Genomic DNA, 64601 nt, shown 5'->3' on the forward strand with positions numbered 1-64601 from the left:
AAGAAAAAATACAAGAATTTGAGAGAGAGAACATAGTAGATTGACTGCAATAATTGATTGTTTGATTTTCAATTTTCTAGACAATGGCTTATATACGATGAAATTTACTAATTGTTACAACTAAATAACTAACAACTAGTAGTTCTAAGTTCTAACCAATTAAAACTTCCATCGCGTGCCCTTTTCTTCCTCAAGTTATGACAGTTATAAACTGTTACTGCTATTGAACTGTTTCGGCCCATATTTATCACGTGTTGCTTCTGAACTTTTTCCTTACCAGGTCTTGGTGTAGTGATCCAACTGTTTTTCTGTGTTTTTAAATATTTTGATATATTAATATTAAAAATATTGTTTTTTAAATAATATTATTTTAATATATGCTATTGAAAACAAATTTTAAAGGGTGTTTATTTACGTGGTTACTTCTATTTTTAAAGCAAATCACATAAAATAAGTATTTGATTAATAAGAAAATATTAGGTTTCACACTGCTTCTTTCTACCTCCATATAGTCTATTGTTTACTTTTGTAAAAGTAAGCAGTGAAGAGTGAATTAATTCACTCTACACTATTTATTTTTACAAAAATAATAGTGGAGTGGAGAGTGAGTCTTTACTCTCTATTATGTGGACACAGTGAAGAATGTTTTTATTATTTTGATGGGACGGGATCTAATAAAAAAAAATTATTTTTTTTAGTTGTGTTTTATTTAAAAAGCTAGTGTTTAATATTATTCAATAATATTATAAAAATTAAAAAAAATCACATAATAACGTAATATTTATATAATTACATCGGCAATTCAATTCTTATGCAGTCTTGTGGGTTGTTCTTCTTTCTACGCTATGATTACATTTATTTTTTTCCCTTGCCTTCAGATGCAGTACAGGCTGTGGATTTCAATGGAGTCAGCTTCATGTGAATCGCCTTACTTCTCTCTGTGTTTTGGTTCATAGCAGGGTCTAGAAGAGTAGCCTGAGCTTTTGGTTTCGTTTCCAGCAGTTTCCATGTGAATCGCCTTACAATTCTTGCTGTGGATTTCAATGGAGTCAGCTTCTCTCTGTGTTTTGGTTCATAGCAGGGTCTAGAAGAGTAGCCTGAGCTTTTGGTTTCGTTTCCAGCAGTTTCCATGTGAATCGCCTTACAATTCTTGCTGTGGATTTCAATGGAGTCAGCTTCTCTCTGTGTTTTGGTTCATAGCAGGGTCTAGAAGAGTAGCCTGAGCTTTTGGTTTCGTTTCCAGCAGTTTCCATGTGAATCGCCTTACAATTCTTGCTGTGGAACTCCAGCTTCGAATAGATTGCTCTTCGCCTTCTGCTTTTACAGCTCCGCTGCCTCTCAATTTCACGTTCAAAAAGCCTACCATACATGTATGTATGACCTCTTTTTGACAACCTTGCTCGTTTCTCTTAGCAGAGTCTTCTGTGTGCTTTGTCATCATTCTTCTATTCTAAATAATATCAAGCATGCATTATCTCTCTCTCTCTCTCTTTAATATTGTTTGATTTTTTTATATTGTTTTTAGTTTCTTGATATTTCAAAGAGATTAGTTTAATTTGTCTTGAATTGATCTCCTCTTGTATTTTACACGAATTAGTTGTATTTGCATAAAGATTTTATACAAATAAAATTATTTGTTATTAGCGATAACAATTAACCGGTAATATAAAATGAATAAAAACATTAAAAATAAAAAGAATAGTAGGTGTAAAAAACTTACATGTGCATCTATCTTTTATTTTTAATATAAAGATTAATTTTCAAATTTAATATTTAATTAGTATTAACAACTCTTTTTTATTTATTAGTTTATATATTTCTGAATTTATTTTATAAAACATAAATATTATCTTTTTGTTTCTCAATTTAAAAAAGCATGTAAAGAATTGAGTTTCATCATTTATTTCGGTTTCTTTTTAGTAAGGTTACTGTAATTTCAAACAAATGCTCTAGCATTGGGTTAATGCTTGATTTTTTAAGTGTTTATTTTTTTATCATATAATTAAATAAAAAATGGTTTCACAAAAAAAACAAAGTTATTAAACTCATTAGAGTCTATGATTCAGGTTGCGGGTTTAATAGGTTAATTAACTCAGATTAATCTAATATGTTATTGTTTCAATGTTTTAAAAAAACCAATATCATCTTGATTATTTTTTTTTTAAGTCAAACCATAATTTTATTAATTATCTGAATTGTCTTTAAACCCGCCAAGTCGATTGAACTACTTTAGGGCACCTCCTAGACAATTTGATTGGAAGCCTAAGTCAAGTTAAGATGTTTCAAGATTGACCTGTTGAATTGGGTTTAATGACATTATCAAAGAGTTTCTCATGGTTTGGACATTTGTTTTTACATTTAAATTTTTTTTCATCCAATTCATAATATAGCGTGTGATAGTTATTATAACAAAAACTAAAAGATTTGAGGAGAAGGAACAAAAATCCACAATTTTTTTTTCTCAATTTTCTCTTCCAATTGCAATTTCTTCTATTATCAAATTAGTAACTAATTTCTTATGATTTGTTTTAGAAAAAAATAATTAAAAAATATAGGACCAGAATGTAAAACGTGGCAAATTGACGTGAAAAATCTAAAACTAGCATGATAAAGTTCCTTTTGCCCCCCTATTTTTACTTTTCTTCTATTACAGTCCCCTTTGGTTTTTAGAGTCTCATTTCGGTCCAAAACTTTTTTTCTCTCAATTTTTAGTTCTTGGTTTGAGAGAGAAAAGAGAAAATCACTAGATTTCTATTGACGAGAGAAAATCATCAGTTTGCACCGATTTCATCAATTTGCACTGATTTCATCCTTAAAAACATCGATGTTAGTGTCAACTAGTTCCATTCGATGAGAGGAGCTCCGCTCGGGTTTTGTTTTCCTTTTATCTTGCCTAAGTAAATAGATTTGAGTTGATGTTTGATTTTTTGAATCTGGATTGATGTTTGATTTTTTATTATTATTATTGATTTGAGCCCATAAATATATTTGTTTAGGTCTTCAGAGCATAAAAAATAGTTGAAAATAGATTTTAGAATAAAAATATCGCTTTCCTCGATTTCCTAGCCACCCTTGTGGCGTCTTGGTTTTCCATCGAGCTTGTCTTGTCTAAATCTAATAGCTTCGGATGTAATATTTGGTATTGTGATAATAGTTGTTTTTCAAAATATTTTTCGCTTAAAAATATATTAAAATAATATTTTTTATTTTTTAAAATTTATTTTTAATATTAGTACATCAAAACGATCAAAAAAATATACTTGAAAAAAAATATATCATTTTTTTTTATTTTTGAAAAAGTGTGGTGTGCCGACCAATGGGATCTAAGTCATTGTGGTGTTTAATGACTGCTATTAGATATGTAAATTGTTGGTTTTTGTGCGGAGATGCATGGAAGAGGGGATATTGGTAGAATTGCTGTGAGCTGATGAGCAACTTGGTAAGGTGGCAGACCGGAAAAAATTGAACCACAAATGACTTCCACCATGAACAAATACGGGCATACACATATATAGAAGATGATCATTGTGAATTGTGATATTGTTTCAGAGTTTACAATTACACTGAATAATTTGTAGTATTTCTGAAATTAATTAGAGGAGGGAGTTTGTGAGGATTAGTGTGAGATGTTTCAGTGGAGATCGAATATCATCATTATTAATTATTCAATCATTCGGCTTAGCTTTCGCTGATCACGGTAAGTGATGGTTGCCATGCAGCAGAATTTCGAGGTCGCCTCTTTCGTCCATGAGATTGAGAAACATTGCTCGAGCTCTTTAAGGAACTGTCCTCCACCTTAATACCTTTCTTCTCTGAATTTGTGCAATAATCTGCTGCCTTGTGCTTGACATCAAAGCATGTGAATGCTTTTTAAAACCGGTTTCCTTCCTTAAAGCACTTCTGCAGGATCTTTTCGTGCCCCTTGAAACACTAATATCACTCTGTGAGAAGAATGAACTGCTTGGAACATCGATATTTTGACGTGAGACCATGTCAACTGAGGTATCATTTGAAGCTCGTGAAGCAGAAGAAACTGATGATAATTCTTTTCTTGATTGTCTGATCTTTCGTCGCAGCTTCTTCACGGTATGACAAGGAACAAGTAAAAACTTCCGTCCTGGAATCAGGATTTTCTCTCGCCGGACCACTGAATCCCATGGCCTCCTGAAAACCTCTGGTTTAGCTAAATAATGAGAAGGATATTTCTCCAAGATCCTGGCAGCAGGTGTTGCCATGTAATAGCATTCTATTCTCCCACCAGCATGGATAATCTTCATGGCAGAGGAAGCAATCTCCGGCTGTCGGGCTGCTGCAGGATTTGCTGGCTTAGCGTGGTCACCGCGTGCGAAAGGTGAGAGTTTATGGACTTGGCATAACCTGCCAAGCATGTTGGCAAAGCTTCAGCTGGGAATAAGAAGTTGAGTAACAATGAAACTGCACTCTCCTTTTATGGTATAATTGCCTTGGAACATCCGATGGGCTCAAGAGGCAAAGGATAAGAAATTCGAGTGGATAACACCAATGCAAGGATACAAAGGTGAGTCCGAGGGAGGCCATGTTATTTGTACTCTTAGCTTTTGTTGACCTGTCTCTTATCCGGCAGTCACCGATCGCTCTGAAAACCATCACCGAGTGCTTCACTTGGACCAGAGAAACACCAAGACCAAAAACATCAGGATCGTTGTTGATCAAGATGATGATATTTAACTCATCCACGCATGGTTCAATAGCTAAATTCTGAATTCCCCAGAGGCCAGCATCCTTACCACAAGCACATGGTTGCCTGACCAAGTCTAAACTGGGCTCTACGTTAGACATTTCATACCAAACAGATCTGTTGATTTCCAAGTCATTATTCAATCAAATGGCAAACGCATATTGGAAGAGCCTGGTGGTTATTATAGCTCAGGTGGTAAGAACTGAAGTTCGAGTCTTTCCATGAACCAGAAAAGGAAGAAAATAATGGCCGGGAAACTCAGCCACTTTCGTCGACTGACCGTGGCAACTTTTTTCTGGTTGAGCACAGTTCAGCAAAAGATGGACGCACCACCTTTCGACCAAGCATAAAAAGATCTTGTACAAACCCCCACTCTACTAGATACGAGCGATGGTGCTGCTTTAACATTGAAAACAGTTTCTCCAGGTCAAGTATAATATTCTTGCCATGGAACTTCCTCATGAAAATGGCAGTTCAAGATGCATGGGATCAATTGAAACAATAGAATGTTGTTATTTTTTTTCTTATACGAATTACAACAGTTCAATACATCCTTCTTCTTGTTATCAAAAATCACTTTACATATAAGACAGCGGACGGTCGACGAGGAAAAAAAAAAGGGACTTGGAACGATTCTCCACCAGCCTGTCTTACCTTTCCAGAGCTCTAAAATAACCTCGACATAAGAAAGAATTGAAAAGGATTCTCACCACTCAACAGTAAAACCCTAAAAAAAAGTTCAACGACTTCAAAATAAAACGGGGAGAGAAAAAGACTTGAAACTATGACAAGTAAAAATGGTAAAACCACATGGCTGCAACAAGAAAAGTACAGACCTGCACATGCCTACCTCCACTAACTTAAAATGGTCAATATCAGTTACATGCGAACTGCACCTTTTATGCTCTCAATCTAAGCAATTAGATGATACTATTGGCAGATTTCCAGTCCCCTTTTTTTTAAGATTTACACTCTCAAATCCAGCCAACGTTGTATCATCTTGCTGCTGACCTCCATCCAAACTTGTTGGAGTTCCCAAAAAATATCCCAAGATTGGACTTGATTCCCTCGTATACAAAAAGAATTGTTTTATCCATGTTTCAGTAGTTGCTAGGCCAGTTGATCTGTTGATGCTGGGGCTGCTGGTAAACATTGGCTGCAGGTCCTACCATATCAACAGCTCCACCCATGGCCTGAGACTGTTGCAGGAGTGGGTGAACAGCTGCTGCGGTCACTGGTTGCCCAGGGTGATAGATATTGGTATAGGTGCCATGGGCAGCCTGAGTTGGTGCAGAAGTCACATGCTGACCTTGAGGAAGGTTGTAGAAGGAACTTGCTGGCAAGCCAGATATGTCTCGGCCAGGAGCAGCAATCCACACAGCCGAACCCTCACTACTCTGCAGAAGCAAATACATCAGTCTTGAGAACAAAATATCATTTTATTGCAAAAACAATCAAACAAAAGACTTTATGCTATAAAGGTTAGGGAATACAGGTTTGGAAACCCTGAACACACATTCTAGGACCTACAAGTATTCACAAGACCAACATTACCCATATGCCCTCACAAGCATCTTCAAAAGGTACTCTGGTAAGAACAAGAAGCATCAACATCTTTCAAGATAGCGAGAAGCAAGATTGATCTAAACAAAGCACCTAAACTTCTATATGCTGAGCCAAAAGAATCAAAGCAACCAATCTGGCCAGATAAGAGTGCATTGGCAGAATTTGTCATTCTGCAGAGGGCTTTTCTGAATCCAAGATGCTCTGCATTCACCAGAATTTGTCATTCTGCTTAGTTTATTCAGCTGTTAATCTTAAGTTCACTGATTTTCTTTGCCAAGTTGCTTTATATAGTGGGGTTTGGTACATTAATATCAATGAAATATCATCATTTGTTTATAAAAAATAAAGAACAAAAGAAAAAGAAAAGGTCATACTCAGCATTTCACTGATCCCATGCAGTCCAAATCATTATGCTGTGCATTATTATGGCCTCAAACTACTGCATTCGAATTGAAACGAAGACACCAAAAACAAAAGAAGAAAAAATATGGAGAGAATGGCAGTAGCATGTGCAGATTCAAGCAAACCAGCTAAAGGACAAATGTACAGACATATACAAGATTAAAATGCAAGCATCATGTTGATTAATCACCACATTCACCCACTCCTACAACCAAAAACAAACACTCATTCAGAAGAAACAGCTTCCACAATCACTATCACCACCACCATCTCTGTTTCTCATAAACACCAACAGTCCTAGCAGGAGGATGAAAGAATCCTAATCCATATTGTAATTGCACAACTAGTCTGCTCAATAATTCAATAATACTATTGATTCAAGAATGAGACTACTGATTATCAAAATTAACAATAAAATTGACACCACAGCCCTCGGTGCTGCCACCATGTTTGCATGAACACCACAAATTCTACAGTCGAGAGGTTAAGAATATAGAACATTAAGAATTAATCATAGTAGACTATAGACATGGCAATTATTAACCTACCTGCTGCCCGGTAATGTAGACATTATTTTCCTTGAACTGAGATGCACCAAGATCCTCATTTGTGGTTGTGTTTCCCCCCGTCACCGCAGAATTGGGATTATAACCTGTAGGAGAGGAGCCATATGGTCCATAACCACTTGGCATTCCAATGTGATTTGCATTTACTGTGTTAGTTCCAGGTTTGTATTGTGGCAGTGAATATTTGACCCCTGTGGCTGCTGCAGATGCTGGTGCAGGATACACACTGCCAGCTTGAGGTTGCTGTGGGAATGCACCATTGCTTAAGAATTGGTGGATGCTTGGAGGAGGGACATAATAAGGGGAGAAGTAGGGGGCATATGGGATGTAGTTCGGGGGGAAATGGGATATGTGCAACCCAGTCGGTGGACGGAAGACAGGGACAGGTTGCTGAGTTTGCAAGAGCCCAGGTGCTTGGGTCACCAGAGGAGTAGGACCAGCAGTGGAAAGAACTAAAGAATTCCCACCCTGCAAATAGAGATGTGCATCATTAGAATTCAGAAACGTATGAAAATATCTACAAGCACGCTTGTGTTCTCATCAAACAGACAGAATCAGGCACTCCATATAAATAGATCCACAGCACTAGAAGCTCATAAAATCACCTTACACTTGTTGCAAAATGTCTTATCCGTGAATGAATGTAATCACTCATAAAGAACCAGCCTTACTTGTAGATGTACAAAAGATGATTCAACAAACTGCTAGCTAACATTAGGAAACACAGTGCACAATTACTACATATCACAACCAGTGGCTAGGTGTGGTGCCTTCAACAGAAATGACCTGCAATTGCTATCATTGTTTTGGTCATGCTATGTCATTCCACTTCTCATAAAGATCAGTTCTAGAAATGCATGGGTGTCAAAGTACCTAGAAATTCTTCCCCGTCATCACTCTACTAACTATTAGTGCCGCCATAATTGTCATCACTCTACTAACTATTGGTGCCGCCATAATTTTCAATAATGCACCGAGGTGGATTATGTAGGAGCCAGTGAAAGCATCATTCAGAATGAAATAGTACATCACACAGTGATTGCCCTGGGCAGCCAGAATGGCCATCCTTATACAATATTGCCCCTTGAAATCCCTGACTCTTCCCCAAATCTCAAGATCAATAATACAGGGCAGCAGCTCGCTAAGACAATAACTTGACTTTAGATGTGGTACCAGGCCACAAGGTCATTAATAAAGATCATCCAAATGGGATGTATTACCTGATTTGACCACCCAAAACAGACAGCATGTTGACGTGATTAAAAAAAATAATAGATATCTGATGTCAAAGACCAGCACACTATAAATTGGCAATAACAGAATTTTACTGAGCCAAAAACATGCCCTATACAAAAGCTTAGAATAACTTATGACAGTTTCTGTAACATGTAAGAGGAGTCCTACTAAATAAGATTAACAGATCCTTGCCACTTACTTCAAAATACTAAGCAAAAGGGTAAAGAAAAAGCAAGTTGACCTTTAGCTTGAGGACTACAAAATAAACACAGCCCGAATGAAGTTAACATGACCCGACAACAAAATAACTACACCATATTTGTGCAATTTGGGGGCAAACTGTGCGGTGAAACAGTAACAGGCTATTGCATTGTACACGGTAATAACTGGTAGCAGATAACACGGGATATGTTTAGGGTATACCCAAACCATGCCCCAGAAAATTTTAAAGCATTTAACCAGCGAAGAGGAAAATTAAAACAAAAAAGGTTCTATTTCTCAGAGAAGAACACAATCAACAAAAACTCAAAAGGTTTTGCTTAGAAGCATAATTAAAGAGAGGATTTTATCTATTGAAACCTCCTGGGGAGACTGAGAAGTATGAGGAGGCAATACTGCAACATTTCCATTGTACTTGGATGCAACTCCAGGTGCAGGAAAGGGAGAAACGTGACCATCACTATCAGCACTTGAACGATAAAATTGGGCGTAATAACTTGTAGGGTCAAATGGTTGCTGGACCTAGACAATCAAATAACCACCAGCATGTTAAAGCCAAAATAATTATCCAGACAATATCTCAAAAACTAATTCAGAAACTTGTACATGGAATCACCATCATCTTAACATAACCTCCAAGTTTGGAATAACCAGAAATACTTAATTACAACTATATGAGTGAAGCAAAATGTTCATCTAATCATTACCAGACATCAACACTTGCACCCATGAAGTAAGCAAAATATTCACAATTCAGTGTACATATCATAATGAACAAAGTTTTGGAGGCTTACCACAAAGCTGGGAAGGCGAGAAACATCACGTGCTTGAGATTCTGAGTTCTCAAATGGTGCAATCTGACTACCTAACATTGGAGGAACAAATCCAAAACTGTAGCTTGGAGAAGTATGAACCACCGAGTATTGATGGCCTCCAGACAACAATGCAGCCTCCTGTTTGGACTCATAATCAGGCACTGCATTGGATGAAACATCACCCTCAGCTGATAATTTTCCAGGGACATGTGAAGGCGACTGTGGATGATCAGGATAATTTCCCTCCTCAGCAGTCAACAGTGTATTTTGTTTGCTGGATCCAAGAATATAATAAGATGAGGGAGGGAGGGAGGGAGGGAGGGAGAGAAGGAACTACTATGAAAGTAACAGCTGAATTTGCATGCAGCATACTCAATAAACCATAGAAAAAATACAAACAAGTGAAAAATCAAACTTGTGTTCTTTGTAAAAAAAAAACTCCCTAAATACAGGGGAAGAACCTTTTCTTTAAAAGCACAGGAACTCATAAGACTGGCTACCAAAAAATATTAGGTGGTAAATTGGATGGCTACATATCAATTTAATAACTAAATACAGTAAATAAATATTTTGATACAAAGCACCACTTAATATACATTAATCTGTTTATCATTGATGTTATTATTATAATCACTTTAAAGGTAACAAACTCACTCTAGCTGAACGAGTCAAGGATATACTTCTTTCCTAGAATGATTTGTCAACTGTTCAGTCAATTACTTCATTGAAAAGCTAAAAATAGATTTCCTGGTTTTATTTCATCATATATGCCTACACTATTTGCCCACCTTTCTTCTCAAATATATATATATATATATATATATATATAAAGCAAGAAAATGGAGGAGAACGGACCTCAACAGCCAAAATAACATTCCAGTTTATAATCTACCTCTTAGACATGACAGAAACAAAAAGGAAAGGCGCAAAGAAAATCCATAACCTAGGGGACCAGGATATACTCATGATGACATTCAAACTAAACCAAAAACACTATTTGGCACAAACCTTTGAGCTTGTTCCTCCACAGATTCTTCAATAACCTGAGAAGTTTCAGACACAGGTGTGGAACTCTTATCACTCTCGGGGGGGCTAGCATGGCATGATGGCACCCCAAAACTAGCATCAAAACTTCCAAAACTCAATTTTGTTCTCTCAGATTCAGGAACATGGATATGGTGAGGAATGATAACATTTTGACGCTGGGGAATATGCAACTCCTCCAGCTTCTTCTGCAGTTTAGCAGTTGCTTCTTCTGAATCAAAGACACCTGATGAGGGCTGTGAATGGCCACTGGCTTCAAGTGGAATATTAGAGATGGCAGATAAACCCACTGTTCCAGACTCCTGTGCTACATTAGGGTTTGTGGACTTTGGTTTCCACTCTTTATTAGAGCCAACTGTTGAAGACAGAGGGACCATTAATTATTAAGTACCCAAGTAAGTCAGTAGGCTATTACCAATAAATGTGTAAAAAATAAACAGAAGAGTGGATGCATGGAAAATCTCGTGTGTCCCTCTCTGTTTCTGAAGTTCAGCTGCCTCACGTTATGGTATCCAACAGCATGTTCTCACCAAGTCAAAGAAGGCTCCTATTTTTTATAGAAAGTAACCACAAAAAGAACACTATGCAGAACTGTTTGGCAATGCTACATGCCAAACTAAAAAGACATGACCTTGAATGCTGACATTATTGATTTTGATTTTCAGTTGAGAATTCAGATTGAAAGAAAAGGGCATGTGCCTGATCTAGCAATCAATCAAGTAAAAGGAAATAAACCAGGAAGGAGCGGTAGAATAACAAAATATGGGGAAGCCTATTTGTGAAGTATATTTGACAGGATTGCAGTAGTATCCCTTACACAGTTCACCTTAAAATCAACAAACTTGTACTAGAAAAAAATATTCTCAACATTATGCCTTCAAAAAAGCTCAAACGAAGCACATGTAAGCAGGTCCAGAACAAACCTGATGCTTCAACCTTAACATCGACAGAAGATTTAATGTCACACTAGTACAAAACTTAACAATGTCAGAACAGGAATGTAACAAAAGTTATTGCAAAACCCAGTACAAATGTGTACCTTTTTGTGGGCCAATTTGTTGTGACCTGCTACTGTAGTTAGAGGAAGGCCGGCTGCCAGAAGAGCCACCCTGGATTGATGCAGATGAAGGCTGGGAAGACTCGCTGAGCTGGTTCTTCCCAACTCCTTGGTTTTTGCTTGGCAGCTTCCCTTGCATAAATGGAAGGCCAATCTCGGAAGCTGTCATCAGTTAATTTACAAACCATCACAACAAAGCTAAAAGTGCACAAAATATAATCAAATTATCACAAGTCCTGACCTGATTTCTCTGAAGGAATAACTGCATTTGATTCACCTGCAGTTCGATGAATCCCCACTTCACGTTTAATTGCACCCACAGTACCAGGAGGATGCAATTCATTAGAAGGTATCAGTACAGGATCTGACAATGATAAGCAGACTGCTGATGAGGATGCCGGAGTCACAGACATGGAGGAGTTACTAGAGCTTGGCACGGACTCCTTGCATGTGTCCCCAGTTCCAAATGCAATAGTTGGGGTATTATCAACATCAATGCAGGGCACTTCCTTTCCCACATTATTAACACCAATAGGTGACGAAGCCACTTCATGTTGATCGCTTCCTGTAGGTAAATTTGAGGCATGGGTTGCACTAGAGTTTCCAGAAACTACACCAGTTGGACCATTGGCCACAACTGCAGACAAGCTGCAATTGATAATTAATGTAATTACTGCTCATACAATAACCTCTGTTAAACCATATCTTGAAAAAGTGAGATTTAAAAATCAAAGTCACCTTGCTGATGCAGTAGTTTCTTTGCTTTTCTCTTCTGAGGCTGACAAAGAAGAGCCAGTGCCCTTCTCTGCAGCATGGCTGATTCCATTGTCCCTTCCAGCAGCAGAGTTCCTTCCACCACCAGTATCTAACCAAGGATCGCAGCCAACAATCAGCTTTGCAGGTATAATACACTTTACTCGTAAAACAAACTATCTGTCATAACTATAGCAAGTATCTAATCCAGTATTACAAATCATGCATCCAAAATAGTGAAGGGAAAAGGGATTCGAGACTATCAATGAAATGGTATCCGTAAAACTCTTAGTATAAAGTTATTTATATGGATATACTGTTTGCATGCCTATGCAGTATTTATAAAGATGACAGCCAACAAAATAAGACATGAAAATACAGAAGCATAACCACATATTTTAAAAAGAAGGGAGCAATCCAGCAACTTTAATCTTCAATAAGCTGTGTTTAAAAACAGTTGTTTACCATGTGCTGTGCGACGAGGTGAGAAGATCGTGCGACTGCCTCTACTCACCCGCCCCTGTGAACCAGACCTCCATCGAGAATCTCCAGACTCTCTGTAGTGCGCATTCTGCTTTAAAGAAGTAGAATGCTATTAGAGCTCAGAATTTGTATATGAAACACAAAAACATGATTACATCTTTCCTAAATGCGCTTTCATGTAACCACGTGATGAAAAGGCCAACATAATCAAACAAAAATAAGTGACTTCTTTTCCGCCACATTTGTCTAAGCCCAAAACCCCTGCCACTTGAGTCTTTAATGCCTCGATATCATCTGTTCATCATTAACCTGTAGCACCTTCATCAATCCCCTTTCCCTTGTCAATTAGTTCTCAGAAACCCCTGCTATTATCCTACGGAAATTGTATAGCATTGTCCCGCCTTCAAAGTTTTTCTTAAAATTGCACAGCTTTCTCATATCCAATTGCACCAGCAAAGAATATGTTTATAGATGTTCAAATACAGAAACCAAGTTACATAGAGGCACCAAAAAATTATGAACTCTTAATGTCCCTGAAGCAGACAGGCATTATCTCAATTCAGTAATTGGATAAAACTCCATTAAAAAATATGTCATGTTAAGCAATATTGCATCCCGAACAACATTATCATACCAGTCTTATAAAAGTGAAAATAATTGCAACAGATTTGCTTGCAATCATTTAGCAGGAAAGGAAGCCAGTGACAGGTAAGAGTTTGGAGAAACAAATGAAGTTACCTCTTTTTTCCTGTCACGCTTCCTTTTGACTTCGTGAAATGGATCTGCAAAACGATAGACATGCTTGTAGTCTCAGTTGTAAAGGGAATAAAAAATTACAGAGAGACAATTTCAGTGTCACGATTCATCCTCAGCTTCTTGAACAATAAGAAATAGAGTTAGTGAGCAATTGAAAACAACTTGCAAGATGTAAAAATCACAGTATGGTAGGAGCCAAAACCCCATTCATAGGACCCCAATTATCGACTTCAAAACTCACTAAAAAAGGTGCATCTAATTCTTTTCGTTAACACTTTGAAAATATAAGCAATGATTTCATTTCCACAAATTCAAACATGAAAGCCAAGGACAAAGCTTTCCTTCCAGGAACAAAAAGAAGTCGCCAAAAAAAAACTATAGCAAAATCTAACTTATTAGCCCCACAAGTTCACGAAAAGTTGAAAACAAAATACAGTAAAAACACCCCACAAAAGAAAATTAAGAAAACCCCCTATTTCTCACAGACCGAATTCAAAACCTAAAAAAAAAAATCAAGTCTTTAACGACGGATCACATCAAAACCAGAAGAATCCACACGGTCTAAGGCAATGAGCTTGAGAACAAGAAACCCCACAAGGCAAAATGAAAAGGACGAGGAGCAGAGACCTTGAGAGAGAAGTTTTTGAGCGGTTTCATTGGGATCCATAGAGCACTCCTTGAGCATTGCATAAATCTCCTCGTCACTGTGATTGCCTGCGATCTCCTTGATGTTCTGGATCGTCTTCCTCGCGTTGCTCGGGATTGAAACCCTAACCCCACCACCGCTCATCTTCACTCTCACCAACACCAACTCCCTCTCCTTCTTATAAATATAAATATATATGTCAAAAAAACAATCAAGTATGGGCTATTTTTATTAAAATAATAGATATTGAGTGTATTTAGTTTTTATATGAGTAAATGGGAGGAAGCTACGAGAGCTTGTTAGGGTTTATATGATTGAGAGGTGGGGTTGGTTGGACTGTGATTTTGGGTTTTGATCAGGAATTTTTTTTTTTTTTTTAATTGATCGAAAGAGGTGAAAGGGAGAGGAAGGAGGAGAAGAAAGGAGGGAGGAGAAGAAAGGGAGGGAGCAAAATGTATGTTGTAGTGTGGCTTGGAGTTGTAGGGCTTAATGGTTTCTACCTTTTATTACAATTTTCTTAGAAGAAACATCAATCTAGTCCCTAAAATGTGATCAAATTATCATCAAGGACTGAATCTTTTTTATTTTGTCAATTCTGCTCCAAACACATGGATATTAGGCAATCTCGTCCCTCGATCCCTGCATTGTTCATGCTCGCTAATCGCTTCCAAATTAAAGGGGAATTCACAATGATATGACACTAAAGCTGTGGGTGGAAACCCTAAACGAATATATACAAATTGAACAAAATATTTAGCCATCACTACTAGCATTGGATTGGATAGAAGATTGTAGAGCCTTTTTAGTAGCCCAATGACACTTCATTTTTTCTGATTTTCCATAAAAAAACAAAATGTACATGTAGGTTTTATTGATGCCTTTCACAGTCAGCAGCCCATTGCATCTGGATCAAAGTGCCAGGGTATGATACTTAACTGGGAAGTAAACATCGGCCTCCGGTGCCTATATTAAAATGATATTTTTTAAAAAAATTTATTTTTAATATTAATATTTTTATATTAAAATAATATTAATTTAAAATAAAAAATTTTTGAAAACTGCAATTAAAACACTGTGATAAATAACTTTTTGTTGGTTCGGTATATCTTTTTTCTTGGTTTCTGCAATGCTAGCTCCTTAGTAACAAAATATATAATATATACTGTTAGCACCAGTGTTTGTAGCCCAGCGGCAGTGGCAAGGTTTCCTTGTCTTTGTCACCTGGGTTCGAGCCCTAGCGTGCACGCTTGTCACCCCCGTGGTGTCTTGCATACCTACTGGGCTTGCAGGGTGTTCAGTGGGTCCAGGTATTAGTTGTGGTGCGCGTAAGCTGGCCCGGACACCCCGGGTTACAAAAAAAATATATATATATATATACTGTTATGATTTACAACATTTGTTATTTTTTGCAATTCTTATCATTGAAAATCAACATTAGTCGAAAGAGATGTTGATTTTGTTTAAGTGGTTAGGAAGGTTGACTTTCTGTCTCTGTTTTTTTTTTTAACTTTGAACTTTTTGAACTTTGAGAGTTTATCCATTTCACTCCCTAAGAAATATTCTACGAGAGACAATGACAAGGATCACATCATTTATCTAGGAATATCAATAATAAAAATAAAAATGCTCCTTGTAGAAAAACATAATGATACACAAACAAATCTTTATTACAAAATCTTCACCCAAAATCGCATGATTTTATTTTTGTTTTTGTAATGAAATACCAACCATTTAAATCCTTGTGACCCATGCTTTTTATTATTATTATTATTATTATTAATATAGGTGTCCGAACCAGTTTACATATACCTTAACTAATCTCACGGGTTCTAAAGTTAACGACCATATAAACCTCCAATAGCTCTAAGGTTTGTGAGACTTGAACTAATAATCTTTAGAAAACAAATCTAGAGTTTGACTAGGTTGCACGGGCAGGGTGAATTTCAAGTTAATTTTTTTTCCGGATTACTCAACTTTTTTTTTTTTTATCCTTCCAAATGTAGTTTTTTTTTTAGAAATTGATGTAATCGTTTATTTTGATTGTCTAGATATAGAGATCTCGCAATATTGATGAAAAGTTTCAGTGCTCGGTTGATGCTTGATGTGTCAAAATAAAACTAAATTTTGTTGATTTAGAGTAATTAGGGCTTGAGAAACCAAATTTTTGTTAGTTTAATATATCATGTAGTCAAGTGGTTGGTTAGACATGACATTATTATATTAATGTAAATACATATTTATTATTAATAAAGACTTAATTTATCTTTAATATTCATATAATTTTAGATTAATAAATTTAGAGGAAAGATTAAGTCCATGGAAAAAATATTTTGCAAATAAAATTATAAAGTTGTTATAATTATAAGATTTTTATTGCATCAAAACATTATTTCTAAAGTGTTCATGGTCAATGCTCTCTTAAATACTGGACATTCAGTAGAGCCGTAAAGACCGGTGCAAATTATGTTATTTCATTTAAAAAGAAAATAGTTATTCTTATAAGCTGAGGTATAAGGGATACCTAGAACTATTATGTAGGTGCTTGTCACAGGACATGCATACTGAACTGAACCGCATGAGAATTCTATATGTAGAGATCATCTACGTCTATGAAAAGGTTGACATGACGATTGTGTATGTGATCCTTAGACTTAAGATCACTAAGTCATCTTATATAGAGAATGTTATGCTTTGATCATGTCACAAGTTATCTTAATCGAGGTAACAAAATGACAGACAATAGGTATATCATAAACTATATGATGGTACTTGAATAATCAAGAGAAGATACATCACCCTAGGTGAATTATAAAAAATATTATATTTGTTCTCAAATAGCATTGATTGAGAAATCCTTAGCCACTGTGGAATGATATTTGAAAAGAGTTTCAGATCTTATTCAAACGATCAATGACTATTATGTAGAGAACAAACATAATTTAACATGGCAGACATACTTCATGCTTTAATGTTAAATCAGAACATTATTGATGAAAAGGATATTAATTACACTGAGAAAACGGTCACTTAAAGGTTAAGTCAAATCACTAAATATTTTTTTAATATTTTGGGGATCATGACACGCTACTAGATGATGTACTTGATCTTTAAATATAAATTAATCAATTGTTTAATTAATAATAAATTAAATTATTTAATTCTATTTAATTATAATTATAATTTATATCTGGGTCAACATATTAGGAACCTAATAGGTCACACGTATTAAGAATCATTAGTCAGAAATTAAACTGAGATGATTTAATTAAGTATGATTTGATTAAAATATATTTTAGAAATTAAAGACTAAAGTATAATTAATATAGAGATTATATTTCTAGACCTAGAAAAATCAAGTAAGGACTTGATTGAGTTAATTTCTAAAATTATCCTGAATTAATTTATGGATATTATTAAGTGGAAAATTGATATTTCATTTGTTCTCTAATAGTATTGATTGAGAAATCCTTAGACAATGTGGAATGAGATTTTAAAAGAGTTTCAGATCTTATTCAAACGATCAATGACTATTATGTAGAGAACAAACATAATTTAACATGGTAGATATATTTCATGCTTTATTGTTAAATTGAAACATTATTGATAAAGAGATATTAATTGCACTGAGAAACTGATCACTAAAAGGTTAAGTCAAATCACTAATAACTTTTCTAATATTTAAGGGATCATGACACGTTGCTAGACGATGCAACTGAACTTCAAATATAAATTTATCAATTGTTTAATTGATAACAAATTAAATTATTTAACTTATTTAATTCTATTTAATTTTAATTATAATTTATATTTGGGCCAATATATTAGGAACCTAATGCATCACACGCATTAAAAACCATTAGTTAGAAATTAAACTGTGATGATTTAATGAAGTATGACTTGATTCAAATATATTTTAGAAATTAAGACTGTAATATAATTAATACATAGATTATATTTCTAGACCTAGAAAAAACACGAAGAACTTGATCAAGTTAATTTCTCCTGATTAATATATGGATATTATTCAGGGAGCATATTGATATTTTGCCAATTTGTAAGGTTTTTCATATTTCTCTATAAATAGTAAATTATATCTCTTATTTTATATAGTTGTGGTTGTCTATTAGACAAAAAAATTATACAAACATAAAATTAGAGTTAACATAAAATTAGAGTTAACACTCTAGTCATAGCAATCCTTCTTTCCTAAATAAGGATTTGAGAGATTTCTCACGAGTGGTTCGTGTGGATTACTGTTGGAGATCAAACAATTGGATGACTTATGATTTGCGACAACTCAGTCTTTAAAAAATTATTTAAAGCAAAAAAAGATTAGGTCTTCAGGTAACAAATCCCTAAACAACTCTCGATCTGTCTAATGGGATCCTAAGGACTCTCAAATAATTTTATTTCATAGTTTTCACTGCGTGTATGATATTTGGGAAACCCAATAATTTTATACTAAAACAAATACAGGAGACTAAAATTAACAAGCATGTGAAGATCGGTTGAGGTGTGCAATACATGCATCAGCGAGTAAATGAAGTCACAACACTTTAGTGGCACATGCGGCTTCCTTTAGTGGCTAAACATCGCCTTTTGTGGCTGTGTTAGTATCACGACATTTTCTTTCATCTAGGGCGACGCATGTCATTTGAAGATCGACAACATGTCGCATATGACACTTTCTTTCTTATTTCTCTCCTTTCTCTATCTTCTTATTGGAATTTAAGTTGATCTATTCACAATTCAAAGTTGTCCTCTAATGTTATTGTCATTTCAAATTTGGTCTTCACTCTTCTTCTTTTTTTTTCTTTTTTTTTTGCAATCATTTTGTAATTTTTTTTAATTTCACTCTTTAATCCAAAATTTTAAATTGTCCTTTTTTTTTCAAATTTGATCATCATTTTTTATCACTATTTTTTGTTTTGAGTCTTTTTGTAAAATTGATTTTTTTTTTGCAATTTCATCCATCGAACCAAGATTATAAATTGTCCTCTCAATTTTTTTTTCAAATTTGATCCCCGTTCTTTTGATTGTTATTTTTTGTTTAGGGTCCTTTTATAAAATTGATTTTTTTTAATTTCACCCTTCAATATCGGGTTGTCGGGAATTAAGCTTTGTTGTTTTTCCATGTAGAGTGATCCCAATTTAAAAATTATCCTGGGTCACAAGTTTAAAAAGTTAACCCGAGTTGACATTAGTGTTTTTTAGGGATATTTTTCTCATTGATTTTCTATTTCATTTTTATCTTTCAACATTTGATTTTTTTAGAAATTGGACTTCGTGATTTTCTTCGGTTTTCTTTTTATAGGGTTATTCTAATTTCATGACTGGGCCCAAATTTAACATGTTAGCCCGGATTGACTCGGGTCTTTCATAGGGCTATTTTTTTAATTTAATACTTTTTTAATTTTATGCTTTAATGTTTGATTGATTTTAGAATTGAACTTTATAATTTTTTTACCATTTTGTCTTTTACTAGGTTATCTCATTCACATAATCCAGGTAGCAGGGTTTGGTGGCCTTACCCAGGTTTGTAGGTGTTTTTTTTATCCTTTTTTATTGATTTTTTTTTATTTCACCCTTCTACATTGGTTTTTTTTTCTTTGGAATTGGGCTTTGTATTTTTTTTTCTTTCTATTTGGTTTGCAGCCTCATAACCCGATTTGCATGTTTGGCATTCTAACTCAGGTTATTTTTTTTGCTGTTTTTTTCAATTTCATCATTTCGCGTTGGGTTGGTTAGGAATTAAGCTCCATCACGTTTTTTACTTTTAGCAAATGCTCTTTTTATGCAGGATATTATGATCACTTTTAAAAAAAAAAAAATTGGTCAATTTAGTATCGTTGCCCTTTTTTTATCATCTAAATAAATAATACTAGCTTATTTGATCTAGTTGGTTTTATGATTCTAGTAATAGATTTTTTTTACTTCTTTAAAACATACCTGCAGGGCATGGACATTCTTTTTTTTTTTATGTTAAAAATATTTTTTGACCTAACTCACAACATAACACGGACCATTAATCTAGTACATGTCTAAGTAGATTAGTTTTGGGCACATTCAATTCAATTTAAAATAGAGATAAAAACCCACATTTTTTTATTTTTCATTGAAAATTATTAACGAGAGAAAAAACCTTACTTCTCCCTAAACCAAAAATAAAACTTTTCCCTATAGTCATTGAGGGATACCACCAGCCTATTTCTTGCTGACGACCAACCCCTATATCTTCCTTACTTCCTCTTATTCTTTTTTAGATCTTTTTTGTTTTTTTATATTATTCTCTTTTATGTATTCCTTTTCCATGTCTTAGATCTAGATCTCTAATTGCATATCTTTTTTATTTGTCTATTTTGAATAAATAGGATCTAAATCTCTATGGATCTAACTTTATGGTTTCATTTGATCTTAGTTTTAGATTTGGTTTTATCTATATATGTGTTATTATTTCAAGTCCTTATTTATCAAGATTTTGAATCTCTTTAATAAACATTCAAAGAGTATTTTTATTTGTTTGGAGGGGTGTGGTATTGGTTAAAGAAGGTGTATTTTTCATCAATAAAACTTGGTAGCATGGTTCGTTCTCTATCGATAAAAGATGACTAAACTCATTTTATTTCTTTGTGATGTTTCATGTCTCAATATGGTTATCCTAAAGTATGACATTTCATAGAGTTTCATTCAAAGCTCAAATCATTATAAAAACAAATAACATGTTGATGGACTAATCCATAAAACATTGTTGTGAGCTTCACAGGAAACCCACCTGCAAAAGGTTAAGTTTATAATACATTTCATGTTTGTATTTTATGATTCCAAGGTTATGCAATCCACAAACTATAGATGTTTCATGGCTTAGATGAAAGCTATTAGGTGTCATCTTGAATGATTTTTGTCAAACACATTTAAAGGTTGGACAAGAAAAGGATGAATGGGTAAATATAGGATAATTATAAATTCATTTTTCATACATGTCTGAATAAGTTTGTTTTAGGCATATTTAATCCGATTTAAAACAAAGATAAACTCATCGTACCAAGTATTTTTACAAATTTTTGTGTATAAATATCATAAAGACTTGGGGGCTACTAATAAACCTAAATTTAGGGGTCTAAAAACCCCCTATAAAACTCAACCTCCATTGAGCTCAGCTAAAAGAGTGACCAATCTTCTTTGGGCACAAATACATTTTGGATCATACTCTCTTCACGCCTATTAAGAGCATAAAAGTCCTCTAATGACTCATCATATTTTCTATCGATATTAATGTTATGTAAGAGATAGTGTGTAAAGTCCTTTAAGAGCTCACTATATTTACATCCCAATTAATACATATGTTAGAGATATTTTTCCTCATTAATAAATATCACAAATATTCCCATCTTTAATACTATTAGGGCAATATCATACTTTAGTCACTCCTCTCCATAAAAAGACTTATGGACTATAACTAGACCATGAATCATTTAAACAAAAAGTTTAAAATCTTCATTCTCCACAAGATATTTATTTTTAGAATATATCTATGTATTATTATTGTATTTTCTCTCGAAAAATTACTTAATCATCAGAGAGTCTCTAAATTCATCAAAGAGGATCTTTTGCAAGTATCAGGCACCTGCTTCCAACCACTTTGGTTAGAGAGAATGAATCAGATTGCCAGAATCAAGAGATTAACAAATTATCCAAGACATATGCTTTGTCTCCATGCTACTTGGATTTTTTAGGATAACAATAGTTTCTATTGTAACTTTTGTTGTTACCTAATTTTTGACCCATCTTTTTGATAAAAATTTTTGAAAAATCTAAAAAAATAGTGAAAAACAACAAAAATCCAAAAAATATATTTTTAATATATTTGCATCGTTTTTAGCATTTTCAACATCGTCTAAAAAAGAATTTAAATTTTCAAAGGTTTTTGGAACGCGTTCGACTTTTCACGCGTCATTTTTAAAATCATTGATTTTCCTCATTGAGTCGACGTTGATATTGCTCGTTTTCAAAAAATATAAAAAAAACAAGAAAAATCAAAATTTACAAAGAAAGAAAGTTGAGGGATCAATTTTGAGGGTCGAACAACATTTTACCTATAAATATAGGTCCAAAACTCAAAAAAGGGGGGGGGCAATTTTGCAATTAGAGGGGAGGCAACACAAAAAAAAGAAAACCCTAAAAAAGAAAAAACCCTAACTCTTTCTGCTCCCTCACTCGAAGTAGCCACCACCGCCCCCCTCCCCTTTTTTATTTTTATTTTTTCTTGCTTGGCCACTCCCCCCGGTCATCTTCATCAACCAGGGAACCCATCCCTTTTTCCAGCCGGACTCTCATCCCTGCTCACCAGCCAAACCAACCAAACAAGCCACCTTTTCCCCGGCCCCTACAGAACAGCAGCCGGACCCTTCCCTGTGAAAACCAAGTTGCCGCCCAAAGTTTTCCCTTTCTCTTGGCCAAAGCAGCTGCTACACCAACACCCACTGGTTCACAGCCCCCTTCCTCACTAGACCTTCCCTCTCTCGGCTGCACACAACCCAGCCTCTCCCTCTCACAGGCGCCGACCCATTCGGCCTCCACAAAAGACAGCCCCCCTCATCTCCATCCCAGATGTTCTCCTCCAGCTCCAGACCTTCCCTCTCTGGCAACACAGACAGAGACAGGCTTCTGCACCTCCCCAACTGCTGGCCACAACAGATCTCCAACCAACCGACCAGCAGCAGCGTCTCCTCATCCCATCAGCGTAGTCCACTCCATCAGCCACAGTAGTGTCGTCATCAACTGGCCACAGATTCAACGTCGCCCTCTGCACATCACATATCTGCGTCTCCAGCTCCTCCCCACGCACAGCTGCACCCGCAGCTTTGGCCTCTAGCCTCTAACGCTCCTTCCTTAACCGCTAGGTCTGCCATCTGAAGAAGGACATAACAGAAAACTAAGGGGAAGAAAGAAGACCTGGAGCAGATCTGAGAAGGAGAAAATGAAATAAAAACCATTGCTTTTTACGTTTTTTGTTGTTTTGCATGTCATGGTTGTCACTGCCGGCGAGGAAAAGAAGAAGGGAAGAAGTTGATCCAGACACCCCCTGTTGCTGGGTTTTTCTCGTGGCGGCGGGTGAACCCACGCTCCGCCAGTGGTGGTGGCGAGTGAAGGGGACGCGCCGCCACTATTCTAGCACTGTTCAGGCAGTTCCAGAAGTGTTCCTCTGCAATTCCTGGAGATTTAGGGTCTAATTTGTAAATTTTAAATTGTTAATGTAATTTTTGTTTAGTTGTTTTGAATTTATATTTTATATTGTGGATGTAAAAAAAAAAAGGAAGAAAAGAAAAGAAAAGAAAGAGAAAATAATAATAGAAAAAGAGATGTGCGTGTGTTTGTGTATTTTTTTTATTTATGTTATTGAATCAAAAGAAAAAAAATGAATTTAATATTTTAATTTATATGCACAAATATCTAAAGGACAGATAAAATCATGTTGTATTTCCATGAAAACGTAGAACATGTATCTACATATATTTTGGGAACTAATAACTGATTTATCAAAGCCTTAGAATTGGGCTAAAATTTTATTTTTAAAATCACATCAAGTCCACGAAGCTTGAAAGTGAATGTGTGGTTTGTATTTTGTTTATGAAAGTTTTTTTTTATGATAACATTACAAGAATAAAGAATAATTTAATATTTTGTTTTGTTCACGGATAAAGAAGTATATGAACTTACACGTAAGTCGTATTTCTAAAATTCGATGAATGAACAGAATTTTTAAAACTTTTTTAACACATTAAGTTCATGAAGCAGCTTACCTCAGGTAGGATGTGTTAGGGGTGCTAATACATTCCCTAACCACAACCAGTTCCTTACCCGTGAATCTCTGACAAGACCAGCACTCGGGTTTCCTAGTAGCCTTCAATTAAATACTAGGTGATGACTCCAACGAACCAATCAAAGCAAATGAGAAAGAAATGAAAAATCGCCAAGCACGATGTCGCGCGGATTTTCTAACATGCGACAACTTTATAAAGTTTCAACTTTACCCCTTACTACTAAATAAGTAACGAAAAGCTCTCTTTCTTTGTAATTTTATTAACACTTCGTGTTGATATTTTCCTATTAAACTCTCATGTATGTTATCATATTTCATAAAAAAAAACACTTAAAAACCCAAAAGAACTCAATTGAAAAGGCAAACTATTTAATGATAACTATAGAGAGTTGTTAAATTCTGACTTCTCACTCTATTTCATAATGAATTGTTGAATATATACAGCATCTATATATCTATATTAGGACAACTATTAACTACACATAAATAGGTATTATTGCTAGGTTCTGATTTATAGGAAAGGATATCTGACTTTTTGTTTTTACTCCCAACAAATCAGCTTCAAATCTGCCTTAATTACTTTAGAATCTTCAACACTCCCCCTCAAGCTGGATGGAAGAGATCTTTCATTCCCAGCTTGTCCAAGGTGTTTTTGAACACAGGATTCTGAACACCTTTAGTAAGTATATCAGCAAGTTGTTCCCCGGTAGGCACATAAGGAGTGCATATCAATCCACTCTCTAACTTTTCTTTGATGAAATGTTTGTCTACCTCCACATGTTTAGTTCTATCATGTTGTACTGGATTGTGTGATATTGCAATGGCAGACTTATTATCACAGTACAACTTCATTGGTTCATCCCACTTGATTCTTAAATCTTCTAGGATAATCTTCATCCATAGCAACTCACAAATTCCAAGGGCCATTGATCTGGATTCTACTTCTGCACTTGATCTTGACACAACACTTTGTTTTTTGCTTCTCCATGTCACAAGATTTCCTCCCAGTAGAGTACAATATCCTGATGTTGATCTTCTATCTGTTAATGCACCAGCATAGTCTGCATTTGTATAGCATTCAAGGTTCAAATTCCCATGATTTCTATACAAAATTCCTTTTCCAGGAGTAGACTTTAAGTATCTGAGAAGTCTATACACTGCTTGGAGATGTGAATCTTTCGGGTTGTGCATAAATTGACTCACTACACTCACGACATAAGCAATGTCTGGACGAGTGTGAGCTAAGTAGATCAACTTACCAACTAACCTTTGGTATTGACCCTTGTCAGTTGTAGCTCCTTCCTCATCATTCTCAAGTCTGTGCTTTAGATCAATAGGTGTTTCACATGGTCTGCAGTCAACCATTCCTGTTTCCTTTAGAAGGTCAAGAATATACTTCTGTTGAGAGATAAAAATCCCATTTTCTAAATGTGCCACTTCTATGCCAAGAAAGTATTTCAACTTCCCCAATTCTTTAATTTCAAATTCTGCTGAAAGTCTCTTTCTCAACTTATCTCTTTCCACAAAGTCATCACCTGTTATTATAATGTCATCAACATAAACAACCAGAATAGTAACTCCCCCTGAAATGGAGTGTTTGATGAACAAAGTATGATCTCCTTGGCTTTGTCGATATCCCATAAAAACCATGGCTTTGGTGAACCTTTCAAACCAGGCTCTAGGAGACTGTTTTAAGCCATAGAGTGCCTTCTTTAGTTTGCAGACTTGGTTGGGAAGAAGGGAGTGACTGAATCCTGGTGGTGGATCCATATAAACTTCTTCTTCCAACTCTCCATGTAAGAAGGCATTCTTAACATCATATTGTTGCATACACCATCCAAGATTAGCAGATAAAGAAAACAGAATTCGAATGGTGTTCATCTTAGCAACTGGAGCAAATGTCTCTTGATAGTCTATCCCAAATGTTTGTGTAAATCCTTTTGCAACTAGCCTGGCTTTATGCCTTTCTAGGCTGCCATCAGCTTTATATTTCAGGGCATAAACCCAATTACACCCTACTGTTTTCTTCTCTTTTGGTAACTCAACTATTTCCCATGTTTGATTCCTCTCTAGTGCATTCATCTTTTCTCTCAGGGCAGTTTTCCAATTCTCATTTCCTAGAGCCTCATATAAGTTTTTTGGGATAGGTATGGTGTTTATTTTTGAGAGAAAGGCTTTGTGTGATAGTGAGAACTTTTGAAATGACATAAAATTAGCTATAGGATATAAGGGATTCTTAGTGCATTCTCTTCTTCCTTTTCTAATAGCAATTGGCTGATCAAGGTCAGGAATAGGTAGAGATGAATGAGAAAGTTCATTACCTTGCTCTGGTTCGGATTCTTGGGCTTGCAAGAGAGTCAAATCAGGTTGTATCCTTCTTCTATATACCTGAAGAGGTATGTCAGCAATAGTTTCTCCCTGCAGAGTAATATTTGGAGACTCACAGGATGGTGAAATGGGAGATGATTGCTGCCTAGATGGGATTTGGAATGAAAAAATGTCAAAGTCATTGTTAGTCTTATCTTCTGTGTTATTTTCCTCCCCCTGAAGAGAAGATTTGTTGAAGAAAGACTGATTTTCATTAAAACTTACATCCTTTGACACAAGAAATCTCTTTGAAGATGGATGATAACATTTGTAACCTTTTTGTGTGATAGAATATCCTATGAAAACACACTTAAGAGCTCTAGAATCAAGTTTGTCTCGTTGATGTTTATGAATATGAACATAGGTGACACACCGAAAGATCCTTGGGGGAATTTTAGAATAAAAATTATTCTTTGGAAAGAATTCTGACAAATAGTTTAAAGGACTTTTGAAACCAATAACTCTTGAAGGTATTCGATTTATCAAATACGTAGAGGTTAAAACTACTTCTCCCCAATAATTTTTTGGAACTTGATGCTGGAAAAGTAGAGCTCGAGTAGTCTCAAGGAGATGTCTATTTTTTCTTTCGGCCAACCCATTTTGTTGGGGAGTATTAACACAAGATGATTGATGAATAATCTCTTCTTTTTCAAAGTATGATGATAAAATCTGATTAAAGTAGTCCCTAGTATTATCAGTTCTAAAACCCTTAATGCTAACCCCAAATTGATTCCTTATCATATTTGTAAAGTTTGGAAGGATATGACTCACATCAGATTTTCTTTTAAGAAGGTAAACCCAAGTCATTCGGGTGCAATCATCAATAAATGTTACAAAACCTTTTGCTCCTGAAATATTAGGAATGTTATATGGACCCCATATATCCGAGTGAATTATAGTAAATGGAGACACAGATCTTGAATCACTTATAGGAAAAGGCAATCTATGGTGCTTTGCAAATTCACAGATTTCACAATGAAATTGTTCAACATCAAGATTTTTAAATAAAGATGGAAACATGTTCCTAAGAGTCTTAAATGATAGATGTCCTAAACGACGATGATGATTCCAAACATCAGTTTTATTAGAATTAACTGAAATGAATGATAGAGAAGGGGAGTTACTACTGCTGCCTTGCACTCCAAGCATGTACAACCCATCCTTGACTCTAGCTTGCCCAATCATCCTCCCCGTAGCTTGGTCCTGCAATATGCAGTGATCAAAGAAGAAAGTTACACTACAATTTATGTCTTTAATTAGTTTTCGGATAGACAACAGATTTGCAGTAAGATTAGGAACATGTAATACTCTTTTAAGAGTAAATTCAGGATTTAGAGGGATTGTTCCCTGCCTGCAACTGTGGTTAGAGATCCATGAGCCACTGTGATTTACTTACTACTAGGACATGGTTGATATGATGTGAAGGCACCTGCAGAATAAGTCATATGGTCTGTTGCACCTGAGTCAATGACCCAGATGCTGGAATGGTTCTTGTTTGAGGCATTAAAGACATGAGAAATTGAAATTTTACCATTTTGAGCAAGAAAGCATGATCCAGATGGTTTCTCCATTGTGTTGAGTAAGGTTCTTAGGCGTTCAATCTCCTCTTTGTTGAATTCTTTCACCTCTAAGGTGCTGGACTCATGTGCTGCCTCTTCTGAATTTGTTAAGTGTGCATGTTCTCTTGAATGGTTCTATTTTTGTCCTCCATTACGCCCTATCCTTGGTGGTTTTCCATGGAGTTTCCAGCAGGTCTCCTTTGTATGACCTGTTTTCTTACAATAGTTACAAAACTGATCATCCTTAAAGAATTTTCTCCCTTCAGTCTTCACCACTTCTGCACCATTCATGGCATCACTTAGGTTTCTGCTATTAGTTATCATCATAGCAGAACCTTCAGTATTTGAAACCTCAAGCATCACAGTTCTCCTTCCTTCTTTAACCCTTATTATTGAAAATACCTCATTGAGTGAGGGCAGGGATTCCTTTCCAAGTATTTGGACTTGCATTTGATCAAATTCTATGTTGAGTCCTGCAAGAAATTCAAAGATCCTTTCTCTTTCTACATAATTCTTTAAAATCACAGCATCCTCACTACATTGCATCTTAAAATCCTGATAATAGTCCAATTCCAACCAGAAACTTTTCATAGTATTGTAATATTCAATAACCATCATATTACCTTGTTTGGTCATTGAAAGCTTCATCTTAATCTCATAGATTAATGCAGCATCCTTCACTTTAGAGTAGGTCTGTCTCAGTGCATCCCATATGTCTTTTGCTGTAACCAGAAACATATAAGGCCCACAAACTTTTGGCATAATAGAGTTCCACAGCCATGACATAATCATGGAGTCTTCTTCATCCCAAAGTGTAAACTTTGGGTCTTCTGGACTAGGAGGATTGTCCATCAAATGATTAATCTTTCCCTTTCCTTTGAGAAAGGTTTTTACTATCTGTGACCACTTTAGATAGTTTCTTCCATTCAGTCTATAGGATGACTGTAAACTCTGGAATTCCCCTGATTTTTGGGTTTCTTTTGTAGTGGTTTCAGACATGTTTTTTCAGATCTGGACGGGTCTGCTAGAGCAAGTGATTAGAATTGTCAAGACAGATGGGAATGGGAGAGGAGGAATCCCAGATTTAGACTCTGATGTAGAGAGAGATAGGCTAAAAAAAAGATAGGCTCGGTTTAGGCTCTGATACCATATGGAAAGTTGTTAAATTCTGACTTCTCACTCTATTTCATAATGAATTGTTGAATATATACAGCATCTACATATCTATATTAGGACAACTATTAACTACACATAAATAGGTATTATTGCTAGGTTCTGATTTATAGGAAAGGATATCTGACTTTCTGTTTTTACTCCCAACAAATCAGCTTCAAATCTGCCTTAATTGCTTCAGAACCTTCAACAATAACAATTAACATTTAAACATTTTAACAACTAGAAGAGTGATATTTAGATATTTGAAACTATAAAAGGTAGAATTGGAACATCGATGATTTCATAGGGGTAAGAAATAAATAAAAAAGTTTACTTGAACCCAAATTATATATAGAGACTAGTCCATTGACCCGTGTTCCATCGCGGGCTAGATTAAATTTTTTTAAATGTAAAAACAAATTTTAAAACCGTGGGGGATTCTTTGACAATGTCATTAAACTTGGGAAACAAGTAAATCTTAAAACCTCTCGACGTGACTTTTTATATAGCGTAAGTTTTCAATTAAACCGGATTAAAGTTGACCCAATGTGAATTGGTTTATGTCATGGATTCAAAGGCAATCTAGATAACTGATAAAAACATGACTTAACTTATAAAACAACACCAAGATAAAATTTTTTTTTATTAAGTATTGAGACGATGACATATTGGATGACTTTGATCACCCCACAACTTGATTCATGGAGTCAACTGGGTTTAGTAACTTTTTTTTAAACAATGTTTACTTAATTATATGATAAAAAATTGATGCTCGCAATTTCAAGCACCAACACTAAAATAAATGTTTGTTTGATACCATGATAACCATATAAAAAACAAGAAAAAAAATCACTTATGAAGTCTATTTCCCAACAAATCCAATATCAAAGAATGAAACTAAAAAAATAGTTTTTTAACGATTATTATCGATATTATTAAAAGACCAAATTGCTCATAAGATCATGATTAATCCACAATAATTGAAGGAGGGCAAATGCAGAAGTTTTTGTGGGATAAAATGATAAATTTACTATTTTAATCAACAATAATTAATTTTGGCAAATCTTCTAGACATGAATTAATGTTTCAGATTTACAACTTATGAAATTGCAGACTCAAGTTTAATTAAAAACCAATTTAATGTTAAATAATAAAATTTTAAAAAATTCTCAAATTAAAAAACTTACAAGAACAAAAAAAGAAGATATATATAATACATTTATTTTTTATTTTTCTTTCAAATTTTTTTTTATCATTAGAACATTAAAACAATTAAAAAATATAAAAAAATATTAATTTTAAACAAATTTATTTTTTAGAATTTTGTTAAATAGCATTTGGGCTTCGTGCTACCTTTTTTTAGCACAATTAGCTTAGACATTGTTTCATGTTACTAAAAAATTTTAAATTTTTTTTTATTAAAATTTAATATATTTTGAATTGTTTTAATGTGTTGATATTAAAAATAATTTTTTAAAAATAAAAAATATCATTAATATATATTTTAATATAAAATATTATTTAAAAAATGACCACACCTTTACTACCAAGTGATTCACGATGAGTTAATGGGTTGTGCTCCCAAAGCAGTGAAATAAGCATACAGCCCACCAAATCCTACAAAAATCAGACCTTTCTCCTTCTCTTACATCTGTCTTTCCCTGATCGTTTAAACCCTAAGAAAATCTCCAGCTCACTGCAATGGAGGTCTGTAAATGATGCAAGATCCTTCTCTCTCTCTCTCTCTCTGATTCATTTGGGGCCGAATCAATTGCGTTATTGGTCTTGAAAAGTCATGTATGGTGGTATTGGTTTAGGGTTTGGGAAAGCAGTTATGTCATGTGGGAGACAGTTGCATACAAAAGTGTCCCGTGATGGTGCCACGGAAACACTGAAGAGAAGAGTAACGGAATTGGAGAAAATAAGGAGGTCAAAGAAGAAGTCTAAAAAAAAGACGACATTTTTGTCCAGGTTCCAGAATCCTTGTCATTTCTTGACACTGCAACTATGCCCATGATTCTCACTGTTGTTGGAACTGCACTCTTTGCAAAGCTACTCATGATGGTATGTCGTGACATTCCGATTTTGATTGGTTTTGGATTTTGTTGATTACTGAATTAAATGGATTGATTTTGTTGTCTGGTAATTGAACTCAAGTACGATGATTCACACTCGCAAGAAATGATAGAGCGCAAAATTAAGAATGCCCCAGTTGGTCAAGGCACAGTTAGGATGCTTACTCGCGAGGAATGGGAGGAGTTTAGAGAAGTGAGGCCTCGGACTCCTTTTGAATCCAAGCTTGCGCGTCCTAACGCACGCATAAGAACTGAAGAAACGGTGCGCACGGTGAGGCATCCTGTTCTTTTCGATACTACTTCATTATGTAGTCTGGCTGATAAACGCATTTCCATCACGGGGATGACTGTAAAGATAGGGAGTGCATTTGTTCACATCTTTTACCCCTTAATAAGCGAATCTATAAGACGTGGTTATGGTATAATTGTGAGCTGTCGCCCATTGTTTAGCTAACGGGATGTTACATCTGCCTGATTTTTTTGTCCTTGATACTATGAACAGCAATGCAGCTTTTACAAGAGGATGTCAACAAGTTGGGTTTGGCAACATTTCTCCTTTACTAAGTTTGGATGAGTCCGACAACATCTCAGATTCAAGGTGTTTGGATTTGATAGTCATACCTGAATCAAGTTTAGTTAGGTTTTGCAACGTTCCTGATCTAAGGTGTTTGGATTTAACAAATATGCATAATTCAAGTTTAGTTATTATACTTTGATACGATAAACATGTTTCTTTAATAACGCGGATGCCATCCATTAGTGGAGAAAGGAAAAAAAAAGACAGAACCTTTTCATAAAAAATAAAAAATAAAATTCCTATTTCAATCCACACTAAAAATCTTTTAATTTACAGTGATTTCACTGTAGCTTTTGTAATAATAATAAATAATAATAATAATAGCGACGTCCCCACGAGACACGATATAGCACGGGGATTGTGCTTGGTAGGCGACTGCTTGCTTTCTTTTTCTTTCGGTTCCTATAATCTTCTAGAGGTAAAAGCTATTGAAACACAGCAGAGTAGTAGTGGTTTTTTCTTTCTTTTTATTGAGTTTATTGAGTAGTACGTTTGGGTTCAGCAGTGCTTTGATGTTAACAAGCTTTATATCCTTGCTGCCTTCTTTATATTCAATTCTATGATCCATGATCCCATCTTGCGTGCTAGCTTCTTCTTTTTTATCCGTTTTTCTTTTGCAGCTCCTTTCTTAAAGTTAAGTAAATTGCGATTCTTTTTCAAAATTATGTGACCTATGACTGTTAGTTAATTTACAGTGAAACAACAAATGTTTACTTTGGTTCCTGATCATTAAGGAACTTGGTTTTGAGGTTGCAGTGTATGGCTGCATGTTCTCTACCTTAATGCAAGTTTTATACACCAAGGAACATCCTTAGATCCACTGTGCTGTCTCTCCTTTATTTTAAACGGTATTATATTTTGTACAAATCCTTGTAGCTCTGTTGTTTGTTTCTCATTTTTGAAAGATGGGAGATGACGGTGCTTCTAATTCTTGTCATCCATCCCAGGTGATTCTTTAAACCATCATATAAGAAGCATTTGAAATGGCTGATTCTGAGGGAAGTTTTCCGAGCTCACCTGTTCTAGATAAATTGGACTCTAATGATTACTCGTCAGTTGGGAAAGGCTATGGAACATATGGCATTGTGGGTGCTGCTGCTGTTGCTATCCTCATACCTATATTACTTTCTACCATCTTCATGGGAAAGAAAAAGGTGAAACAGAGAGGAGTCCCGGTAGAGGTAGGCGCTGAGGCAGGTTATGCAGTTCGCAATGCCCGGCATGCTGAGCTAGTTGAAGTCCCTTGGAAAGGGGCAACAACCATGGCAGCTCTATTTGAGCAATCTTGTAGAAAGCATTTGCCAGAACGATTTCTTGGAACAAGGAGGCTAATTAGTAAGGAATTTGTTACTGCTAGTGATGGCAGGAAGTTTGAGAAGCTGCACCTTGGTGATTATGAATGGCAAACCTATGGACAGGTTTTTGATCGTGTTTGTTACTTTGCATCCGGGCTTATTATGTTAGGGCATAATGAGGATACTCGTGCTGCAATTCTTGCTGATACTCGGGCTGAGTGGTTGATTGCCTTCCAGGTGTCCTCGTGTTTGCAGTGCTTATATATTTCCCTTTCTTTTTATCCCTAATAAATGATGGGTGTACAGCCAATACTGAATGTGGTTTTTGTTGGAGTACAGGGATGCTTTCGGCAGAACATTACTGTTGTCACTATTTATGCTTCTCTAGGTGTGGATGCTTTGATCCATTCACTCAATGAGGTATGGGATTCTCTTCTCTTCGTGCACTTGATTTACCTGATTAGATTATCTATAATGTAACTAATTTGTGGCATTTAAATCATTTACTTTTTTCTCTATGAAAGTCCAGATTCTTATGGCTCTCACTTGAATTTTGAAAATGTGGACAGACTCAAGTATCTACCCTGATCTGTGATCCCAAGCAGTTGAAAACGCTAGCTGCAATAAGCTCAAAAATAACAACTATTAAGAATGTCATTTACTTTGAAGATGGAGAAACTACAAATGATTTGGGCTTATCTGCGAGCACAAGCTATTGGAAGGTTTCATCTTTTTCTCAAGTTGAGAAACTGGGGAAGAACAGTCCTGTTTCTCCAAGCTTACCTACAAAGAATGGAATTGCTGTTGTTATGTACACAAGTGGCAGTACAGGCCAGCCAAAGGTTTGTCCGGTGCTGTAGTTTCTCACATTTTGCATAACTGATTGGAACTCAATGCATGGTAAATCTTGCCAATAGACCTTACTGTAAGATGAATCAGAAGATCACTCTCTGGTTGCATATGTCCAAACAGAAAATAGGCTTGAGTCCAGTATTTTTTTTTTCAAGACACAGAAAATAATGAAACTCCAAGTGGAAGTTGTTCGTAAGAATGCAAAGGCTTAATTTTGTATATTGAGACAAGTAGGAATGTAGTAAAGAGCATTGCATTTTTATTTTCCTTTACTTTTTTCCTACTAGTACTGAATTCCAACTTCATTATTACTTCATCACTACAATTGCATGCTTTCTTTTGATCTGACCCTGCATCCTGGTTGCAACCTAGGGAGTCATGATTACTCATGGAAACATTGTAGCCACTGCTGCAGCTGTTATGATGGTGATTCCAAAACTGAGTAGCAATGATGTATATTTGGCTTATTTGCCCCTAGCCCATGTTTTTGAACTGGCAGCTGAGGTACTCGGTTGCATATACTTCTTTCCTGTGCTACTTGTAACATATAACATATAAATACTAAATTTGTGGCTGTCCAGTCTGTAATGTTGTCTGTAGGTTGTGCTATTGGCTACGGTTCGGCATTGACTTTGACAGACACTTCTAACAAAATTAAGAAAGGAACCAAGGGTGATGCATCTATATTAAATCCTACTCTCATGATAGCTGTTCCAGCCATACTAGATCGTATCCGGGATGGAGTTCTAAAAAAGGTGTGAACTGAATCAACATTAATATCTGCACTATATAGTTCTACAGTGCTGGTTATTAATGCATTTGTGCGAGTTGAGATTGTGCAAGTTGAGAATGCCCTCATCGTTAGGTAAATAATTTCTTTAATGCTGTTTTGATTTACATCAGGTTGAGGAGAAGGGAGGGTTAGCAAAGAAGCTTTTCAACATTGGATGTAAGCGCCGCATGGCAGCCATGGAAGGAAGCTGGTTTGGTACTTCGGCACTGGAGAGAATGCTGTGGGATGTCATTGCCTTCAAACAAATACGTGCTATACTTGGAGTTCGTATGCAATTCATCCTATGTGGCGGAGCCCCTTTATCTGGGGATTCACAACGGTTCACCAACATCTGCATGGGGTAATGACATTCTCATTTACAATTACCAAGATAATTAAAGGAAGAAACTTCTATATTCATTCTGATTTTTTCTTTTGTTACTCCTTTCATTCCTTTTTCCAGTGTCATCTTTAGGAGACAATATATTATAGTTGGCTGTGCTATTCATCAGAACCTAATCAATGTTCGGCAGAAACCATCTTGTATCCTGGACACCAGGAAGTAACTTTGTTGTGCTCTTGGATCTGCTATTGTATGGTCAGATAGCGGAGATAAAAAACCTAGATACTTATTTCCTGTAACTGGGAACATAAAACATGTACGTTGACATGTGGTGTTATTGAATTTTAAAATCCATGAAATACTAGTTTGGGATGACATGCATTCATGCATGTCTGCAAACCGTGTAAGAATAAGCTCTCTACCATGCTAGATCAGTCCTTCAGTGCTTAAAATGGTTTGCTTATGTAAAATGGTATTTATAACATACTATATTTCCACTTTCAGTGTTATCAATTTAGGTTGATATTAAGTGCACAATTCTTGTCTTTAGGGCTATAATTGGTCAAGCATATGGGTTGACAGAAACATTTGCTGGGGCTGCTTACACTGAGTGGGATGACCCATCCGTGGGCCGTGTTGGACCTCCTCTTCCATGTTGCTACGTTAAGGTATGGCATCTTTCTACAAAAGGATAAAATTATTTAGTTTCACGATCTGAACCAGACTTGGTTTTCAGAGAGAATTCTGAAAATCTATTTAGGTTGCTGCATTTTAACTTGCACTAGCCTATACTCCAAAAAGAATTTCCATTAACCAATCAACCAAAAGCTGTTATTCATGACATTAATTACTTTTTCAAGGTTATGGTCAAACTGAACCTCACATTTTGTGAAAAAAAACATAGTTGCAGAGGCAGGGATGCTCACTTTGTAAGATTTTTGAATATTAATTTGAAGAACTCCTTTGTTTTGGTATTGTAGCTTGTTTCTTGGGAAGAAGGTGGGTATACAGTGGCCGATAAGCCAATGCCCCGGGGTGAGGTTGTAGTTGGGGGATTCAGCGTGACTGCCGGTTACTTCAACTACCAAGAAAAGACTAATGAGGTCTACAAGGTATTCTTTAGTGTGCTTGCATGAGCGCACGCGTATGTTTTCTGTATGGGTGAGAATGTGCATTTTCCTTTTGCTTTTACTCTGCTGTGTGCTCAGACATGGAAAACTGGTTCTCTTGACCTGCTATAGGTTGATGAAAGGGGCATGCGTTGGTTCTATACTGGCGACATTGGGCAGTTTCACCCTGATGGATGCCTTGAAATTATTGATAGGAAGAAGGATATCGTCAAACTTCAACATGGAGAATATATCTCTCTTGGAAAGGTGTTCATAAATCTTAATCTGAAAATTTGTGATAGTATTTCTAAGGTACATACATATGCATTGATGTGCCAATAATGTTGATTTGTGCCCTGATTGCAGGTGGAGGCAGCATTAACGTCGAGTGACTATGTTGATAATATCATGGTACATGCAAATCCCTTCCACAGCTATTGTGTTGCCCTAATTGTTCCACCACGTCGCATACTTGAGAAGTGGGCCCAGGAAGCTGGGATCCAGCACCAAAACTTTTCTGAACTGTGTAACGAAGCCGATGCTGTCAGTGAGGTTGAACAATCACTTTCCAAGGTTGGTTAATTTTGTTTGCTTACTGGAGAGCTATTTGAAATCTTATGAATAGTTAAAACTTTCATGCACGGGAGCTCTTATTATTGCTGAATTCGTTCATTTTCCAAGCTGAAACATGAATGAATATTGACATACCTTCTGATTTGGTGATGATGATTTGAATTATCTTTGCTTGTCTACGGGAAAGCTATTTGAAATGCTTTTGATTAGTTAAAACTGCTTTACACAAACGTGTGAACTCTCTTATTGTTGTTGAACTCGGTCATATTTCCAAGATGAAACATGAATGAATATTTCCATAGCTTCTGATTTTGTGACTATGCTTTGAATTGCACGTGCATTTATGTCTCCCAGTCTTCTGGCGAGATGTGCTTGCCTCATCTATCAAGATGTACCTGATGTAAATTCTTGGGTGGAAATTCTTATACATTGTTTCATTATGTGATATTTTGAATCTGTTTGCATTTGTCTACATATTTGGAATGAAAGGTTTATGGTTTTTTGATGTCAGGCAAGCACATTTGCAGTTGTTAATATATTTACTGGAAGAAAAAGAATCCTTGCTGTAGATCTGATAGCATTCTATCTCTGCAGGTAGCAAAAGCTTTGAGGTTGGACAAGTTTGAACTCCAGCTAAGATCAAGTTGCTGCCAGATCCATGGACACCCGAGTCTGGCTTGGTTACTGCCTCCCTCAAGATAAAGAGGGAGCAGCTAAAGTCCAAATTTAAAGATGAGCTCCAGAAACTGGGTGAGTGAGATAGAAGCTCCCTTGTGCCATGGTCTTGAAACTTCAATAAATCCTCCACTGGTGTAGAACAAAATGCTCCTATTTGGATGTGTATTATGGTCCTGGAGACCGTGGTTAGTTTATCATTGGGAGGGAGGGAACTTGCCTTTGCTAGCTCTAAATCATGTCAGACAGCCTTTGTAATGACTCTACTTACAAGTTCAATGTGTAATGCTGCTTGCTTCAGGATTGTGAGTGCTTGTTGTTGGGAACATGCGCAGGATCCATGACAGAACTCTTGAAAGAGCATAAATCAAGAGAGAGAAAAATAAAAAGAGAGGGAGTGACATATTGGTTTTGATAAATAGTCTGCTCTGCACGATGAGGAGTACACAGCTGACGAGAGTAATACTCCTCAAAACCCAATTAAGTAGCTTTTTCACACACACTGCTTATATATGTTACGGTTCCAGAACCTGAAGCACAAAAGAAGCCGACCTAGGCCGCAGGGTTTTTGGTTTGCTTTAATCATTTAAACCTAAGCTATCAAGAGAGCTACTAATGCAAAGATTTAACCCCAATTTTTATTTTAAGATTTATACATTTTATTTTATTTTATCTTAAAAGGATATTCTTTCTTACAAAGAAACAAATGATTTTTATTCTTATAGATACAAAATATATATTTTTTAATTTTTATAAATACATCATGTAAATACAATTTATTTATATCAAATATAAATTACATTGAAACATTATAAAAATATAAAGTAATTATAAAAAACCCTAATATTTAAAAAGGTGAATTGAACCATTAAAAAAAAGCAAGAGAGTATTAATTTAAATTTAAATAAAAAATTAAAAAAAATTAAAAATACTTAAAAAGAGGGTATTAATTAACATTTTTTTAAAAAATAATCAAAATCTAAAATAAATATATAAAAAAGAGGTTATGCACTTTTGGGTCCGACAAGCTAATCCTACACACCTTATCAACCGTCCAAGAGCATAACCCCCCTGGGCAGGGAAACCCAAACCCACGTGCTTGAGCTATTTCTTTATTTTTTTTTGATGTAGATGACAAAGCATTGTTTGCTTCCACTATAACAACCAACAAAATGTTTTTCAATCACCATTAGTTTGGGATTCTAAAAGCTCATTTTCAACTTATTTTTCACCTAAAAACATCTAAAAATATCATAAAAGCCTTTCAAAAATCCATTTGCAATCATAAAACAAAATATAATCTCTCTAAAAAATAAAAAAAATCAAATAAAAAAAATCTTTGGCGACACCTATCTACTTTTTCCAGAATTATAAGAAGGAAAAACTACCTCCATTTTTCTCTCATAAAAAGATCATTCTTTTTAGTGGCTGGAATGTCGACAACCGATAACTTTCTCTTTCCCTAATATTTTTGACTACCTTTTCTTTCATCTCTCAACTTTCAGGGACTAAAATGTAAAAAAGAAAGTTTTGGATCACAAAGTGAAATGTTAAAATTTCATGGACTAAACAATAGATAAACTAGAAAGAGTAGGGAGAAAATTAAAATTTTCTAAGCCAATATCAAAATGCGGGCTGTTTTGTTTGTGTTTTTAGTCCTTATTCTTCCAATTTCTCTTTTTAACTACCGATAAATTTTTATTTTGCAATTGATTTTCAATTCATAATCAAAACATCCCAAAACACTGTGTATTTAAGAAAATAAAAATTAAAAGACATCCCAACCTATAAAATCATGATCATATATCTTAGAATGATGAAATTACAAATAAAAAAGTTTAAAGATTAAAACAGAAAAATATGTGAACACCCTAGTTCTTTTAATATATTTGTCCTAATTATTCTTTTTGACATCGTGAGAGGGAAAAGCCACCTCCATCAAACTTCCATAAACAATTCCAACACATTGACCCCGAGATCACCTTTTTTGTTAGCTAGAATATCAATAACTTATAATATTCTTTTTTTAATATTTTATGATGACTTTTTCTTTCTTTTCTCATCTTCCAAGTACTTAAATGTAAGAAAAATAAAGTTTTAGATCAAAATATAAAATGTTGAAATTTCAAAGCCCAAATAATAGATAAACTAAAATGTATAGGAGCAAATTAAGATTTTTTATACCAATATCAAAACGAGGTCCATTTTGTTTTGTTTGTTACTTTTGGTCTTTATTTTTTTAATTTCTCTTTTTAACTACCAATGAATTTTTATTTTTATAGAATTGGTCTTTAATTCATTACCAAAATATCCTTAAATATTTTATGTATAAGAGAAAATATAAATCAAAAGACACCTCAACCTATAAAATCATGATCATATAACTTAGGAGGATGAAATTGCAATTTAAAAAGTCCAGGGTCTAAGATTAGCCAATGTGCACCCTAGTTTTTTAGTATGTTTGTCGATTAAAGTTAATGTTAGTTGTTAATTTTAATTGCTAACATAAAAAAAATTCTCTTCCATATATGTCATGGCTATCTATGCTTTAATTTGTCAATATGAATTCAACATAGAAGAGGAATTGACTATTGCATTTGTAATAACATAACCTAACATGTGATCTTTAACTAGTATTTCTTTTAACACAACAAGAGCAGTTTTTGCTAACTTCCAATACTCCGCTTGCAATAGAGTATTTAAAACCTAACATGTGGGCAAGTTCTATCAAGTGCTTATAAGAATATTCATCCTCATTCTTTGTTGGTTCTAGTAGAAGCATGTGTTTCTCTCTATGATATTCAATTAATAAGGGATGTTAACTGGTGTAATGTTATACCGGAATCAAACTCCTTGTATTTGGTGAACTAACTAAACAACTCCTCTAAAGATGGTTCATACTCATCCTTGGTGGTTGATGTAGCTGACATAGTTCACTTGACTTCTTGTTTCAATGATTTTAGTGGGAAACATTTTAAGAGAGATGACAATGTTGTGGCCTACAAATTAGCAGATCTAGCTAGAAAACTAGATAGGTTCTATGTGTTACTCTGCAGGCCACCTTTCAATGCCTTGACGAAGTAAGATTTCATAGTGTATTTTGTAAGGGTAAAGGAAAATACAAAGCAAAATAGCATAAGTAGGATCGTTTGGTGCTAATGACACCTAATAAAGCAAAGTCATAAAGTCCCATACAAAAGTTTTAAACAAAAATGTATGCAAATGAAGATAGGATTTCCAAATTTTCTATGCAAAAGTGAGGATAAAACTGTCATTGACTCATCTATTGAATGAACACATCTACTGGATTTAAACCATTCATTCTACAATAAAAAAAACAATACAAGTTTTGTGTGTGAATGTGAGAAAGTTTAAAAGGCAACTCCTTGAACTAGGAGTTGAAGTTAATAATCTTCTCAAGCTAGAAAAATCATTTAACGAATATGAGTGAAGTACATGCACTATGTAGACAAAAAGAAAAAAAGATAACTTTTTTTTCAAAGCACAAATATAAATGATGGTGATGGGTTGTAAACAAAATTCTTGTAACCTTGCACAACAAACAACTTAATTTCTTTAAGCATAAATGAAAGACTAAAACTTATTAGATCAGCAATGCAATGACATTTAAGAGATTCTTATAACACATGTTTAGTAAAAAGAAAGGACAATAATATAGGCATATAGTGTTTGATGGAACACCAAAGTAGAGATGCGCCTTGCATGGTACATCGTAGGGGTGTTCAAAATAACTGATTAATTGAGAAAACTAATAAAATCAAAGAAAAATTAACTGAAAAAACCGAACCGAAATGAAAAACTGATTAAACTGATTTTCAAAACCATAAATTTTAACAGGTCCGGTTCGATTTCGGTTTTGAACCAGAAACCGACCCAAACCGAACCGGACCCACTAAACAATTAACAAAAAATTATGGTATAAATAGTTAACTTGCAACCTAACCGGCTAACCCTAACAATTAACATCACTTTCCTGCCTCTCATAAAAAGCCGCCTCCTTCCCCTTTCAATTAATTCCCAATCTTCCTTTCCCAGTTTCTTGACATAGATAAGTAATTGTATACATACGAAATGTAGTGGGGCAGCCATAAAAGAGATTAAATGCCCTTTGCGTATCAATCTCCTTTTGCTTGTACTGTTTGCCGTTTGCAAGATTGATGATGGACATTTAAAGGCTCGAAGTCATCTTTATCTCAAGTATCTGGAAACTTGGCATATATTTGATCAATTCCACTGAAAGATTGAAATAGTTTCTGTTTTCTAGCCATATGGGACAATGATTTTCCACATGGAGGATCCAATACCACCGATGGCTTGTCCAATGGACTCCTGAACGACGACAGCGCTGGCCTCAAAGGAAGCGGGGAGATCATGGTCGGCGCGTAAAGCCACATCGCGGATAATGGCGGATTCATTTTTCAAGCCGGATTCAAATTCTTCCAGGTCTTTCTTGTAGATTTCGATGACGGATTCAAATTTGGTTGATAAGGTTTGGATGAGAGAGCCAAAGGACCAGGTGGAGTTTTGGGTTGGCGGGTTAGGGTTCGAGTTTTCAGAGCTGGGAGGAGGGGATTTGGGGGAGTCTAGATGATGGGATTAGGTTTCCCAGTTTTTTGCCAAAAAACCGGATTTAACCGAACCGAACTGGTTGGTTTGAACCGGTTTTCGGTCTGGTTCAGTTAATATTTCACAAAATTAATGCAATTCAGCTTGGTTGGTTTTTTTAGTCTAAACCGAATCAAACCGAACTGTAAACACCCCTAGTACATAGTATAGATACATATATGGCTTAAAAGGAGTACACTCATTCTGAAAAAAAAAAAGGAATTTAATGTCATCTCTGTTACAATTAAAATTTGAAACCAATATTACTAATAAACTACGTATTGGTATATCTCATTATTACTCATCGAAATATTGCATATAATATTTATGTTGTTAGTCAGTTTGTTGCTTCTCCTACTACTATTCATTGGACAGTTGTTCTTTGTATTTTATGATATTTTCAGGGTACAGTCTTTCAGAGTCTTTTACTTCCATCCACCTCTTTCTTGGAGCTGCGTGCATGCTCTGATGCTGATCATGACAATGATCCCACAGATCACAAGTCTGTTACTGGTTTTTGTATATTTTTAGGTGATTCTCTTATTTCTTAGAAAAGCAAGAAACAATCTATTATTTCTCAATTTTTAACCAAAGCAGAATATCGTGCTATGACATCTACTACCAAAAAGATTGTTTAGTTACGTTGGTTACTTGCGGATATGAAAGTCTCATTTTCTCATACTACTCCTATGTATTGTGACAACTAGAGTTTCATTCATATTGCTCATAACTCGATTTTTCATGAACGAACTAAGCATATTGAGATCGAATGTCATCTTACTCGACATCATCTTAAGCATGACACCATTAATTTGTCTTTTGTTTCTTTTTCTTTGCAGATTTCTTTACCAAGTCGCATTTCATTTCTTGTTTTCATTTTCTAGTTGGCAAACTCTCGTGCTTGTAACTGCCGCATCGTGAGTTTGATGAGAGATGTTAAGAAATATATTTATTTTATTTTATTTATTAAGAGTAGAATAGTATTTTTAGTTTGATCTATATATAATATTTTTGTATTTAGGTTAAATGATAAATTTTAGAATAAAGTGATCTATGAAACCCTAACCTCCTCTTTTCTTATGTTCGTATTTGTTCGTATTTTTTCTTTATTTGATTTGAATTGTTTAACAATCTATAGCAAAATTAGTTCATGATTTCTAGCAGTCCAAATCCATGACTAATATACAAGGCTCTTTTCAACAAAGCGACCCTGTTAGAAAAAAAAAATGACAAATAACGATCAACTATATAAAAAAAGTGAATAAATGAGCGAAGTATCTTGAAAAGACATCCAAGAAAGTTGATATGATGAATCAACTCAGTTTCAAAGAAACAACTTATACACTTGTAGATAGCTACGATAACATGTAATAAACAAAACTAAAGCATGCATGTACATAATCTTAGTACATGTTTGTAAACCAATACAATCAATGATAATATAAAAAATTTCATACCATAGGATATGCAATATGTTTCTTTATTGGTTTAATTTTCTTACATCTGTGATTGAATGGAACTTCGAAGGTTGTTGCAGTCCTCAAAAGCAAGACAAAGCTAAGAAACTAAAAAGGATGAATGAAGATATGACAAACCTCAACATCTACACACCATGGGGAAATCTTATAATAATATCTCAAAATTCATCTATTGTTATTACATGTTATTTTGAACACCCAATATAGTCACTTTTCTAATCCTTAAAAGTCTTTCTTTAGCCATTGACAAAGTAAAAGCAATGTTTTATGTTTTTTAGTTAAATATTGGTAGAGTTCTTACGGGCAGCCTCAACAATAATCCAAAAATAATTTTAAAAAAACAAGCTTTTATGATTGGAAACCTCTAAATGCACAACCAACTATGAAATCAAAATTAAATATACATGTCTTTTGCTTGTAATTAGTGAGCCGACATAATCAAAGAGACAAATATCTTTAAGGTTAAGAACAAAAAAGTTCCGAAGGACACCACAAGGAAGTTATATAACAACATGTATTTTTTTTAATCTTATCATAGTTATAATAACCATAATGGCTGATATGATATTAGTTCAGCACATTCTTATTTAAATCCCTAATATAATCATTTTCATATTCCTTTATACTCTTTCTTTAACCATTGACAAATCATAATCAAGTCTTCATATTTTCTATTCAAATATTAGAAAGGTTCTCATGGGCAGCATCAATAACCACCAAAAAATAATCTCAAAGAAACAAAGTCTTTTTAACACCAAACTTGTGCCAATAAAGATATAACCAACAAAATAAATGAAATAAAGAAAAAGATGTTTTTACCTAAAAGTTTTTTACTTGACATAATCAAAGATCAAATTTCTTCAAAACCAATAATAAAATATCAATTATAATTGATAATGAATCCCAAAACAGATAGCAATAAACCAAAAAAAAAAAAACTTCAAAAAATAGAAGCTAAGTTACATAATAACAATTCATTATAAAAGATAATAAGAAAGGAAAAGGTAGCAGACAAAATAATAGATGCTCGCAATTTCAAGCATCAATATTAAGATAAATGTTTGTTTAAGACCATGATAATCATGTACAAAATACAAAAAAATCACTCATGAAGTCTATTTTCCAACCAATCAACATCGAAGGATGGAACCGAAAATAATAAAATGATTTTTAACGATTATTATCGATATTATTAAAAGATCAAATTGCCATTAAAATCACGGTTAACCCCATAAAATCAAGTTTTAAGAGTGAAATTTAAGGAAAAAAAACCCTAGACACAAGTTAAGTATTGTTTTGTTTTTTAAGTGTATTCAAGTAATTTAACTTTGCAAAAAAGATGTAAAAAGATAATAGTAACCTTGATTAAGGCCCCATTTGTTTGCTGAAAAGTAGTTTTCTTTAGGAAAGTGAATTCCGGGAAAGTGAATTATTTTTCGATGTTTGGTAGTGGTAATTTAACTTTGCAAAAAAGATGTAAAAAGATAGTAGTAACCTTGATTAAGGTCCCGTTTGTTTGCTGAAAAGTAGTTTCCTTTTGAAAAATGAATTCCGGGAAAGTGAATTATTTTCCGATGTTTGGTAGTGTAATGGAAAATAAGTTGGAAACTATTTTCCAGTGTTTGGTTATGTTATGGAAAATGAGCTGGAAATAACTTATTAATGTTTTATTTTTTTCAAGTTTATTAAACTAATGAGGAACAAATCTTACAAATTTAAAAAGTTGAATGAGAATGAAATTGAAAAAAAATATAATTTCATAAATTATCTCAAATAAAATAAATAATAATCAAAATAATAGAGATCAAATCTAAAAAATAAAAAGAATTGAAAGATGAAAAAATTAAAATAATAATAATTAACATTTCATAAATTATTTCAAATAAAATAAGTAACAATCAAAAGAATGAGGACAAAATTTAATAGATAAAAATTTTCAATTAAAAAATGATAAGAAAAAAGTAAATAGCAATTATAAAAATAAGGATCAAAATTAATATAAAAATTAAATTCTAAGGGATAAAATTAAAAAAAAAATATTCAAAAAAATAATAAATATATATATATATATATATATATATATATATATATAACAATCAAAAGTTTGAGGATCGAATTTGATATAATCAATAAATAATATGACATTTCTAAATTTTTCACAACTTTTAAAAAGCGTTTTCCGCCTAAAATAAAAGGAAAACACTTTCCTGAAAATCAAGTCAAATTTTTCTTTGACTAGAAAGTGTTTTCCATTGACCGGAAAGTGTTTTCCGTTGACCATTTTTTCTAATGACAAACAAACACAAGAAAATTTGAAAAGTGGTTTTCTGAAAACTAGTTTCCAAGAAACAAACATAGCCTAATTTAAAAATAACAAATCTTTTAAACCTGGGTTAATATTTCAGATTTACAACCTGTGAAATTATAGATCAATGTTCAATTAAAACTAATTTAATATTAAATAATGAAATTAAAAAAATTTTTCAAATTAAAAGACTTACCAAAATAAAAAGAAAATGATATATATATATATATAATTTATTTTTAACATCAACATGTTAAAATAATTTAAAAATATAAAAAATATTAATATTAAATAAATTTATTTTTAAAATTTTCCAGCGTTAGCCACCTAATATCAAGAGAATTTTTTTTTGTAGCTCAACTGGCTTAGTCATGATTGAGTTAATGGGTTGGGCTCACAAGGCAGTGAAATAAGTTTACAGCCCACCAAATACTACAAAATTCAGACCTTTCTCCTCTTACATCTGTCTTTCCCTGATCGTTTAAACCCTAAGAAAATCTCCAGCTCACTGCAATGGAGGTCTGTAAGTGATGCAAGATCCTTCTCTCTCTCTCTCTCTCTCCGATTCAATTGGGGCCAAATCAATTTTGTGATTGGTCTTGAAAAGTCATGTATGGTGGTATTGGTTTAGGGTTTGGGAAAGCAGTTATGTCATGTGGGAGACACTTGCATACAACAGTGTACCGTGATGGTGCCACGGAAACACTGAAGAGAAGAGTAACGGAATTGGAGAAAATAAGGAGGTCAAAGAAGAAGTCTAAAAAAAAAGACGACATTTTTGTCCAGGTTCCAGAATCCTTGTCATTTCTTGACACTGCAACTATGCCCATGATTCTCACTGTTGTTGGAACTGCACTCTTTGCAAAGCTACTCATGATGGTATGTCGTGACATTCCGATTTTAATTGGTTTTGGATTTTGTTGATTTCTGAATTAAATGGATTTATTTTGTTGTCTGGTAATTGAACTCAAGTATGATGATTCACACTCGCAAGAAATGATAGAGCGCAAAATTAAGAATGCCCCAGTTGGTCAAGGCACAGTTAGGATGCTTACTCGCGAGGAATGGGAGGAGTTCAGAGAAGTGAGGCCTAGGACTCCTTTTGAATCCAAGCTTGCTCGTCCTAATGCACGCATAAGAACTGAAGAACCGGTGCGCACGGTGAGGCATCCTGTTCTTTTCGTTACTACTTCATTATGTAGTCTGGCTGATAAACGCATTTCCATCACAGGGATGACTGTAAAGATAGGGAGTGCATTTGTTCACATCTTTTACCCCTTAATAAGCGTATCTATAAGACGTGGTTATGGTATAATTGTGAGCTGTCGCCCATTGTTTAGCTAACGGATGTTACATCTGCCTGATTTTTTTGTCCTTGATACTATGAACAGCAATGCAGCTTTTATAAGAGGATGTCCAATATGTAGTGGTAGGACTGTAGGAAGATGCATACTTATGCTACAAAGCTTATTTTCATGCATCTTACTGTAATTAACTTGCTTTCTGTCAATTGTTTTTACCTTTTAGTTTGTTAAATTATGATTTCCATAGAGTATGTCATCACCAATCATATGTGGTATCCGAAATATTGGGGACATATGTTGCTTAGGGGTTGCCGAGATAATATATGAGGGATACTGCACGTGCTAGGTTGTGAATGTGATGATGCCAACTGTAGTTATGGACACATGAAATTTTTGAAGGAGACTACCACAGTTTGGTTTGTTTGGATATCTAGCTGCACATCTTTGTACATTTTCGCTTAATTATTGCATCCTTTTTCTCCTGATGTTAGGAAACAGTCAATCGATTGATAATGAATATTATCGTGGCAATGCTTTCTCAGTGAAACTCATGTTGACGTTGCATAACAGTATGCTATTTCAAAATTTGATTCTTTTCGTTTGTCAAGTCACTCTTAATATGAGGTGGTGGACATGATGCTCAACAGACACGATGTAGCTCCTGGCTTGCTTAACATCTAGTGATGTTATTTTCAGATGATTTTAACAAATGTGTGGTCTGGTTCTCTAAAAGAAAAAAAGGAAAGAAAAAGAAATGCCTGGCCTCATACACAAAGCATTAGGAATTATTAGTTGCATATGCCTTGATTTTAAACAGCAGCAAGCCAGCAGTCTGGTGCTAATTATTTTGCTCACAGTTGCCATTAACATTAAACAGTAAAGAACATCATTTATGTAGCCATTGCTTCGTACCCTAGAAGTGAATGTCCTACCGTGATAGTTGATTGTTTTGACTGCTATCTATAACATGGTTGGTTTTGAAGTTTCTCTGTTTCAGAGTCTCAGCCATTCACCTGTGTTGTCACCTTTGATGATCCTCTCTTTGTTCTTGCATACCAAGCTGAAAATTATGGTTTCTGCATTCATGATACAACCGGTCAAGTAAATTGTTGTAATCTTGGAAATCTGATAATTGGGAAATGCTTTCCACTTTCCTCAAACAGCTTTCTAATCTATTTTGCAAAATAGCAAACAAAACGTGTTTCCCTTCTAAAGTACTTCCATGCGGATGCTAATTGTTGTGTTCAATGATTTTTCTCTTGTTATCTGCAGGACGATTTGAAGGACTGGACAATAGATGTGCTCACAGATGCCCTCACTCGTGTGGAAGAAAGTGTTAAACGCAATTCATAGTGTCTCACAGCCAACAATTACATGAAACATCCTCCTCCCTATGTCTCGTCTCAAATTGGGTTTAACCATACTGTGACGATTATGATGCCCATTGTATCTGATTGTACTAACATGCCTTTGCTCGAGGGCAAAGCACTGCAAATAAAATCGTATGCTATCCTTCCATTAACTGCCGAAAGCATAAATACCTCTGGACGTGGTTATGAATCTTGTGATGGCATGTCCAGCTGAAAGTCAAATTTCTGGATCATCCTGAAGATTTACCCCTTTCTTTTGGTAGCAAAACAGGAATACCAGTTTCAGGCTATTATGGATTGTGTGATGAAAACTGAGCAACTCCTGTGCTCGGTCGTGATCCTGAGCTAATGGTTTGCGTAATTCTGCCTCAGGTGGCCAGTGTGAACATTGCCAAAATACCGAGTGCTAGCTAGTCATCTAGATGGAGCATTACATTAATTTGACAGGGCATAGCAGCCTGTGGTTTTATACCTTCTAGAAAACTCAGCTCTAAATGGCTGCCTCTAGGCTTATCATGACAGGGCATCTTCTTCTCTCTTCTGTTTTAGCCATCACCCATCAACTAGTAGAACCTTCCAAACCCCAAGTGTTTTTCTCATTACTTAATTTGATCGGAGACAGTCTCCGGAATCTCCAGTTGAGGTGTGCGCCTCCCTCCTCTTCTTCTTTCTTTGTTACCGCCACTAATGATAAAATAAAATAATACAAATAATAATAATAATAATAGCGACGTCACCCACGAGACACGTGTCTACATGGCACGGGGATTGTGCTTGGTTAGCACGCCACTCTCCCTTCTGGAATGCCATGTGGAATTTTAAATTATAATACAATTCCCAATGTTTTATTTTTTTAGTAGCAGCGCTTTCTTTTATTTTACGTTACGAGATCAGTTAAGATTTCTTATATATATATATATATATATATATATATATATATATATATATATTCGAGTATTTTGGGAGAACAAATTTTTATCAATGAACTTAAAATTGAAACTCAAAAAAATTAAAAGAGAGAATACACTTGTACTACTACTACCAGTTCAACTGCTTAAAGTAAAGATCAGAAGTGGAGCAAAAGAAAAGAGAAAAGAACAGTATATATAATGGGGGGAGGAGGAAGAGGAGGAGTATAAAGAGAGAGAAAAAGGTGAGAGTGGGGGACAGGGTAAAAGTACAAGACTGCTTACTTTCTTTTTCCTTCGGTTCCTATAATCTTCCAGAGGTAAAAGCTATAGAAACACAGCAGAGTAGTAGTGGTGTTTTCTTTCTTTTTATTGAGTTTATTGAGTAGTACTTTTGGGTTCAGCAGTGCTTTGATGTTAACAAGCTTTATATCCTTGCTGCCTTCTTTATACTCTATTCTATGATCTATGATCCCATCTTGCTTGCTTCTTCTTTTTAATCCGTTCTTCTTTTTCAAAAGTTAAGTAAATTGCGATTCTTTTTCAAAACTATGTGACCTATGACTGTTAGTTAATTTACAGTGAAGCAACAAATGTTTACTTTGGTTCCTGATCATTAAGGAACTTGGTTTTGAGGTTGCAGTGTATGGCTGCATGTTCTTTGCCTTAATGCAAGTTTTATACACCAAGGAACATCCTTAGATCCACTGTGCTGTCTCTCCTTTATTTTAAACGGTATTATATTTTGTACAAATCCTTGTAGCTCTGTTGTTTGTTTCTCATTTTTGAAAGATGGGAGATGACGGTGCTTCTAATTCTTGTCATCCATCCCAGGTGATTCTTTAAACCATCATATAAGAAGCATTGAAAATGGCTGATTCCGAGGGAAGTTTTCCGAGCTCACCTGTTCTAGATAAATTGGACTCTAATGATTACTCGTCAGTTGGGAAAGGCTATGGAACATATGGCATTGTGGGTGCTGCTGCTGTTGCTATCCTCATACCTATATTGCTTTCTACCATCTTCATGGGAAAGAAAAAGGTGAAACAGAGAGGAGTCCCGGTAAAGGTAGGCGGTGAGGCAGGTTATGCAGTTCGCAATGCCCGGCATGCTGAGCTAGTTGAAGTCCCTTGGAAAGGGGCAACAACCATGGCAGCTCTATTTGAGCAGTCTTGTAGAAAGCATTCGCCAGAACGATTTCTTGGAACAAGGAAGCTAATTAGTAAGGAATTTGTTACTGCTAGTGATGGCAGGAAGTTTGAGAAGCTGCACCTTGGTGATTATGAATGGCAAACCTATGGACAGGTTTTTGATCGTGTTTGTAACTTTGCATCCGGGCTTATTATGTTAGGGCATAATGAGGATACTCGTGCTGCAATTTTTGCTGATACTCGGGCTGAGTGGTTGATTGCCTTTCAGGTATCCTCTTGTTTGCAGTGCTCATATGTTTCCTTTTCTTTTTATCCCTGATAAATGATGGCTGTACAGCCAATACTGAATGTTGTTTTTGTTGGAGTACAGGGATGCTTTCGACAGAACATTACTGTTGTCACTATTTATGCTTCTCTAGGTGTGGATGCTTTGATCCATTCACTCAATGAGGTATGGGATTCTCTTCTCTTTGTGCACTTGATTTACATGATTAGATTATCTATAATGTAACTAATTTGTGGCATTTAAATCATTTACTTTTTTCTCTATGAAAGTCCAGATTCTTATGGCTCTCACTTGAATTTTGAAAATGTGGACAGACTCAAGTATCTACCCTGATCTGTGATCCCAAGCAGTTGAAAACGCTAGCTGCAATAAGCTCAAAAATAACAACTATTAAGAATGTCATTTACTTTGAAGATGGAGAAACTACAAATGATTTGGGCTTATCTGCAAGCACAAGCTATTGGAAGGTTTCATCTTTTTCTGAAGTTGAGGAACTGGGGAAGAACAGTCATGTTCCTCCAAGCTTACCTACAAAGAATGGAATTGCTGTTGTTATGTACACAAGTGGCAGTACAGGCCAGCCAAAGGTTTGTCCGGTGCTGTAGTTTCTCACATTTTGCATAACTGATTGGAACTCATTGCATGGTAAATCTTGCCAATAGACCTTCCTGTAAAGAATATGAATCAGAAGATCACTCTCTGTGGTTGAATATGTCCAAACAGAAAATAGGCTTGCGTCCAGTATCTCATATTTCAAGACACCGAGAACAATGAAACTCCTAGTGCAGGTTGTTCCTAAGAATGCAAAGGCTTAATTTTGTATAGAGTCCAGTATCTCATATTCCTCCAAGCATTGCATTTTTATTTTCCTTCAATTTTTTCATACTAGTACTGAATTCCAACTTCATTATTACTTCTTCACTATAATTGCATGCGTTCTTTTGATCTGACCCTGCATCCTGTTTGCAACCTAGGGAGTCATGATTACACATGGCAACATTGTAGCCACTGCTGCAGCTGTTATGACGGTGATTCCAAAACTGAGTAGCAATGATGTATATTTGGCTTATTTGCCCCTAGCCCATGTTTTTGAACTGGCAGCTGAGGTACTCGGTTGCATATACTTCTTTCCTGTGCTACTTGTAACATATAACATATAAATACTAAATTTGTGGCTGTCCAGTCTGTAATGTTGTCTGTAGGTTGTGCTATTGGCTACGGTTCGGCATTGACTTTGACAGACACTTCTAACAAAATTAAGAAAGGAACCAAGGGTGATGCATCTATGTTAAATCCTACTCTCATGCCGGCAGTTCCAGCCATACTAGATCGTGTCCGGGATGGAGTTCTTAAAAAGGTGTGAACTGAATCAACATTGATATCTGCACTGTATAGTTCTACAGTACTGGTTATTAATGCATTTGTGTAAGTTGAGAATGCCCTTATCGTTAGGTAAATAATTTCTTTAATGCCTTTTTGATTCGCATCAGGTTGAGGAGAAGGGAGGGTTAGCAAAGAAGCTTTTCAACATTGGATATAAGCGCCAAATGGCAGCCATAGAAGGAAGCTGGTTTGGTGCTTCGAGACTGGAGAGAATGCTGTGGGATGTCATTGCCTTCAAACAAATACGTGCTATACTTGGAGTTCGTATGCGATTCATCCTATGTGGTGGAGCCCCTTTATCTGCGGATTCACAGCGGTTCACCAACATATGCATGGGGTAATGACATTCTCATTTACAAATACCATGATAATTAAAGGAAGAAACTTCTATATTCATTCTAATTTTTTGCTTTGTACTCCTTTCATTACTTTTTCCAGTGTCATCTTTAGGAGACAATATATTATAGTTGGCTGTGCTATTCATCAGAACCTAATCTATGAGAGCACAAAGCATTTCTTGTTTTTGCAATGTGGAGGACAGAACTGTCCTCTGGAGTTCGGCAGAAACCATCTTGTATCCTGGACACCAGGAAGTAACTTTGTTGTGCTCTTGGATCCGCTATTGTATGGTCAGATAGGGGAGACAAAAAACCTAGATACTTATTACCAGTAACTGGGAACATAAAACATGTACATTGACATGTGGTGTTATTGGATTTTAAAATCCATGAAATGCTAGTTTGGGATGACATGCATTCATGCATATGTCTGCAAACCGTGTAAGAATAAGCTCTCTACCATGCTAGATCAGTCTTTCAGTGCTTAAAATGGTTTGCTTATGTAAAATGGTATTTATAACATACTATATTTCCACTCTCAGTGTTATCAATTTAGGTTGATATTCAGTGCACAATTATTGTCTTCAGGGCTATAATTGGTCAAGGATATGGGTTGACAGAAACATGTGCTGGAGCTGCTTTCACTGAGTGGGACGACCCATCCGTGGGCCGTGTTGGACCTCCTCTTCCATGTTGCTACATTAAGGTATGGCATATTTCTACACAAGGAAAAAATTATTTAGTTTGATGATCTGAACCAGACTTGGTTTTTAGAGACACTTCTGAAAAATCTATTTAGGTTTCTGCATCTTAACGTGCACTAGCCTATACTCCAAAAAGAATTTCCATTAACCAATATCAACCAAAAGCTGTTATTCATGACATTAATTACTTTTTCAAGGTTATGGTCAAACTGAACCTCACATTTTGTGAAAAAAAAAAAAACATAGTTGCAGAGGTAGGGATGCTCACTTTGTAAGATTTTAGAATATTAGTTTTAAGAACTCCTTTGTTTTGGTATTGTAGCTTGTTTCTTGGGAAGAAGGTGGGTATACAGTGGCTGACAAGCCAATGCCCCGAGGAGAGGTTGTAGTCGGGGGATTCAGCGTGACTGCCGGTTACTTCAACTACCAAGAAAGGACTAACGAGGTCTACAAGGTATGCTTTAGTGTGCTTGCATGAGTGCACGCGTATGTTTTCTGTATGGGTGAGAATGTACATTTTCCTTTTGCTTCTACTCTTCTGTGTGCTCAGACATGGAAAACTGGTTCTCTCAACCTGCTATAGGTTGATGAAAGGGGCATGCGTTGGTTCTATACTGGCGACATTGGGCAGTTTCACCCTGATGGATGCCTTGAAATTATTGATAGGAAGAAGGATATCGTCAAACTTCAACATGGAGAATATATCTCTCTTGGAAAGGTGTTCATAAATCTTAATCTGAAAATTTGTGATAGTATTTCTAAGGTACATACATATGCATTGATGTGCCAATAATGTTGATTTGTGCCCTGATTGCAGGTGGAGGCAGCATTAACGTCGAGTGACTATGTTGATAATATCATGGTACATGCAGATCCCTTCCACAGCTATTGTGTTGCCCTAATTGTTCCATCATGTCGCATACTTGAGAAGTGGGCCCAGGAAGCTGGCATCCAGCACCAAAACGTTTCTGAACTGTGTAACAAAGCCGATGCTGTCAGTGAGGTTGAACAATCACTTTCCAAGGTTGGTTTATTTTGCTTGCTTACTGGGGAGCTATTTGAAAACTTATTATTAGTTAAGACTTTCATATTCGGGAGCTCTTATTATTGCTGAGTTGGTTCATATTTCCAAGCTGAAACGTGAATGAATATTGCCATACCTTCTGATTTGGTGATGATGATTTGAATTATCTTTGCTTGTCTACGGGAAAGCTATTTGAAATGCTTTTGATTAGTTAAAACTGCTGAAAAAGAACGAGTGAACTTTCATATTGTTGAACTGGGTTCATATTTGCAAGATGAAACATGAATGAATATTTCCATAGCTTCTGATTTTGTGACTATGCTTTGAATTGCACGTGCACTTATGTCTTCCGGTCTTCTGGCAAGATGTGCCTGTCTCATCTATCAAGATGTACCTGATGTAAATTCTTGGATGGAAATTCGTATTCATTGTTTCATTATGTGACCTTTAAAGTCCACCTGAATCTGTTTGCATTTGTCTACATATTTGGAATGAAAGGTTCATAGTTTTTTATGTCAAGCAAGCGCATTTGCAGTTGTTAATATATATAGAGGAAGAAACAGAATCCTTTCTGTAGATCTGAGAGCATTTTATCTCTGCAGGTAGCAAAAGCTTCGAGGTTGGACAAGTTTGAAACTCCAGCTAAGATCAAGTTGCTGCCAGATCCATGGACACCCGAGTCTGGCTTGGTTACTGCTGCCCTCAAGATAAAGAGGGAGCAGCTGAAGTCCAAATTTAAAGATGAGCTCCAGAAACTGTACGAGTGAGATAGAAGCTCCCTTGTGCCATGGTCTTGTAACATCCATAAATCCTCAACTGGTGTGTGTAGAACAAAATGCTCCTATTTGGATGTGTATTATGGTCCTGGAGACCGTGGCTAGTTTATCATTGGGAGGGAGGGAACTTGCCTTTGCTAGCTCTAAATCATGTCAGACAAAGTTGCCTTTTTAATTACTCTACTTACAAGTTCCATGTGTAAAGCTGGTTGCTTCAGGACTGTTAAGTGCTTGTTGTGGGGAACACGCGCAGGATCCATAATTTCTCTCTACTCTTGCAATAACAAGCAGCTTTTTCACACACTGCTATACCCTTTGTTACGGTTCCAGAACCTGAAGCACAAAAGAAGCCGACCTAGGCAAGGCAACAATGGCTTTTGGTTTGCTTTAATCAATTAAACTTAAGCTATCAAGAGAGCTGCTAGTGTGTGAATAAAGTGGATGAAACTTTCCATTAACTTTTGTTCAAATCAAGCCTCGTTACAACAAATCTCCCTCTTGATTTCTACTGAATCAAGTGAAACTAAAATGGTCGAAATCTTTTTCGATCTTCTCTGCCAAAGCTTGAAGGATGCTCAAGTGCCAAACCAGCCTTAACAATGCATGTTTGAACAGGGAAAATGGTGGAGGTTCCATAAATACATAAATGGACTATCAAAAGTACCAAACGTGACCTGTTTCAATATTCCAAAAGCATCACGTGAGCTGCTGAAATATTACTTAACAAGAGAGTATTAATCAAAATTTTACAAATAATCAAAATCCAAAAAAATAAATAAAAAAGAGGCCATGTGCGCTATTGGGTCCGACAAACTAGTCCCACACGCCTTACCATCTACCTAAGAGCACAGGCCCTCCTGGGCCGGGAAACCTAGACTTACCTGTCTTGTCTATTTTTTTTTGGTTTTTGATGAAGTTGATGAAACATTGTTCACTTTATTTTTTTTTATACTAGATGAAAGGTTGTCTACTATGATAGCCAACAAAATATTTTTCAATCACTGCAGGATCAATCATGGAATCTTAAAAGCCTATTTTCAATTTATTTTTTACTCGAAAACATCTAAAAATACTATAAAAGCCTTTTAAAAACTTATTTGCAATCACAAAATAAAATCTAATCTCTCTAAGAAATAAAAAAATAATCAAATTAAAAAAATCTTTAATAACACCGATCTACTTTTTCCAGCATTATAAGAATAAAAAACTACCTCCATTGAACTCTCCTCAACAATCTCAACCCATTGACACCAAGATCACCCTTTTTAGTGGCTGGAATGTAAACAACCGATAACTTTTTCTCTTTCCAATATTTTTGATGACTTTTTGTCTCATCTCTTAATTTTTAGGGACTGAAATGTAAAAAATGAAGTTTCGAATCAAAAAGTGAAATGCTAAAATTTCATGTACCAAACAATAGATAAACTAGAAGAAGTAGGGAGAAAATTAAAATTTTCTAAGCCAATATCAAAATGTAGTCTGTTTTGTTTTTGTTTTTAGTCTTTGTTCTTCCAATCTCTCTTTTTAACTACCAATAAATTTTTATTTTGCAATTGATCTTCAACTCATCATCAAAATATCCCAAAACACTTTGTGTATGTAAGAAAATACACTTGGTGGTTACTGTAGTTGACATGGTTCACTTGATTTTTAACAAAGGATGTTGGCTGATTTAATGTTATGCTGGAATTAGACTCCTTGAATTTAGTGAGCTAACTAAACAACTCCTTCAAAGATGGTTCATACTCATCTTTGGTGGTTACCGTAGTTGACATAGTTCACTTGATTTCTTGTTTCAATGATTTTAGTTTGAAACATTTTAAGAGAGATGTCAATGTTATAGCCCATGAATTAACAGGTTTAGTTAGAAACTAGATAAGTTCTATATGCTACTTCATGGGCTACCTTTCAATGCCTTGATGAAGTAAGATTTCATAGTGTATGTTGCAAGGGTAAATAAAAATACAAAGTAAAATAGCATAAGTAGGATCATTTGGTTCTAATGACACCGAATAAAGCAAAGTCATAAAGTCGTATACAAAAGTTTTAAGCAAAAATGTATGCAAATGGAGAGAGGGTTTCCAAATTTTATGTGAAAAAGTGAGGATAAAAATGCAGTTAACTCATCTATTGAATGAACACATCTATTGGTTTTAAATCAACCATCCTACAATAATAATAATAAAAAGTTTTGTGTGTGAATGTGAGAAAGAAATTTTAAAAGGCAACTCCTTGAACTAGGAGTTGAAGTTAATAATCTTCACAGGCTAGAAAAGTCATTTAACAGATATGAGTGAAGTACATGCATTATGTAGATAAAAAGAAAAAAAAATTTGTTTTTCAAAGAACAACTATAAATAATGGTGATGGGTTGTAAAACAAATTATTGTAACCTTGCATAACAAACAACATAATTTTTTTAAGCATAAATAGAAGACTAAACCTTATTAGACCAACAATGCAATTACATTTAAGAGATTCTTATAACATATGCTTAGTAAGAAAAAATAACAATAATGAAGGCATACGGTGCTTGATAGAACACCAAAGTATAGATGTGCCTTGCATGGTACATAATATAGATACATATATGATTTAAAAGGAGTACAATTATTTAGAAAAAAAAGGAATTTAATGTCATCTTTGTTATAATTAAAACTTGAAGCCAAAGTTACTAACATAACTGAGTATTAAGTTGTTCTGATAAATTAGTTTTGCGAACTAAGCATGTAGATTCTAGTTATTGAATGGTAAGAAATTGAATTTAAGATGACCTTACAATATCTGGAGCAAAATCAATTCACGATTGCTAGCAGTTCAAATCCATGGCTAATATACAATCTGTTTTTCAACAAAGCGACCTTGTTAGAAAAAAAATGACAAATAATGATCAATTATCTAAAAAAATAAATAAATGAGTGAAGTATCTTGTAGAGACATCCAAGAAAATTGATATGATGAAACAACTTATGCACTTGTAGATAGCTACGATAACATGTTGCATACAAAACTAAAGCATACATGTATAGAATCTTGGTATATGTTTGTAAACCAATACAACCAATAGTAGTATAAAAAAAATCCCATGTTATAAAACTATGGGATATGCTATATGTTTATTTATTAGTTTAATTTTCCTACATCTATGATTTTGAAGATTGAAAGAAACTTCGAAGGTCATTGCAACCCTCAAAAGCAAGAAAAAGCTAAGAAACTGAAAAGGATGAATGGTTATATGCCAAACCTCGACACATGCATACGACAAGGAAATCTTATAATAGTATTTTAAAATTCATTTATTGTTATTGGTATTAAATCAACTAACCTATATGAAATGAGATTGTTTCTAATCCTTCAAAGCCATTGACAAAGTAGAAAAAATGTTTTATGCCTTTTCAGTTAAATGTTGGTGGGTTTTTATGGGCATTCTCAACAACAATCTAAAAATAATATTAAGAAACATGCTTTTATGGTAAAAAAACCTATGTAACAATGAACTCTAAAAGTCATTGCAACCCTAAAAAACAAGACAAAGTTAAGACACTAGAAACGATGAATGGTGATATGAAAAACCTCGACATATACACACTATATTGAAATATTATAATAGTATCTCAAAATTCATTTATCGTGATTTATATTATAACAACTAACCTAACTAAACTGAGATTGTTTCATTATATGCTATTCTAAACACCCATCATAGTTAGCTTTTTAATCTTTAAATAAAAATCTTTCTCCAGCCATTGATAGAGTAAAAGCAGTGTTTTATATTTTTCAGTTAAATGTTGGTAGAGTTCTCATAGGCAGCCTCAACAATAATCCAAAAATAATATAAAAAAAAAGCTTTTATGTTCAAAAACCTCTATAATAATGAAAGCACAACCAACTATGAAATCAAAATTAAACATACATGTCTTTTGTTTGTAATTAGTGAGTTGACATAATTAAAGAGCTAAATATATTTAAGGTTAAAAACAAAGAAGTTTTGAAGGACATCAGGGGGAAGTTATATAACAACTTATGTAATTTTTAATCTTATCAGAGTTATAGCAACCATGGTGGCTGATATAATATTAGTTCAGCACATGCTTATTTGAATCCCTAATATAGTCATTTTCTTATTCCTTTAAATGCTTTCTTTAGTTATTGACAAATCATAAGCAATTATTCATATTTTCCAGTCAAATATTAGAAAGTTTCTTATGGCAGCCCAAACAACCACCAAAAAATAATCTCAAAAAAACAAAGTCTTTTTAACATCAAACCTCTTATGACAATAAAGATATTACCACAAAAATAAAGATGTTCTTAACATCAAATTATAATGTATCAATTATAATAATAAAGATAACATAACAATAAAAAAAAAACTTCAAAAAAATAAAGCTTGGATAACAATAACAGTTCATTGAAAAAAATTACAAGAAAGGAAAAGGCAACAAGACAAAAAAATCAAAAACCAAAAAGGAGAAAAAGCCAAACTAGCTCACAAACCAAAAGTAACAAAAAAAAATATACAGAGAAGGAAAAGAAGGTTCTTGAAAGGGAACCAACCCAGAATAAAGTCGAAGCAATAACCAAAGTAAATTAGTTGTTGTAAAACACGACCAAGAAAGATATACCATGTGAACGAAAGTCTAAAAGTAAAAAAAAAAGCTTAGCTACAAACAATCGGCAGACAAAAATGCTTAGCTATAATAAAATAAAATAAGTTGGACACTTTCAACTTCTAAAACACATATATTGTTCTGAAGCAAAACTACATTGTAACAACCCTGGATTTTTCAACCATGATATACATTTCATAACAATACGTTGCATGAAAAATATCAAATTTTTTTGTTTTTTATTCAATAACCTTTGGCCACTTGATTAATTTCATGCAATCCTTTTATGTTAGAAATAATTCTAACAAAATTTTGGTAGCGTTTCCCTTTAAAAAGAAGTCTTACTAAAATTTCTATCCTGCAATTGACACATCAACACTTCGTACACATCAAATCCAACCATCCTGGATCACCATCTTAATCTCAATACATCAAATAGCCTCAAGCTTATCCCTTCACCCCCATCATATTTTATCAATTCATATCATAACCCATCATCATCATAATATATATCAATAACAATAATAAAAACATACATTACAATTTTCAATACACATAATAAAAGTAATTATTACGTTAAGAATACATGCATGATAAATTTAGTTTTTGAATTACATAATCATTTATTTTACATCTTTATTTCACAAACAAAAAAGAGATTTTTTTAAAACATTTGTGTACCAAGTAGATACCTAATCTATAAATACAATTATGTAATTTATTGTTCCTATCTAATATGCGAGGTACTTGAAACACGATATACATTAACATAAATAAATATTTATATCTCATTAAAAAGTTTGGTTTACAAATGTATAATCAAGATCCCATTTCGAATACTTCCCTGGTAATAAGTCCTTAATACACAATCTTTACATATGGCAAACAACATTAAATCCTAATATTAGTATGCTTGGTATCATGTCACCATTATTATGGCTGACCAATTAATGAATCCCGATATCAATATAAACTGATATCATTAGCTTGCATCTCAGGACAGACTAACCAAATAAATCTCTATATTAGTACCGATTGATATCATTAGTCACCACCGCGTGATAGACTAATCATAACAAATTTTGGTATCAGTACCAATTGATACCAATTGTTGCCACCATATGGCAGACTAATCAGTCCTTCCCAACGAGATTTTTTATTTTTATTTATTTTTCATCTCTCTAGAATCATTGTAGAATTTAAACAACATTAAACTTATATGGAATACTTAATAAAAACAATTAGCTATTTAGGTGCCTAGCACCTACCTATTACCAACAGAGGTCTTGCTTCTCTTGTCTAATGTCACACTCCAGTAATCTCCCTTGTATCAATAGGATTTTCAAACCATTATCGACATATCCATTTGACCTAAGAACCATATCCTGGTTCTTTATTTAACACATGTTCTATATATTATAAGAAGGAAGTCACGTGATTCAATCATATATTTTGCATTTTCTAAATGTTCTTATTACTTATCTAAACCCAATTTCACCATTTAGATAAGATACATCCTTGGATTCAATAAAAACACATAATAAATGTACCACACACATTGATGCAACCATATTATTTGATAGTTTTACCCACATTCACCTAGTATTTTGCCTATGTTTTATATATAAAATGTCTTGATATTCTTTGTTTTATATTTTGAAGGCACTTTTGGATGTAAGATTCAAAAAGAAATAAATTGGATATAATTGACAGATTTGACCTCCGATCGATATTTTATGCAGAACTTGAGCTATAGAGGTCAAAACAAAGTGATTCCAGTGGCATTAGAAAGCTAACATCCATACCTTTCTATACTAATATGGAAAGACAAAAAAAAAAAAGAACATGGAGATTGCAGCCTTTAAAGACAAATCTCGTATTCTGCTAGTGTTGACCTTTGGCCATTTTGACTTGAATATCTTGAGCTATAAAAGTCCATTTGATGCAAACTCAATTTTTTTGGATTCTTTACTCGAAGACTTATCATCATACCAAATTGCAGCATAAAAGGAGCTCATATGAGAGAGATATGAGTTTTCTAAGATATCACATGAATTACCAATATACAGGTTTTGTGAAGAAATAAGTCTAAATTACTTCCCAAAGCATCCAAACCGACATCCAAGTATTTATTTCGGCAATTTAACTCTTATAAGTCCAAAGTCAAAGTTTGAGGATTTTATGCAAAGCTATTTTTTTTTTTGGAAAATAGTTATTGAAGTACTTAAATGTAAATTGTCTACTTAGATATGGATTATTTTATAGGAAAGAAATATTAAGGTTTCCTATCAAATAAGAAGAAAGAGAGAAAGGAAGAGGGGGCAGCCAGCCAAGAAAGAAAAACACACCTTCCTCTAAAAAACCTGAAATCATGCATTCTTCTTTCTTTTTGATTAGTTATTCAATAGACATGCAAGGTTAAACTCTTTTTATTGGTTGCAAGGACACAAAAACCTTCAGATTTCAAGAACTGTGAGATTTATTTTACCTTTTCTTTTTAGTTTATATGATGAATGAATATGTTTGTTTTCCTATGCTTATTTTTTAGGATTGTTTATTTTAGTTGCTAGAACGGACTGTAAGCTATTATTGTGAACAATCTATTGCTAAGTTTGCTATCAAAACAAGAGTTCTGATATATGAACTTGTGAAGCAACTAAGTTTAATAATCATAGCGTATCTATGTCATTAATCTTAGGAAAACATTTGATCAAATCAAACATAAACTGTAGACAATTATATTATCTAGATTAATCAACTTATCTAGTTCTTAAGGCTGTTATTGAATTTTAATTACTAGTACGGACACTATGATTGTTGATGGTTAGGGTTAGTTATATGGTAGATTTGTTAATTAACAAATGTTAAGAAAAGATAAGAATTCAGAATATAAATTGATGTTTTGTTTCAATGATCGGTTCAGATTTCTGTAGGTGGATGTTTACTTGAAACCAAGGTTAGTTCTCTTGATAATTTTCTGATTTATTTAATTTAGCTTGATCGTTTAATTCTTCTATAGTCTATATAATCTCAAAATTTCCTCCAATTGCATATTGTATAGCATAAAAATCTGAACTGAAACTTTCTTGTGGGATCGACTCCTTACTTGCTCTATACTATCTTATTTATTTAAGTTAGGGTAATTAATTTATGCAACCGCGACATTGCAACACACATAACATCTACATTTCAAGGTGCTAGAAAATCCCCTTACCATGAAAACACCTTTACACATGTTATATCTCAATGTAACATTGATAATTAACATAAAAGCATTTAGTATGATGACTTATTTCTTTCCTTTTCCCTTAACAAGTGTTTTTGGCCGAAACTTTAACCATTTGTCTTATAAGGATCCTTCCAATTTTTCATTGAAAGTTCCAACCCAAAACAACCTACATCCTAAAAATTAAACGCATTAGTTAAATCAACACAACCTATGTTCATATCTTTCTCCTAGTTATCTCAAAAAGTCCTTAATTTAAAGTATGTCAAAAGTAAAACAATCCCTTTTTTTTTCTCATAACTTGGTCGACCCTTTAGGCCCTCAAAGCACCAAGTCACATTCTTTATTTCTTTGAGACTTTATGCCGTTCCTGACATATTTTATCCTAATGGAATCAATTAACATCAATTTCATATTTTCTCCACTTTTCATCTAAGTACCTTAAATCAAAATTTAAGGGTCTTTGGTCAAAACACATTTAAATTTATTATAACTTAAGGGATCTAGAGCACTTTACCAGATGGTTTTATATACTTCGAATGCCCTTTTGTTTACTTTCTACCACTTCTTCTTCTTCTTCTTCCTTTAATTTTCTTAGTTTCTCTCGCTAAACCTCATTTTCCTCACTTGATTTCTTCCTTGATATCTTAAATTTAAGTGTTTACACTCTTCTAATATATCTTATAACACCCTAAGACTTTATTTCATGGAGAGGCTTGGAAGAAAAACAAGAAAAGAAGAAGGGAAGCTCATTTCATTCTCTCCATAATCGCTAGCCAGTTTTAAAGGAGAGTTGGAATTTTTAGCTTATTTATGGATTCACCATTCCCTCTTTGCCTCTTTAATATTTTCATGTATTTATCTGAGTTCCTAGTATAATTTGATATTGAAAATTGATCGAATTCATTTGTATTCCTTAACTAACCTTCGATGAATTTTACTTCAATCTTTTTCTTAAAATCTTAACCCAAGGGTTTACATGCATAATGCTTTATAACTCTTTGCATAAAAGTTTCAACTCCTACCTTTTCTAATTCAATTCAAACTTTCGTTCTCTATATGTATTGCTATGCTTTCATAAAAGTTTTTAACAACCTGATAGCATACAAACCATCTTACCTACTCGATAGACAATATAGGAAGCAAGGGCAACCAAATAGTACTTGCTTAACAAAAGTTAATGATAAAAAAGTAATAGATGTAGAGCATAATATGATGAAAAGAAAATATATTAGGGAATATAAAAATATAAGAGAAGACTAAAAAGGCAGAATTATAGAGGCATATATAAGTTAAATCAAGAGCATCCAACATGAACAACAAAATGTATAAACAAGTAAAAACAATGTAAACTTGATGTTTCTAAAAAAAAATCAACCCTGAGTGTTTGGTTTTGGTTTTGTAAAAATAAAACAAAAAAGGTTAGAAATGAAAACCCCATAACAAAAAATGTGTCATTCTAGAGGAGGAAACTGAAAGAATCAGCAAAGTAAAGTGATAAGAAATGGAAACATACCTGAAACTTTAGTGTATAATGTGGATAACTTATCAGCTCTAGCTAACTAGTATTGGATCTTCCAAGCTAAGTAGACAGATAATGAACAACCAATAAACCTAAGCATGCAACAAAATTAACAAAAGAGGAAGAAATAGTAATAAAATATTAAAAGCATACTAAGA

At 34.4% G+C, this 64601-nt stretch overlaps 3 protein-coding genes and 2 pseudogenes across 4 annotated transcripts; 4 read left to right on the forward strand and 1 right to left on the reverse strand.

The window, feature by feature from the left end:
* Window positions 1-5210: 5210 nt before the first annotated feature.
* On the reverse strand, window positions 5211-14745 carry LOC133681515 (GBF-interacting protein 1-like). The gene is made up of 11 exons (XM_062104565.1): window positions 14242-14745; window positions 13597-13640; window positions 12841-12946; window positions 12361-12487; window positions 11864-12270; window positions 11605-11784; window positions 10530-10920; window positions 9501-9795; window positions 9067-9228; window positions 7234-7719; window positions 5211-6114 (listed from the first exon to the last, which is right to left on the reverse strand). Exons 1-11 carry the CDS (start codon window positions 14402-14404, stop codon window positions 5818-5820), a joined length of 2658 nt encoding a protein of 885 aa, XP_061960549.1. The 5' UTR covers window positions 14405-14745; the 3' UTR covers window positions 5211-5817.
* A 15980-nt stretch (window positions 14746-30725) lies between these two features.
* Window positions 30726-32057, forward strand: LOC133682478 (uncharacterized; annotated as a pseudogene).
* A 152-nt stretch (window positions 32058-32209) lies between these two features.
* LOC133682476 (long chain acyl-CoA synthetase 8-like) lies at window positions 32210-37732 on the forward strand (annotated as a pseudogene).
* Window positions 37733-46274: 8542 nt separating this feature from the next.
* LOC133682477 (uncharacterized) lies at window positions 46275-48667 on the forward strand. Its single transcript, XM_062105822.1, has 3 exons — window positions 46275-46720; window positions 46814-47002; window positions 48418-48667. Exons 1-3 carry the CDS (start codon window positions 46451-46453, stop codon window positions 48496-48498), a joined length of 540 nt encoding a protein of 179 aa, XP_061961806.1. The 5' UTR covers window positions 46275-46450; the 3' UTR covers window positions 48499-48667.
* An 835-nt stretch (window positions 48668-49502) lies between these two features.
* LOC133682475 (long chain acyl-CoA synthetase 8-like) lies at window positions 49503-55386 on the forward strand. 2 transcript variants are annotated; one of them, XM_062105820.1, is made up of 13 exons: window positions 49503-49743; window positions 50067-50158; window positions 50258-50842; window positions 50945-51025; window positions 51175-51447; window positions 51835-51966; window positions 52044-52217; window positions 52351-52580; window positions 53170-53287; window positions 53608-53739; window positions 53869-54003; window positions 54103-54309; window positions 54912-55386. In XM_062105820.1, the coding sequence occupies exons 3-13, from the start codon at window positions 50294-50296 to the stop codon at window positions 55074-55076; spliced, it is 2196 nt and encodes a 731-aa protein (XP_061961804.1). In that variant the 5' UTR covers window positions 49503-49743; window positions 50067-50158; window positions 50258-50293; the 3' UTR covers window positions 55077-55386. The 2 variants fall into 2 exon arrangements, with proteins under 2 accessions (XP_061961804.1, XP_061961805.1); XM_062105821.1 differs by lacking the exon at window positions 50067-50158.
* The last annotated feature ends 9215 nt before the right edge of the window (window positions 55387-64601 follow it).

Source organism: Populus nigra, chromosome 2, assembly GCF_951802175.1.
Source record: "Populus nigra chromosome 2, ddPopNigr1.1, whole genome shotgun sequence".
Taxonomy (NCBI): Eukaryota; Viridiplantae; Streptophyta; class Magnoliopsida; order Malpighiales; family Salicaceae; genus Populus; species Populus nigra.

What these genes read in the sequence shown, in the direction of transcription:
- LOC133681515 (XM_062104565.1), bottom strand. Translation starts at nt 14,404, where the DNA reads ATGAGCGGTGGTGGGGTTAGGGTTTCAATCCCGAGCAACGCGAGGAAG. An exon ending in CTCGCCTTCCCAGCTTTGTG is followed by an intron (nt 9,229 to 9,500) that starts GTAAGCCTCCAA and finishes TTGATTGTCTAG; the next exon opens with GTCCAGCAACCATTTGACCC. An exon ending in CTTCTCAGTCTCCCCAGGAG is followed by an intron (nt 7,720 to 9,066) that starts GTTTCAATAGAT and finishes CTCTATTTGCAG; the next exon opens with GGTGGGAATTCTTTAGTTCT.
- LOC133682475 (XM_062105820.1), top strand. Translation starts at nt 50,294, where the DNA reads ATGGCTGATTCCGAGGGAAGTTTTCCGAGCTCACCTGTTCTAGATAAA. An exon ending in TTCCATGTTGCTACATTAAG is followed by an intron (nt 53,288 to 53,607) that starts GTATGGCATATT and finishes TTGGTATTGTAG; the next exon opens with CTTGTTTCTTGGGAAGAAGG. An exon ending in AATATATCTCTCTTGGAAAG is followed by an intron (nt 54,004 to 54,102) that starts GTGTTCATAAAT and finishes CCCTGATTGCAG; the next exon opens with GTGGAGGCAGCATTAACGTC.
- LOC133682477 (XM_062105822.1), top strand. Translation starts at nt 46,451, where the DNA reads ATGTATGGTGGTATTGGTTTAGGGTTTGGGAAAGCAGTTATGTCATGT. An exon ending in TTGCAAAGCTACTCATGATG is followed by an intron (nt 46,721 to 46,813) that starts GTATGTCGTGAC and finishes ATTGAACTCAAG; the next exon opens with TATGATGATTCACACTCGCA. An exon ending in CTGAAGAACCGGTGCGCACG is followed by an intron (nt 47,003 to 48,417) that starts GTGAGGCATCCT and finishes TGTTATCTGCAG; the next exon opens with GACGATTTGAAGGACTGGAC.